Consider the following 72,089-nt stretch of genomic DNA (forward strand, 5'->3'; position numbering starts at 1 on the left):
GAACAGCTGTGCTGACTGAACAATCTCCAATTTGGATCCACGCCACCTGAGTGAAGCTTGTGAGAGAAAGAGAGGAGGCAGGAACAGAGGCAGACAGCCTTGGCTTTGAAGAAGGACAAGAGGTACTAACGGGGGCAGACAGTCCTGACCTCCAACGAGGCCCAGAGGTACTAACGGAGGCAGACAGCCTTGACCTCGAGATGACGCAGTCGGGAAATTCCTCGAGATGGCTGAGATGCAGTGCCTTGATAATTGCAATTTTGTGTCTCCTACTCACTGTCCCACGGCTGTGGAACAGACAGACATACCTGAAAACGGAATGCAGGGGGGAAGACAATCTGTGGAAGGCGAAGGAGAACTTATGGCTGTACCTGGCCAAAACTCTGAACTTAACTGATTTCTGTCTCCGAACCACTTTATCCGCATCTAACATTTTGGAGACATGTCTGGTAGCAGTCCCACCCCAGTAGATGTATGGACCGTGCTCCTACGTTCCCAATGGAATGACACTGACTTGCAGGATCATGATGTTAAATATGGATATGTAAATCCTTATCATGCTTGTTATAACTGTTCTACATATGAGACTTTACAAAGTAACATGATAAGAATAATTACAGGTCTTGTTACAGCAGCGGAAATATGTTATAAATTCAGCTGTGATGAGAAACTATTGCCTCCCTGCATACAAGCAAAAATGCAGAACAAGACCAAACCAAATATTTGTAACAGAAACGTAAACAGCTGTAAAAAGATAGTATCAGGAAAGAATATGCAATGTAACATTAAAAAAATAGTACCATCCCTAGACAAACATGTACCTCTACCAACAGGATGGGTATTGGCCTGTGGAAATACTAGTTACACGTACATACCGGCCAATATTACAGAGGGACCCTGTACAATAGCTAGGTTAACATTAACAATGATACCACTAGTCCCAGCAATGCAGACACGACACACGAGAGACACTTCCCTACAGCTACCAGAAAACTGTGACTATAATGTGAATCTCCTCTCTAGATCAGAATACATGAGTTAAGGGTTACCTATGATAGGGGTACCAGGGTTGGCCATATATAACCACAGGACAATATCAAAACTTGCCTGTTTTATGGTAAAACAGATAAACGTCGCTAGTGCAACTCTGCAAGATATGCTGCTGGATATACAATCGTATAAAAAGGCTATCTTGCAGAATAGGGCAACTATTGACTATTTATTGCTCCAACATGGTGTAGGATGCTCAGCGTTTGCAGTGATGTGTTGTTTCAATTTATCAGATCACTCCCGTGGAATAAAAGATAAAATAGGCCAACTAGAAGAGATGATTAAACATATAAAACAAGATGTTGACCAAGGATGGTGGGACTGGCTTTTTGGCTGGATACCTGACTTTGGTCAAATAAGGTATGTTTTAGGAGTGGCACTCGCCGTGGTCGCTACAATAGTGTGTCTCTGCTGTTGTCTACAGTGTGTGCCCTCCCTTCTTACCATATGTCAAAAAGTGGCTGAAAGAGGGGTACACTCAACATTCCTCTATACTCCGGTAGAGATGGAAGAGGCAAACACAACCTCCTGAGGAAGAAAAAGCCTGAGGATTATACTCCTGAAGGGTATATGGAATATCTAAAGCCTTACAAGCAAACTAAGGGAGAAAAGAACCATATAGTATAAGATATATAAGGTTCTAAGAGGGGATTGAAGGGGTAAAAGTAACTCCATTTTGTCTGCTTTAACAATGTGTATTGTGATAATATCTTGGTCAATGCACTGTTTCAAGTTCCCCCTCTGTGGAATTTGAGAAACTTCCTGTCCTTGGACAGTTTCTAGAGACCCTTAAATTCCTTAGTTAAAACAGCCACACCTTATAAGGTCATCCCGGCTTAATGCATACTAAGCATATATGTGTCTATACCTGATTGGTTAAATGCTGTTACTATGAGTCATCTATTATGTTAATGCAAAGTTTATTCATGCTATAGGTTAGGTCACGGTTACTTAGGCAAACGAGGGTTGCTATGGGTTACTCACAGTTTGTAGGAAGACCCTGGGCAGGCGTACAGCAGTGATGGAGAGGCTGGCACAGAAGTCCTTTGGGGCACTCTCTGTATATAGGGACCAGGCCTGATGGTAGCTGAAGTTCCCTGGGTGTTGCAGGTGTATAATGTGCCGGGGGCAAGGTCCCTTTAAGGTTCGTGACGCCAGTGCCTGTAACGGTGGCACACCGATTGATAGAGGTAATAAGTGAGGAACACGCTGTTATGGTGAACCAAAACTTCCTTTACTGGAAAATGGTTAACTTTATAGTCTTTTGTAAGTTACAGGTAAGGCACAATGTTCTTTGCAAGATACTCAGAGGGTAAAAACAACACTTACAGACCAGGCTGCACTCTTCCTCAGAAATCCTGTGCACTATTCCTCAGAACTCCTGGCTGTTTGTATCCCAAGGCCCGTACGCCCTAATGCTGACTTTATCCTTGGTAGCTTCCTCAGGTATATATCCTTGCTTTGTGTGAATCCTTCTGCCTTCAGCTCACTTGTCTAGCTGGAATACTGGCTCTGCTCTGCTTATGGGAACTTGGTTTCTCAGGAGGCAACTCTTCCCCTGGTGACAAATCTTCTGAGCTAACTCTGGCTCAATCTCCACAGGCTGGCTGATCTGCACTTGCTAGCCACCTGGTGTCAACTAGAAGCCTGGGCTGTCTAGCTGCATGTCAGGATGTGGCCCTCAGCTTCTCTCTGGCTAAGGTGCACACTCCCTTCTGTCTTTACACAGACTCCTGACTACACAGACTGACTCCTCCCTGTCTGGGTCTAAATATATATGCTAGGTGCTCCCTAGCTCCCTCTAGTGCCTAGGATGATGAACTGCACCCTAATAGGCCTGCTACTCATATCATAGGAAAATACACATACACGTCCTTCATCCTGCTGTGATGGGCCAACCACAGAAGGAGGACTGGCTGCAAATTGCGGATAATTTTTTAGAATCCTGCAATTTCCCAAACTGTGTCGGCGCAATAGACGGCAAGCACATCCGCGTTCAGAAGCCCATCAGGAGCGGGAGTCAATTTTTTAATTATAAAAAATATTTCTCGTTTGTTCTTTTTGCGGTGTGTGACGCAAACTATTGCTTCAGGTACATTGACGTGGGGTCCTACGGCAGCAGCTCAGACTCAGCTGTTTTCTGGCATTCTGCCTTTGGCCAAATGCTCAATAATAATGAGCTGGACCTCCCGGGGAACACCACACTGCCTGGGACCACTTATCTGGCTATGCCCTTTGTTTTTGTGGGGGACGAGGCGTTTGCGCTGGGGGAGCATGTGATGAGGCCATACTCCAGCCGGGGACTCTCCATTGCCAGGCGGGTATTTAATTACCGGCTGACAAGGGCACACAGGGTGGTGGAGTGCACCTTCGGCATTTTAGCAAACAAATGGCGCTTTCTCCATTCTCCGATTCATTTAAAATTGGAGACCGCCATCTCGGCCGTGAAGGCAGCGTGTGCTCTGCATAATTTTGTACGTATACGGGATGGGTTTAATTTTGAAGATTCCCTCAGCCATTCCTTGGAGAGTCCTTATCCGAGCGGTGTGTGTTGGAGCAGACACAGTGCGGCTGTCCGGGACAACTTCACCGCATATTTTTTATCACCACATGGGGCGTTACCCTGGCAATTGGAAGCCATCTAAGTTTATGTTAATTTATATTTTTCTTCTGAAAAGAGTGTTTCAATTGTATTTTATTTTCCATTTTGGTTGTTTATTACTATGCCTAAATGACAAAATTTGAAAAGCACTTTTGTGCATTTGTGTTTTTTCACCTATATAGTGCCCCTTGTGGATGCCCCTATAGTGGCCATCAATAGTCGCCCGTTAACACTGGTAAAAAATGTGGGCGAAATCATGTGTCCCATTTAAGTGCCCCATACTCGGCCAGTAGAATATAAGCCAATGTGGGCGAAAGAACGGATTCCATCAAGGTGCCCAATACTGCCACGTTAGAATCAGAAGCACCTAAAATATGCCAGCCCACCCATAGCCCACAATCAGTCGATTTTGAAAATGTACACAATATCAATAAAAACTTAGGATTCAAATCCCTCAACCCAAAATTAGGCCTACATTTCAAAATGCCACTACATTTGCGGATTGAAAGAGCGCAGTCTGGCACAAGACAGTAGAACCACTGCAAATTGAACATACTGGGCCATTGCATTGTACTAGAATGTGGGGGAGGGTGAACCAGGACAGTACTAAAAACTAAAGGGCTGAGGGGACACTATACAACATGTAATGTGCACATCATTCTTTGTAAACTAAGGCCACTGAGTGCCCATATACAAGAACAGGGATGGTGATGCTGCGTCCCTCTTAACTGTTGCTGAAATCAAACTCCATGCACAGGCTCCAGCAAGTAAAATACAGCCCAGCATTTGTGGAGGTGGCGTTTGACAACAGCTGGAGGGCTGCAGGTAGAGCTAGCCAGGGCTATTACATATAGTTTGTACACCACTGCACACAAGGAGTTTACTTTTCACATTACAACACACATGGAAATACCTTTTCCCTTTTTCACAGTCTTTGTGAAAGTTGCCCAATCTGGCCAGATTCTTTGACCAATATCCTCCCAGGCCTGCTGCCTGCTCTTCCTATTTTTATAGTTGGCATCCTGTGTGTCATACAGGCAGCGTTTGGCTTGCACCAGCCTGATCAGGGTCTCAGTGTCACATACAGACTCCTCCATGCTGGCTTCTCTCCAAAACTGTGCTTTGCACCTGGTGTTGTGCCTTTTCCAGCATGTTGAAAAATCCTAAACGCGCGTTCGAACGTGCATATCTGTGTCAAAAACGCGCAAAATACAAGCGTTGCGCGTTCCCATTGAAATCTATGGGCCAAAACGCGCGACAAGCGCCCAAAAAAACGCTCAAGAACTTGTTTATGCGTCTGGCGTCTTTCAGCGCGTCGAACGCGCTGTAAAACGCGAAAATGTGAACCAGTCCCATAGGGAAGCATTGCTTTGCATCGGTTATGCGTTTTACAGCGCGTTCGAACGCGCTGTAAAACGCTCAGGTGTAAACTGAGCCTAATTTGTCTGTTACATTTTCGGGTGAAATTCAACAATTTTTGGGTGTTATATATATTACTGCTTTACCTAATAGACAGGTTGAAAAAATTCACTCATTTGTCTGTTACATTTTCGGGTGAAATTCAACAATTTTTGGGTGTGATATACCACTGCTATACATACACTGCGTGCAGAATTATTAGGCAAATAATTATTTTGACCACATCATCCTCTTTATGCATGTTGTCTTACTCCAAGCTGTATAGGCTCGAAAGCCTACTACCAATTAAGCATATTAGGTGATGTGCATCTCTGTAATGAGAAGGGGTGTGGTCTAATGACATCAACACCCTATATTAGGTGAGCATAATTATTAGGCAACTTCCTTTCCTTTGGCAAAATGGGTCAAAAGAAGGACTTGACAGGCTCAGAAAAGTCAAAAATAGTGAGATATCTTGCAGAGGGATGCAGCACTCTTAAAATGGCAAAGCTTCTGAAGCGTGATCATCGAACAATCAAGCGTTTCATTCAAAATAGTCAACAGGGTCGCAAGAAGCGTGTGGAAAAACCAAGGCGCAAAATAACTGCCCATGAACTGAGAAAAGTCAAGCGTGCAGCTGCCAAGATGCCACTTGCCACCAGTTTGGCCATATTTCAGAGCTGCAACATCACTGGAGTGCCCAAAAGCACAAGGTGTGCAATACTCAGAGACATGGCCAAGGTAAGAAAGGCTGAAAGACGACCACCACTGAACAAGACACACACAAGCTGAAACGTCAAGACTGGGCCAAGAAATATCTCAAGACTGATTTTTCTAAGGTTTTATGGACTGATGAAATGAGAGCGAGTCTTGATGGGCCAGATGGATGGGCCCGTGGCTGGATTGGTAAAGGGCAGAGAGCTCCAGTCCGACTCCAGCAAGGTGGAGGTGGAGTACTGGTTTGGGCTGGTATCATCAAAGATGAGCTTGTGGGGCCTTTTCGGGTTGAGGATGGAGTCAAGCTCAACTCCCAGTCCTACTGCCAGTTTCTGGAAGACACCTTCTTCAAGCAGTGGTACAGGAAGAAGTCTGCATCCTTCAAGAAAAACATGATTTTCATGCAGGACAATGCTCCATCACACGCGTCCAAGTACTCCACAGCGTGGCTGGCAAGAAAGGGTATAAAAGAAGAAAATCTAATGACATGGCCTCCTTGTTCACCTGATCTGAACCCCATTGAGAACCTGTGGTCCATCATCAAATGTGAGATTTACAAGGAGGGAAAACAGTACACCTCTCTGAACAGTGTCTGGGAGGCTGTGGTTGCTGCTGCACGCAATGTTGATGGTGAACAGATCAAAACACTGACAGAATCCATGGATGGCAGGCTTTTGAGTGTCCTTGCAAAGAAAGGTGGCTATATTGGTCACTGATTTGTTTTTGTTTTGTTTTTGAATGTCAGAAATGTATATTTGTGAATGTTGAGATGTTATATTGGTTTCACTGGTAAAAATAAATAATTGAAATGGGTATATATTTGTTTTTTGTTAAGTTGCCTAATAATTATGCACAGTAATAGTCACCTGCACACACAGATATCCCCCTAAAATAGCTAAAACTAAAAACAAACTAAAAACTACTTCCATAAATATTCAGCTTTGATATTAATGAGTTTTTTGGGTTCATTGAGAACATGGTTGTTGTTCAATAATAAAATTAATCCTCAAAAACACAACTTGCCTAATAATTCTGCACTCCCTGTAGTAGACAGGTTAAAGAAATTCACTAATTTGTCTGTTACATTTTCGGGTGAAATTTACCAATTTTTTTTGTGTGATATACCACTGCTATACATAGTAGACAGGTAAAAAAAAATCACTAATTTGTCTGTTACATTTTCGGGTGAAATTCAAAACTTTTTGGTTTTGATATACCCCTGCTCTACCTAGTTGACAGCTTAATAAATTTCCCAAATTTTTCTGTTACATTTTCAGGTGGCATTCAACAATTTTTGGCTGTGATAGACCCCTGCTCTACCTAGTAGACAGGTTAATAAATTTCACAAAATTTTCTGTTACATTCTTGGGTTGACATTTTAAATTTTTTGTCGTGAATAAACCCCTGCTCTGCATAGGTGACAGGGACCAAAATTTTTAAAAATAATCTGTTCCATTGGTTGGTGACATTAACCAATTTCTGGCAAAAAAAACACTGATATTGTTGATTTATTCACAGATATTGTTGTTTCCTGCCCCATATTAAGCCATTTAATAATCTCTCCAATAATTTGAAGAGAGACTCTTCGATCCAGATTGGACAGTTGGTCAGTACGTATAATGCTATCAGGAGCAAAACCATTTTCACAAGGGCTATCCTATCAGCCTGACATAACAGTAATTTTTGCCTTATCTTGTCTTTAATTCTATTAACCATAGGGATAGTGTTGAGTATATTAAACCTTTGTAACTCAGTGCTTATTTTAATTCCGAGATATTCTATGTGATCAGTGGTCGAGAGCGCTCGTACTTTAGCAATATCTTTGGGCGCTGATCTATCAAGAGGGAGAAGTACAGATTTCTCCCAATTGATCTAATATCCGGACAGAGATCCATAATCATCAATAATCTCGATCACTGAGGATAGTCCCCTCCATCCCGATTTAAAAAAAAATTATAATATTATCTGCATATGAGCAAATCTTATCGTCCATCCCTTTACCTCCAAATCCTTCAATAGTCTTTGTTTTCCTAATTTTACAAGCTAGGGGCTCCAGAAAGAGTGTGAATAATAATGGCAACAACGGGAATCCCTGCCTGGTACCACGATGTAAATAAATTGTCTCAAAGCCAACTCCATCAATATTGATGCTGGCTGAGTGGCACCGATAAAGCATACGTGCCCATTTGATAAAGTTCGCCCCTACCTTCATCCTCTCCATAACCCACCACAGAAAGGGCCATTCCACCCTGTCAAAGGCTTTCGCCGCATCCAAGGACAGGATGGAGCGGTCCTCTCCCTCACCATATTGAATGTTGATGAATACTTTACGAATATTGGATCTGGACTGTTTCCCAAGGATAAAATCTGCCTGGTCAGGGTGGAACAATTTAGTTATCACCTTTTTTAAGCCTGTTGGCCAGGAGTTTAGCTACAATTTTATAGTCTGTGTTTAATAATGAAATTGGGCGGTAGGAGCCAACTTCTATACCGTCCTTATCTTTTTTTTAAATAAGGGAGATCGAAGATTTTGGTAATATATTTAATTTTCCAATTTACTATCTATATTTAAAAAAAAGATCATACAATTCTGCAGTTTTCACACTACTCACTAGGCCTAATAATAGGCGTCACTGTACAGATCATTATCATCATTAACAGGATTACAATGACATATATCACTTCTATATATAGAGAACTCGTGATCCCACATTCACAATAGGTGATTGTCAAAGATTATCAGCTCCCTTCTGAACTCTGCACAGGTCACAGAGCATGCTGAGAAAACTCCCCCATAGAAATCAATGGGGTCACCTGCAGACTATTGTGTCTATGGCATATGGCTGCTGTAAAGCGGATATCTAAACTGGAGAATTCATAGAAATTATTGGGACCAATGGTAAGAATCTAAATTCGGATGCATGCCCTACACATGGCCTCTCCCACTACCCACCCCTTCCCACTATCTGCTCTAGCCCCTCCCTATCAAGCCCCTTTTCAGCAACAAACAAAAGAAAAAAATATACTATTCAATCTTATCAACCACCACCCAGTCATTCATTCACTGCAATTCTTACAGGCAAACTTCCCCAACCCCATAATGGACTAGAATGCAGTTTTGTCATCAGTGGCGTGCCTGGGGGGGGGGGGGGGGGCGGTCATTGCTGGAGTGCTGACACCCACATACTGTGGAGGGGAACTGGAGCGCATAGTTCCCTGCCCCGCCGCCGATCAGGGAGGCCTAAGCAGTAGTGAAATCCCGGCGCAGGCATGTGTGAAGACGTCATCGTGTGCGCCTGTGCCGGGACGCAGCAGCACAGTGTGCACACCTTCCTCTACTCTGCAAGCACAGGTGAGTATTTAGCTTCTTTTTTTTTTTTTACATGCCAACTTTGGGGGATGACATGGGGGGCACACAGGAGGACATGTGGGGAAAAAATATTATGGTGGGATACTGTGTGGGGGCAAATAATTATGGGAGGGATTAATATGTGGGGGGAAATAATTATGGGAGGGATTACTATATGGGGGCAAATTACTATATGGGGCAATGTTGGGGAAACTACTGTGTGGGGAAAATTACTATATGGGGCAGTGTGGGAGAAACTACTGTGTGGGGGAAACTGCAGTGTGGGGGGCAGTGTGGGGGAAGCTACTGTGTGGGGCAAATTACTCTATTGAGGCAGTGTGGGGGAAATTAGTGTGTGGGTGCGGCAGTGTGGGGGAAATTACTGTGTCGGTGGCGTTGTTATTGGGGGAAATTACTGTGTGAGGGAAATTACTGTGGGGGATACTACTGTGTGGGGGCAGTGTGGGGGAAATTACTGTGTGGGGCAAATTACTATATGGGGCAGTGTGGGGGAAATTACTGTGTGAGAGGCGTTGTTTTTGGGGGAAATTACTGTTTGGGGGAAATTACTGTTGGGGCAAAGTGTGGGGGAAACTACTGTGTGTGGACAGTAGGGAGGAAATTACTGTGTGGGGGCGGTGTTGGGGAAATTACTGTGTGGGGGGGGAATTACTATGGGGATTACTATGGGGGCAGTGTGGGGGAAATTACTATATGGGGCAGCATGGGGGGCATTGTTATTGGGGAGGCACTGTAGGGGCAATTATTATCTATTATTTCTGGGGACACTATACAGAGATTATTACCTGAAGCACAATATAGGGTGTTATTATTACTGGGGGCACTCTAGGGGACATTATAACTGCTGTAGAAACTATAGGGACATTTGGGGCAATTTATCAAACTAGTGTTAAGTAGATCTGGCTTAGTTGCCCATAGCAGCCAATCAGATTCCACCTTTCATTTTTGACAGCTCTTTTGCAAATCCAGTTCTACGTTATACAAGTTTTATAAATGACCCTGTCTACTGAGGTTACTATTTTTTCAGCACTATAGTACCTGGGGCATTGGGGGGCACAACGGGCACAGTATTGGGGGTGGCAGCAGGATGACACTGTGGGGACACCAGGATGGGGAGGTTGATGGAAAAACTGAGAAATCTAAAGTGTCAGTGTTACAAACTCTGAAGAGACGAGATGCAGCTCAAAGAGTTTGTCATGGCGGTCTAACGGAGGAGAAGAGGAAAGAGAAGATCTACATGCCAGGAGGTATGTGGTCAAGTATCGGGGGGCGGAAGGGTGCCAGAGAAAGGATCCTCCCCGGGTGCCAAATAGGCACGCCACTGCTTGTCATGTTTCTTGATGAACTGCAATCCTGTTAGCTCGCCCATGATCTGCGCTGCAGCGGCAGTCTTACGAGCCATCTATAGCACCCCTTGATGCTTAGGTTACTTAGGCCACGTGGACATCTGCTGAAGAGATTCGAGTAGGAGCCTTCATCACAGTTTCCAGCAAAAATAAAGGATAAAGCTGAACACTGCATGTAAATATCTATTTACTGTTAAACAAAAGATACTACAGAATTATTCTTTAAGGATCAGACTTTAATGTGCCAGGCAGGTTTAAATAAAGAAATATTGAAAAAGTCAGAACACAAGTATATTTTTGGCACCCCAAAATGGCTGCTCATTTTCTACTGCATCCGGGGTAGCGCCATCCTGGTTGGTACAGCACACTGTCATTATTAGGTGAGTCTCTGCCTTTTAGTCCTACTGGCACCGGGTTAAGGTGACTTTTTACACCTGGTGATCACTGTGAATTTGCTCTAGCCTATGCACTTTAGCATGATACATATGTGTTTTTTTGCACCTTAGTAATGTGATCAATGTTATTGAGACTCATCCTTTATATGCATAACTTATCGTATATTTAAATACGCTGTAATTACATTACATTGACATACGCTTATTACCTCTTTGACACGTCTGCAGCGCCAGGATGGTGTTTTTTCTGTCATTCTCCTTCATTTTTAATGGCTTATTATACATATTTTAATCATATTACAAAAAAAATTATATATGTTTTACAACTATACTATGTGAGCTCAGTTTTCTATTTTCTCGCTTGATATACTCAGGAGCTTGTACTGAGTTATTTATTTAGGTGGCCCATTGTCTTGTATTATATTTTTTGGGGTGGGCACTCATCCCCACTCTCATAATTGGGTCATCTTTGGTCTTTTTTCTAATATGCATCCTAAAGGTGCTCAAGGATCCAAATAATCTTCCAGAGAGGCTGATTGTCTCTGGAATAGGAAGAAAAAAATACAATGCAACAGTACTCTGCAAACCAAATAAAGTACAATAATGCCATAGTAATAGAAAATATTCTGGTGCTAATGCTACACTTATTTAATAAATTTGAGATTCTTGGCAAATACATTTTGTACAACATTATTTGGGCAAGTCTGCCAAACGTCAAGGTGATCTCTGTAAGATCGGAACTGATAAAGACGCCCTAAATTAGGGCATTTTAGATACACTCTGGTGTTCCATATCAATGTACCCCCCCAGGGGTTAATATCCACGCGTGGCTGAGAGACTGAACACTGACACAGAAGTTGGTCAAAGCAATCTCTAACTTTTATTACATAGGGTAAGCCGTATTATACATCTTCAAAAGAGGGCAGTCCTCTCTGAGGCTTAAACATTGTTTCATTGGTCAAAAAGGAAAAAGTGATAAAAGAAACAGAGATAACACTTCAACATCTGCGCAGTGAGTACCACTTTGGAATGTGAACTAATGTAAACATCTCGTTACCATCGCCATTTTGTAATGGCTTCTATTCTAACAATAATACTGCATACGTCATATGTGACACTTCAAAGAGGTGCCTCTCTATAGGCAGTGAATAATATATATATATCATCAAGCCATATGATTGGCTTACGCATCTCCACCACACTCTATGGGACACCTGCAGAAAGATGAGAAATCAGACACTGCCCGCAGCACTTTGCCCCCCCCTCTCTCTTCTCCAGCCTTGAAACAAAGAGAGGGGTGGGGGGGGGGAGGCACTTGGAAAAGAAAAAGTTAACTCATTACAGTCCTAGATATACAAAATATAGAATAAAATTCACACATCTTTAACAGTCCCCCCTTGAATTTCATTCTCTCCCTAAACCTAACCATCTGTCCCAATGCTCCGCCTCCTCTTCACCAGCTTCCACGACAAGCCATACCTAGCGAACAGCCTCCCGTGACACTGGATTTGAGCACAGGGAAGTCAGATGATCTTTCCCTAACTGGCGTTGACATTATATGGGGGGACTGGAGGTCATCAGTGCTTCTGATTTTCTGGATCGATGTTTTCATACAATTTTCCATATTCTTTTGAGTCATGATCAACAGTCACACAAGGGAAAACCAGTCTCAACACTTCCTTGAAATCAATCCAATTTTCCTTTTCTTTGAGCTTCACTGTGCTTGTGGTCAACAACACTCGGAATGGACCATCAAACCAGGGTTTTAGGACTTTTCTAACGTGTCTTTTTCTACCACCCAATCTCCAGACACAAGTGGGTGGGTTCCTGGTACTTTATCAAAACCTGGAAGTGAAGCAAAAACTCGAAAATGTAATTTAGTCAAATGCTTGTGCAAAACTGATCACATAATCTGCCAGACAACCATGTTGCATCTGAAGCTGCTGTGGGAAATAAATCCCATCCTAGGGGCTGACCCAAAAAGGACCTTATAGGGAAAAAGGCCTGTCTCACGGTTAGGCGTATACCTTACTAAAAGAGGGCTACCAGCAGGCACTCTAAGGCTTTTGAATCTTTAACTTAGTGTCCCGTTCAGTTCCTTTTTCCTACTATACTGCTGCTTTGTGGATGGTACGAAGAATGTAAGGCCTGTCCTACACCCAAAACCTTTATCATCTCCTGCATCACTTCACCTGTGAAGTGAACACCTGTGTCACTTTCAATGATCTAAGGTACCCCATACCTGCACACAACTTCGGCCATAATCTTTTTTACTTCTTTGGGTACGGTTTTGGCCATCCTGAAAACAAGTCACATATCAATACATACTCATACATGCCCACCTTGTGTAGTTGAAGGTAGTCTGTAAACGTTGAAACAGATACAAAAAGCAAGACGTGTTTCTTGGGTACCTTAACCACCTTGTCCACGTTGTTCTGGACACAAACCATTTATCCTTGAGTATGTCTGACTGTTACAGTGCTGAACCCTGGGGCGTACTATATGCTACGTACTAAATCACACATAGCAGTTTTTGTCTGGTGCGTCACTCCATGGGTTGCCTGTGCCATCGTGGATTAGAGGGACCTGGGAAGGTAAAGTTTCCCTTCTTATTTGTAGTCCCCCCTTTTCCATCCACCAGTCCCTTTCCTCCTTCCCCATCTGGTTCTGTAAGGTCTTAAGAACTTTCGGGAGACAGGAGGAGTTATTTCAGGGACCTTAACTGTGGCCACTTAAGACAGATGTCTGCTTAGGTAATTTGGCAGCCATTTTTTCCGCCTGATCTGCCGTGGCTTTCCCCTTTGCCTCCTCTGCATCTGTTTACAGTGGCCTTTCGTTGCTATCAACACCTCTCATGTTAGTGACAAGAGGGCTTCCGTCAGAGACCTCACTGCTTCCCCATTTTCGATGGGTTTACCTGAAGCGATCAAGGAGTCTCTGGCTTTCCATATGGGCCCATAGTCATGGGCTATCCCAAAAGCACACCTGGAATCAGTGTAAATGTTGGCTGTTTTTCCATCTGCATATCTGCAAGCCATCTTCAGTCTTTTAGCTCCACTTCTTGAGCAGACATGTGTGGTAGTTCACGTTTAATCACCACTGCCCAACCTGTGTAGTACCTGCCATCCTGGCCATACCTTGATCCATCCACAAAGAGCACATGATCTAGATTACCTAATGGCTGATTTACCAAATCCCACTACCTCTTGTGACCTCATCTGCAAACAGTCAGGAGCCTCTTCCTTTGAATCTGGAAGAAAAGTTTAAAGTGCGGTGCCCTAACTCTTCCCTTCCCCCTTGGTCCAGAGGCAACAGGGTGGCTGGGTCCAAAGTATTACACCTTTGGAGAGCAACATTGTCAGGCAACAAAATGGAACACTGCATTCTCAAATAACGGGCAACAAAACAATCATTTGGATTGTACGTTCATGAGGATAGATGTAATATCACCATCACTTTGTGGTTCAGAGCTATCTCCGAGCTTTCATCAAGCACAGCTAGTACAACTACTACAGCTCTGATGCAGAAGGGGCACCTCTGGCCACGGTATCAAGTCTGGCTGAATAATATGCTACGGGGCGTTATTGCTGGCCATGCAGTTGGGTGAGGACAGTCATGGCCACTCACTTCATAACAATACAATCTAAAAGTAATAATCTGATAGTACATTGTGGGGGAACACAAAATTGCCAGTTCTAGGCATAAAAAGAATCTACCACCTCATCTGTGAAGCGGTAGGGACAAAAGGACAAATCAATCACAGTGGAGTGAGCAGGGGTAATGGGAACCTGAGCCAACAAGGTGTGTGTATTGGGCACAATGTGGGTGTTAGAAACTGTGACTTCATTAACGGCATGTAGGTCATGTACCATCCAATGGTGAGTGGTTTTGCTTTTTTCAGCTTCTGGGAGTACTGATACAAACATGGACCAGGGAATTTTATCACCAATGGCCAACGAACAAAGTTCCTGGTCGTTGAGGGCACCTGTAAGCTTCACAGTGCCGTCCTCCTGATATGAGATACCAGCATGTACTTTTGCAAGCAAATCTGCACCTAGGAGGCAACAAAGGGCGTTACCACTGACCAGCAAACGGGCAAGCGCATCTTGGTTAGGGGAAAATCTAATATGGATGGTTTCGTTTGAAAAGGGAGCGTACTACTTTACCATCCACTTCTACCCAAAGACTGGTGTCCTTGGAGAGTAAATCAGGGGAGGCCATGTTTGCTGTGCACAACTGTCTTGGCTGCTCCAGTATCAATCAAAAACGGGACTACTTCTTTATCACCCAGTGTGAGGGATATCATTGGGCCAGAATGAATCTGCTAAAAATGTTTAAAAGTAGACCCGATACTGGATTTCCTGTTTCCTAATCTTGATCTAACTCCCCCCCCTCCCTGTCTTTGTGTTCTCCTTATGACAACAAAACATGGGTGTCTGTGGGGACGGACAGTGATCCGGGCATGGTCAACATAGAATACAATCCTCTCGTGTGGTGTGGACGAGGAGTACCACACACAGCACAACACTCTCTCTTCTGGGATCTGGGTCCCACAGACTCTGCAGGCCCATCATAGGGTGGCAGACTTACTTTTTCCTCACTTAAATGAGGCAGCAGGGGGCAGACCCCTTCCCCCCCTCCTGTATTTAACTTATTGGTGGCCAGTGCGGGCCCCCCTCTCTCCCCAGTATTAATTGTAACCAGTGTGGCCCCCCTCCCTCTATATTCATCGGTGGCCAGTGTGGATTCCGAGTATTAAATATGACCAGTGCGGCCTCCCCCTCCCTCCCCAGTATTAAATATGACCAGTGCGGCCTCCCCCTCCCTCCCTCCCCAGTATTAAATATGACCAGTGCGGCCTCCCCCTCCCTCTATATTCATTGGTGGCCCGGCCAGTGCGGATTCCAAGTATTGTGACCAGTGGGGCCTCCCCTCTTCCCCCCCCTAATTAAAATCCCCCCCCCCATCATTGGTGGCAGCGGAGAGTACCGATCGGAGTCCCAGTTTAAATCGCTGGGGCTCCGATCGGTTACCATGGCAGCCAAGATGCTATTGCAGTCTTGGCTGCCATGGTTGCTTAGCAACAAATAGAAGCATTATACTTACCTGAAGAGCTGCGATGTCTGTGTCCGGCCGGGAGCTCCTCCTACTGGTAAGTGAAAGGTCTGTGCGGCGCATTGCGACCTTTCACTTACCAGTAGGAGGAGCTCCCGGCCGGACACAGACATCGCAGCTCTTCAGGTAAGTATAATGCTTCTATTTGTTGCTAAGTAACCATGGCAGCCAAGACTGCAATAGCGTCTTGGCTGCCATGGTAACCGATCGGAGCCCCAGCGATTTAAACTGGGACTCCGATCGGTACTCTCCGCTGCCACCAATGATGGGGGGGGGTGATTTTAATTAGGGGGGGGAGAGGGGAGGCCGCACTGGTCACAATACTTGGAATCCGCACTGGCCGGGCCACCAATGAATATAGAGGGAGGGGGAGGCCGCACTGGTCATATTTAATACTGGGGAGGGAGGGGGAGGCCGCACTGGTCATATTTAATACTGGGGAGGGAGGGAGGGGGAGGCTGCACTGGTCATATTTAATACTGGCGAGGGAGGGAGGGGGAGGCCGCACTGGTCATATTTAATACTGGGAATCCGCACTGGCCACCGATGAATATAGAGGGAGGGGGGCCGCGCTGGTTACAATTAATACTGGGGAGGGAGGGGGGGCCCGCACTGGCCACCAATAAGTTAAATACAGGAGGGGGCAGTCATGTACACAGTTCTCAGTATATTCTAACTTGAAGCGTCCCCATCACCATGGGAACGCTTCTGTGTTTAGAATATACTGTCGGATCTGAGTTTCACGATGTAACTCAAATCCGATGGTATATTCTAACATAGAGACGTTCCCATGGTGATGGGGATGCTTCAAGTTAAAATATACCATCGGATTGGAGAAAACTCCGATCTGATGGTATATTAATAGGGACTCCTGACTTTACATTGAAAGTCAATGGGGGACGGATCCGTTTGAAATTGTGTCAACGTCAAACGGATCCGTCCCCATTGACTTGCATTGTAAGTCTGGACGGATCCGTTTGGCTCCGCACGGCCAGGCGGACACGAAAACGCTGCAAGCTGCGTTCAGGTGTCCGCCTGCTGAGTGGAGCGGAGGCCAAACGGTGCCAAACTGATGCATTCTGAGCGGATCCGCATCCACTCAGAATGCATTGGAGCAGTACGGATCCGTTCGGGGCCGCTTGTGAGAGCCTTCAAACGGAACTCACAAGCGGAGCCCCGAACGCTAGTGTGAAAGTAGCCTAAGTCCACCCCTTTCAGTCGAACGCTGTGGTCCTCCTTTTGTCCATCAGTAATATGGCAGCTATCCATCAGAACAGAGCTCTGATGTTTAGCACAACACTTAACATGTAACACGTAACTTCAAACATTGAAACAAACAGATCTGACAATACAGACATGAACACACAAAGGGCCCATAAGAACTTTTCATTGACTTCGATATAAAAATTTTTACAGCTTGATCAATGCTGTTGGCACCAATAAAAACCCCAAAATTTCCAAGAAAAAATAAAATAAAATCCTCAATGCGCATATTATTTAAAAAACAAATACCGTACTCCATACGCATTCATATACATTTTCATGTACTCATTTTCATTAACAGCTCATAATCAGTCTTTACACATATTCTCCTCAATCACAACTCAAAGCCACACCCATTCACATTCCACTGAATCATTTATGTCTTCCAACCCACATTGTTTCATCCCAAAACTTGCAGCACAGACAAACACAGCTTTCCTGGAAACAGATAGCCATACCACACCCAGAATTGCTGATGGTCTGTCGCTGTAAGACAATATACATGTTATAATCATACAGTCATTTTGTTAAAAGCCGGATTCCCACAGTGCACTGCTTGGGAAAGAAGAAAGAAGAAAGAAGATTATTGAACAATTCTTTGTCTTCTATAATAATATTACACATATAACATCACTTACTCTGCATGATTCCCTGCCCCCATTTTTCCCTCCCCCCATTTTCCTGCTCTTATCTCAGGAATGTTTCTGTGTGAAGGTGGGGGGGGGGGAATGAATCTCTCTATTTCACAGTTCCTGACCATCTTTTTGTCCCTCCAGTTGCCATAAATCGACTTGCCGCTCGGTGCCATGCCTGTGCTGCACCTAATAATCCTTCATCATTCCGCTTTCCCTGACACTGCTCTGTTTTCTCACTCGTTAAAACTCCCCCTTCAACATCACCGGAGTTCTGATGCCCTCAATCTGTAAGCTCTAACTTCACAGTTTCTTACAGATTTTCATCCCTGTTGCCAACCGGGCGACCTTCTGTCCGGGGCCACCCTTTCTCTAACATTCTTTGTCACATTTTAACTTTCAATTCTCCATATCACATCCTATAATCTCCCTTAACTTCTTATCATTCTTCACATGTTGACTTCCTTCTTCTCTCGCTGCAATCTGAGGAGCAGTATATTCTCTGGACTGCCCTCTTAACAACAGTATTTCAGACTGACACACACACAAAACAGAGGAGTGATCAGCACCTTTAACCCTTTCCTCAGCAGACAAAGGATTCACCCTCCCCACTGGTTTGCTCAAATCTGACTATCACGTCTGACTAGTCAGCCGGGACTCCCCGCACGTCTTCCCCAAAACCAGGGGTCAGGCGGGCTCCATCGCGTCTTCCTGGGTGTCAGGTCAGGTAGTCTCCGCAGTCTTCCCCTTGATCAATGAGTCATGCAGAACCACCATCTTCCTAGGGTCAGGTCAGGTAGTCTCCGCAGTCTTCCCCTTGATCAATGAGTCATGTAGAACTACAGTCTCCCTGGTCAGGTCAGCCGGAGTTTCTTTGTCCCACACTTCAGCGCTACAGCGCCCCCTTCCAAACCAGGAGGTTACTGTCCCCTCCCTTTGTCTGTGGTTTTACCGTCTGTGCTCAACTCACTCCTCACATAAATCAGACACACACAAAACATATACACACCAGAGTGATCTATGATTTCAGACTATTGGTTCAATAGACTCTAAGCTTTCAGCATTACGGCCGACTATTATACTTACATCAGTACCACCCCACAGCGGACTGAGCTATATGAGCATGACGAAGTAAATAGCAGAAAGGCAGATGAGATAAAAAGTTTTCTCACCTTTCTTTGAGGTTGCAATCCTCTCCCCTCTGCCGTTCGTCAAGCTCAGGGGCCCGTCTTGTCAGCTGTTTGATGCTACATTTGCTCAGAATCCCTTCATGGTCGCCATTTTGATAAAGACGCCCTAAATTAGGGCATTTTAGATACACTCTGGTGTTCCACATCAATGTACCCCCCCAGGGGTTAATATTCACGCATGGCTGAGATACTGAACACTGACACAGAAGTTGGTCAAAGCAATCTCTAACTTTTATTACATGGGGTAAGCCGTATTATACATCTTCAAAAGAGGGCAGTCCTCTCTGAGGCTTAAACATTGTTTCATTTGTCAAAAAGGAAAAAGTGATAAAAGAAACAGAGATAACACTTCAACATCTGCGCAGTGAGTACCACTTTGGAATGTGAACTAATGTAAACATCTTGTTACCATCGCCATTTTTTAATGGCTTCTATTCTAACAATAATACTGCATACGTCATATGTGACACTTCAAAGAGGTGCCTCTCTATAGGCAGTGAATAATATATATATCATCAAGCCATATGATTGGCTTACACATCTCCACCACACTCTATGGGACACCTGCAGAAAGATGAGAAATCAGACACTGCCCGCAGCACTTTGCCCCGCTCTCTCTCCTCTCCAGCCTTGAAACAAAGAGAGGGGTGGGGGGGGGGGGGGGAAGGCACTTGGAAAAGAAAAAGTTAACTCATTACAGTCCTAGATATACAAAATATAGAATAAAATTCACACATCTTTAACAGAACCTAACACTAAATACTACCTGTTATGTGCCTTAATGGCCACCATAAAATTCAGGGAGTGCAGGTTCCGCATGCATGCTGGGTCCACTCTGCTTTTAACCATTTTTGGTGCCATAACGGCCTCCATTAAATCCAGGGAATGCAGGTACCAACATGCATGCTGAGCACACTCTATACCTCTCATGGTGCCAGACAGCTTCCAATAAATGCAATGAGAGTCCACTCTACCTCTCCTGGTGCCAAAAGGCTTCCAGTGAGTGCAGGGAGAGCAGGGAGAGCAGGCTACAGCTTTATACTTACACTAATTAAAATCAGCCTCTGGAGCAGACAGTACAAACTGCAAAGAAAAAAGGGTGTCAGTCAGCACATCCCAATGCGCAGATGCATGCTGCCATGGCTAGAAACACAAAGAAAAAAAACAATGCAACAGCACTCTGCAAACCAAATAAAGTACAATAATCCCATAGTAATAGAAAATATTTTGGTGCTAATTCTACGCTTATTTTGTAAATTTGAGATTCTTGACAAATACATTTTGAACAAAATTATTTGGGCCTGTCTGCCAAACGTCAAGGCAATCTCTGTAAGACGGGAACCACTCCCTGAATTTTATGGTGGCCATTAAGGCACATAACAGTTGCGACTGGACCCCTAAGCCAGTGGGGCCCAAGCACTCACTAGTATGCAGGAGGTGGGGAGAGAAGTGCTGTGAGCGCTGTACAGTACTTATCCCCTCCTCCTGCTTGGTCTTCTCAGGTCCCACACTGCTGTGTCCAGGATGTACAGAGCGCTCTATGACCTGACGCTGCAGGCAGTCAGGTGACTGTGCAGCGCGAGCCCTGAGAAGAGAAAAGAGTCAGGACAGGGAGAGTGGCGGCAGGAGAGGTAAGTTTATTTATTTTACAGTCTGATATAAGGGATCTGAGAGGTGTAATGGGGTCTGGAGGTCTGATTGGGGGTCAGGAGGTCTGACTGGGGTTCTGGAGAGCTCTAATAGGGGTCTGATTAGGGGTTTTAAGGTCTAATGGGGTCTGATTGGGGGTCTGGAGATCTAATGGGGGTCTGATTGGGGGTCTGGAAGTATTATAGGGATGTGATTGGGGGTCTGGAAGTATAATGGGGATCTGATGGGGGGTCTAATTGGGGTTCTGGAGGTCTAATGGGGGTCTGGAGGTGTGACTGGGGGTCTGAAGAGTTCTAATGAGGGTCTAATTGGGGGTCTGGAGGTCTAATAGGTGTCTGGATGTCTAATGGGGCTTTTATTGGGAGTCTTGACATCTAATGGGGGTCTGATTAGGGGTCTGGAGGTCTAGTGGGGGTCTGGAGGTCTGGTCTGAGGTCTAATGGGGGTCTGGAGGTCTGGTCTCATGTCTGAAATGGGGGTCTGGAGGTCTAATGGGGGTCCTATCTGAGGGTTGATATTGGGGCAGGGTCTGACATAGAGGTCTAATAGGGTTCTGATCTGAGGTCTAAATCTGGGGTCTGACATGGGGTCTGACATAGAGGTCTAAAGGGTGTCTGGTCTGAGATGGGGGGATCTCATCTAGGGTTATAGATGGGGGTCTGATTTGAAAGGTAAGAGGGTTTTTTTTGTACTTGCGCACAATATAAAGGGGTATTTTTGTACTGGCGCACTATCTGTGTGGTACCAGTATTTTCATGGGAACTGTTTCTGCAGGATAGTATTGGAGGGGAGGATAGAAAGTTAGGAAACTAAGATGTCTGTGTGCTAAACTTTGCATAGACGAGACACGGCTGAAAGAAATCATCATGGTGGTCTGGTCTGACAGGAGAAGGTGAGGAAAGAGAATATCTACTTCAGAAGAGACCTCACTGGGTGTAAGAGGTACATATGTGCGCCTGTATTACCTTGTATGTTCTGTAGCTCTATATGTAATGTTTTCCAAGTACAGTGCCTTTCAAAAGTATTCACCCTCCTTGACTTTTTTCGCATTTTGTTACATTACAGCCTTAAGTTCAATGTTTTGTTAATCTGAATCTTATGTGATAGATCAGAACACAATAGTCGTGTTGGTGAAGTCAAATGAGAAAAATATATAAATAAAACTATTGTTTAGAAATAGAAAACAGAAAATTGGCATGTGCGTATGTATTCACCACCTTTGTTAGGAAGACCATAAAAAGCTCTGGTGCAACCAATTACCTTCAGAAGTCACAGTGAAAGTGATGTCCACCTGTGTGCAATCTAAGTGTCACATGATCTGTCATTACATATACACACCTTTTTTGAAAGGCCCCAGAGGCTGCAACACCTAAGCAAAAGGCATCAGTTACCAAACACTGCCATGAAGACCAAGGAACTCTCCAACCAAGTAAGGGACAATGTTGTTGAGAAGTAAAAGTCAGGGTTAGATTATAAATAAATATCCAAATATTTGGTGATTCCCAGGAGCACCATCAAATCTATCATAACCAAATAGAAAGAACATGGCACAACAGCAAACCTGCCAAGAAACGGCCACCCACCAAAACTCACGGACCGGGCAAGGAGGGCATTAAATAGAGAGGCAGCACAGAGACCTAAGGTTAACTCTAGAGGACCTGCAGAGTTTTACAGCAGAGACTGGAGTATCTGTATATAGGACATCAATAAGCCATACGCTACATCCATAGAGTTGGGCTTTATGGCAGAGTGGACAGAAGAAAGCCATTACTTTCAGCAAAAAACAAAAAGGCACATTGTGAGTTTGCAAAAAGGCATGTGCGAGACTCCCAAAACGTATGGAGGAAGGTGCTCTGGTCTGATGAAACTAAAATTGAACTTTTCAGCCATCAAAGAAAACGCTATGTCTGGCGCAAACCCAACACATCACACAAAGAACACCATCTCCACAGTGAAACATGGTGGTGGCAGCATCATGCTGTGGGATGTTTTTCAGCAGCTGGGACTGGGAAACTGGTCAGAGTTGAGGGAAATATGAATGGTGCTAAATACAGGGATATTCTTGAGCAAAACCTGTACCACTCTGTGCGTGATTTGAGGCTAGGACGGAGGTTCACCTTCCAGCAGGGCAATGATCCCAAACACACTGCTAAAGCAACACTTGAGGGGTTTAAGGGGAAACATGTAAATGTTTTGGGATGGCCTAGTCAAAGCCCAGATCTCAATCCAATAGAAAATCTGTGGTCAGACTTAAAGATTGCTGTTCACAAGCACAAACCATATAACTTGAAGGAGCTGGAGCAGTTTTGCAAGGAGGAATGGGCAAAAATCCCTGTGGTAAGATGTGGCAAGCTCATAGAGACTTATCCAAAGCGACTTGGAGCTGTGATTGCCGCAAAAGTTGGCTCTACAAAGTATTGACTTTAGGGGGGTGAATAGTTATGCACATTGACTTTTTCAGTTATTTTGTCCTATTTGTTGTTTGCTTCACAATAAAAAAAAAAAAAAAATCTTTAAATGTATGGGCATGTTCTGTAAATTAAATGATGCAAATCTTCAAACAATACATGTTAATTCCAGGTTGTGAGGCACCAAAACACGAAAAAAGTCAAGGGGGGGGGGGTGAATACTGTTGCAAGGCACTGTATGTCTTTATAAGGGTTGTCCGCTTTTTTTTTTCCTTACAAGCCTGCCTTCTTTGCTCTGTTTACCTGCTCACCACTGCAATTGCTGCGACGAGCAGGTGAACAGGGCAGAAAAAGCAGCTCTCATATGAGCGCTGCCTTCTCTTCAGACAGCTGATCGGCGGGGGTTCCCGGTGTCGATCTGATATTGATGACCTATCACAGTCACTCCAATGCCAGTCTACATGCCAGCACATTGTTGTGCTCTGGACCCTTCCTCCCATTTACTAGTTCTGCTATAATCCAATGATATTTTGTGTATGTTAATTCAATTTTCCAGAGATATACAGTTTGCCAATTCACCCATTTGGCTGACTATTCCCAAATGTAAGAGCTGCGGTATTTGTTTTTATTGTACTGTAGGTTTCAATTTTTGTTCATAATGAAAATAGGGTATTTCTCCCAACATATGATAATAAATGCATTATAGATTTATATTAATGTGCAGATGTTTTTCCCAGCGTACATGTTAAAAGTGGAGCTGCCCCATAGATGTCTAATCTTTAAGTCTGCAAACGTGCACTTTAGAAATCTTTAAGAGATGATTGTGGGTATTTTAGGCATTTTAGAATACAGTTTTTGACTGAGAAAATGTAGAAAATATATAAACAGAATATAATTATGATCTTTACACCGTTGGTTCACCGATAATAGTATATAAGAACGTACGGTAAATTGCAGTCTCTTAATAAATACACTGCTCAAAAAAATAAAGGGAACACAAAAATAACACATCCTAGATCTGAATTAATTAAATATTCTTCTGAAATACTTTGTTTATTACATAGTTGAATGTGCTGACAACAAAATCACACAAAAATTAAAAATGGAAATCAAATTTTTCAACCCATGTAGGTCTGGATTTGGAGTCACACTCAAAATTAAAGTGGAAAAACACACTACAGGCTGATCCAACTTTGATGTAATGTCCTTAAAACAAGTCAAAATGAGGCTCAGTAGTGTGTGTGGCCTCCACTTGCCTGTATGACCACCCTACAACGCCTGTGCATGCTCCTGATGAGGTGGCGGACGGCCTCTTGAGGGATCTCCTCCCAAACCTGGACTAAAGCATCTGCCAACTCCTGGACAGTCTGTGGTGCAATGTGACGTTGGTGGATAGAGCGAGACATGATGTCCCAGTTGTGCTCAATTGGATTCAGGTCTGGGGAACGGGCGGGCCAGTCCATAGCATCAATGCCTTCGTCTTGCAGGAACTGCTGACACACTTCAGCCACATGAGGTCTAGCATTGTCTTGCATTAGGAGGAACCCAGGGCCAACCGCACCAGCATATGGTCTCACAAGGGGTCTGAGGATCTCATCTCGGTACCTAATGGCAGTCAGGCTACCTCTGGTGAGCACATGGAGGGCTGTGCGGCCCTCCAAAGAAATGTCACCCCACACCATTACTGACCCAATGCCAAACCGGTCATGCTGGAGGATGTTGCAGGCAGCAGAACGTTCTCCACGGCGTCTCCAGACTCTGTCACGTCTGTCACATGTGCTCAGTGTGAACCTGCTTTCATCTGTGAAGAGCACAGGGTGCCAGTAGCGAATTTGCCAATCTTGGTGTTCTCTGTCAAATGCCAAATGTCCTGCACGGTGTTGGGCTGTAAGCACAACCCCCACCTGTGGACGTCGGGCCCTCATATCACCCTCATGGAGTCTGTTTCTGACCGTTTGAGCAGACACATGCACATTTATGGCCTGCTGGAGGTCATTTTGCAGGGCTCTGGCAGTGCTCCTCCTAGTCCTCCTTGCACAAAAGCGGAGGTAGCGGTCCTGCTGCTGGGTTGTTGCCCTCCTACGGCCTCCTCCACGTCTTCTGATGTACTAGCCTGTCTTCTGGTAGCGCCTTCATGCTCTGGACACTACGCTGACAGACACAGCAAACCTTCTTGCCACAGCTCGCATTGATGTGCCATCCTGGATAAGCCTACTCTTGACGTGCACTTTTTTTATATATATTGTTTTGTGATTTTTATTTAGTAAAAATTAACTTTTATTAGGTTTTAGTTTAATAATTGGTGAAGAACTTATAACTAACCTACTTAAATGGTTTAAAACGTTCAACAGTGGACCTTGACGGTGCTGTACTGGATATAATCGTCTACTAACAGCCGTTTGACAATGGCCACTGTGGCTTTATTTGGCTGGCTATTATTTTACTATATCTGCTGAATCTGATGCTTTGTGTCTGCTAATTTGTAGCAGTTGCTAGCTACGTAGTCAGCAGGCTGTTCCGTATTGGTGCATGTTAGCACTGTATTGTGACGTTAGTGGTAGTGCAAATGCTGCGCTGGCTGCCTGCTACCTGTCTTGGTAACTTCAATTCATTCGGTTATGTTCTGATAGCAGCACAGTCCCTTGCTGTGCTGCCTTCTGGTGGCAGTGCAGACAGATGCTAAACTACCAACTTGCTACTCGGTAGCCAGCACTCTCTAACTCGGTCCTCTGTGATCTAAAATCCTAAACGCTGCCCCCCGACATGTTTCGCCATGGATATGGCGTCCTCAGGGGATCGGGGATCAGGGGATCGGGACTGACCTAGACTGCCCGATCCCCTGAGGACGCCATATCCAGGCAGCGTTTAGGATTTTAGATCACAGAGGACCGAGTTAGAGAGTGCTGGCTACCGAGTAGCAAGTTGGTAGTTTAGCATCTGTCTGCACTGCCACCAGAAGGCAGCACAGCAAGGGACTGTGCTGCTATCAGAACATAACCGAATGAATTGAAGTTACCAAGACAGGTAGCAGGCAGCCAGCGCAGCATTTGCACTACCACTAACGTCACAATACAGTGCTAACATGCACCAATACTGCTGACTATGTAGCTAGCAACTGCTACAAATTAGCAGACACAAAGCATCCAATTCAGCAGATATAGTAAAATAATAGCCAGCCAAATAAAGCCACAGTGGCCATTGTCAAACGGCTGTTAGTAGACAATTATATCCAGTACAGCACCGTCAAGGTCCACTGTTGAAAATTTTAAACCATTTAAGTAGGTTAGTTATAAGTTCTTCACCAATTATTAAACTAAAACCTAATAAAAGTTAATTTTTACTAAATAAAAATCACAAAACAATATATATAAAAAAAGTGCACGTCAATAGTAGGCAACCTGTAGTCTCACGACTAAATGTAAAACACAATATTAAGTGCCTCTACGTGTGCTGGGTATACACCAGTGTAATATTGATCCTAGATAAGCTGCACTACCTGAGCCACTTGTGTGGGTTGTAGACTCCGTCTCATGCTACCACTAGAGTGAAAGCACCGGCAGCATTCAAAAGTGACCAAAACATCAGCCAGGAAGCATAGGAACTGAGAAGTGGTCTGTGATCACCACCTGCAGAACCACTTCTTTATTGGGGGTGTCTTGCTAATTGCCTATTATTTCCACCTGTTGTCTATCCCATTTTCACAACAGCATGTGAAATTGATTGTCACTCAGTGTTGCTTCCTAAGTGGACAGTTTGATTTCACAGAAGTGTGATTGACTTGGAGTTACATTGTGTTGTTTAAGTGTTCCCTTTATTTTTTTGATCAGTGTACTTATTTGGAATTATCTGGTAATAAGCTCACTGTGCTAGACTGACTTGATAGTCTCTCAGCAGAAAACAATCTTATAATGATAACTAGAGATGAGCGAATGTTTAAAAAATTCGATTAGCGGTTCGCAGAATTTTTTGGTTTGATCCAAATTTATTTGCAACAAATTACGTTAAAAAATGCCTATTTACTGGCTGCAGGGTACCTTTCTATTGGTGTAGAACACTGTGCATTGCAGTAACACGCATAGGGAGTCTGCTTTGGTAGTGAAAAAAAATTCAGTATGACATGCAGATGACAGGCGTCGCTCATAGAATCACTGCACACTTCACTTATTTGGGCAGTTACATGGTCAAAACTGACCAAATAACTCAAGTATGAACTCAGCCTTACAGGTCGATGTAAGGGCAAAGAAGAGGCGCACTCCTTTTACACTGTCGTCAGCTGATTACACATATATGCCTACCGAACCTGTTCTATTAAACGCTTATACAAGTAGGGCCCTCCGACAGAGTGGAGAGAGTGTCAGCAGTAAGTTTATGTCGACGTCACTGATTATTTTTCCCTTCCTCTGATCCGTCAGAACAATAACCCACAAAAAACAGATCCCACTTCTATACAACCCTCAACTACTTGTTGCATATTGTAACATTTCTGCAATATTTTATTTTATATTACTTTAACTTGATCTATACCTGATTTTAAATAATAAAATTTTTTATTGGTTTTATTGTACTCCATATTTGTATTCTACCTGGGATTGATTGATTTTAGTGCAATTAGAATGTTCATACCCATTGTTATGTCAAGCATCGACCATATCATTTATTAGATCAATGGCAGATGAGGAGCCCTGCTCTTTTATACCCAAAAAAGAAAAAACACACATATGCCGCATTAATAACGTAATCTGCACAAGTGCGTTTTTTCTATAGAAGACCCAAGGGCCCATCATGCATAAACGTATGAAATTATAGACATGTTGCTAATTGCTAAAGGAGGAATATTGCCAGTTTTTGTTTTCTTTTACAATTTTTTTCTATATATGACATTGGGTAATAATCATAGACACCTGAATGAATCGACAAACCGGATCTGACGTTCGACAATTAGCCAATGAGACCATGAAACATACAAGAGTTCCATTATAAAAGAGGGGATTTGAAAGGGGGATGCATACCACTGAGGAAGGGGTGAACACTAGGGCCCCGAAACGTGTCTGGTGCTACATCCCCCACTTTTGTTGCGCTGAAAGACCTATTACCAACTATAGACTGCCATTGACCAGTGGTGTGCTGCTTTAAATCGACAAAAGTTAACAACATAGCACTTTTGTGGACTAACAAACAGAAGGTCGGCAACCATTGGCCTAGGTGGTGACGATAAATCCACCAGCGTGGTCCTTACCAGCAAGAACCTCCCGACAATACAGTGCTACAACAACGGAGGCACGATTGGGGAGTGATAACATCCCGTGGTCTGGCTGAAGGTCTAAGTCGATCTAAAGGTAAAAATCACTTGCGAGTCGTTTAGTAGCGGGACGCCGCTACCTACCCTGCTTTAGCGGGACGCCGCTGTTTTCAGGTGTGGGTAAAGCATCATATGAATATTGTTCTTGGTCTCGAAATTTATTGAAGCTAATTGAACGCAACGCTGCAGAACTTTCGATAGGATCTATTTTTCCATCGACTTTTTCGAGGTTATATATACCCCTCATATGGACATTGGGTCGAATATTTTATCGAAGATTTTATCGATTATTATCTGTTATATTTTGATCAATTGCACTCTCTCCAATCTACCAATACTTACGGTATCTTTGCTATTTTGGCTGCTACCTAATGTATTGTTAATATCTTTATTGTGTTGCTATTACACATAGAGTCAAATATTTGTCTACACTCTATGCTGCTACCCTTTTATTGATTTTATTGATTGCTGACCAATAGCATAAACAAATAAAATTGTATTTTCTGTATAATCACATGGTCCCGGATTTCTTTGAGTGCTCTGCCCATAACTATCAAAAAACAGATCTTGTCTGTGGAGCATCCGCCTTCACTCGGACCGAATTTGGTCAGTAATCCATTAGTATTGCTAATGCCAAAAAAAACAGGAGTGGATCCAAAACAGAGATGACACGTAAATGGAATGCTTGCATGTCTTCTGTGTTTTGTACCCACTCTTGCTACCAAATCACAAGCCAATTCTGATGGGACCATACAGCCCTTACAGCTGCTACCCAGACACGATCCGCTGTGCGTCTAATTTTTCCTTCCTTCTGACAGATTAGAAGAAGGGACAAATAAATGATGATGTCAGCCAGGCCCAAAGGCAAAAGAGTGGCCCTGTTATGAAGTAGGGAGGGTGGGAACTGCATGAGAAGTCCACAGACTGGCCCTATGACATAGTGGTGAGGTGGAAGCAGCATGAGGAGACCACAGAGTGTCCCAATGACAGAGTCTGGAGATGGCGGCAGCATCAGGAGGAGGCTACAACGTGGCACAATGACAGTGTGGAGGTGGCGGCAGCATCAGGAGGCCACAGAGCGGCACAATGACAGAGTTTGGAGGTGGAAGAAGCATCAGGAGGCCACAGAGTGGCACAATGACAGAGTGTGGAGGTGGCAGCAGCATCAGAAGGCCACAGTGTGGCAAGGTGACATAGTGTGGAGGTGGCGGCAGCATCAGAAGGCCACAGAGCAGCACAATGACAGAGTGTAGAGGTGGAAGGAGCATCAGGAGGCCACAGAGTGGCAAGGTGACATAGTGTGGAGGTGGCAGCAGCATCAGGAGGCCACAGAGTGGCAAGGTGACATAGTGTGGAGGTGGCAGCAGCATCAGGAGACCACAGAGTGGCAAGGTGACATAGTGTGGAGGTGGCAGCAGCATCAGGAGGCCACAGATTGGCAAGGTGACATAGTGTGGAGGTGGCAGCACCTTCAGGAGGCCACAGAGTGGCAAAGTGATATAGTGTGGAGTTGGCAGCAGAAATCAGGAGACCACAGATTGGCAAGGTGACATAATGTGGAGGTGGGTGGCAATACCAGTAGCAGCTGAAGATGGTGGGTGAAAGAAGGAGCACTTGCCATCAGATGTGTGGCATCAGGCGGGGACAGCATCAGAATAGTAGCTGAGGCCGGTAGCAAGAAGAAACCGGTCTCTCTTGTCATAGTGTTGGTGTGGCACCATGGATGATCTAGTCATCTTGACAAAGGTCAGTCTCTCCACATTTTCAATGGACTAAAACCCCGCTCTGATACCACACTACTGGCCGGGCAGGACAGATTTTCCAGGGCAATCTCTGCCAGTTGCACAAATCTAGTTTGGCTGCCCAGTAGTCCAGTGGATCTTCAATGTGGGGTGGCAGGGTGCACTTTAAGTATGCCACCACCTGCTGGTCCAGGTTCTGCTCCAGGTCTAGATGCTGCTGCTGTTGATTAGTTTCTTCACTATGCGGGTGAAGAAAGCTGCTCATCAGTGACTTTAGATTCAGGCTGCTGCTGATAGAGCTAGTACTGCTCCTGCCAACCCACCCCTCCCTAACAGCCATGGCAGTGGAATGTGAGCGTAGAGGGCCACCCCGGTCATACCTGCGAGAGGATGGACAATGGCGCAGGTAGGCAGCGGCCAACTGACAACATAGGATGTGCCTATAATAGTTCAGTTTGCCCTCCCTCTCAGCGGGTATAAAGAAGGCCCCCATTTTGTATCGGTAGCGAGGGTCTAACAAGGTGCAGAGCCAGAAGTCATCCCTCTGCTGAATGGTGACAATTCGGCTGTCACTACCCAAGCAAGTGAGCATGCAGCAGGCAATTTGTGCAAGTGGCTCGGAGGGACTCCCTGCCTCATTCTCCACTGCATACTGCCACGGTGTGTCTCGGTTCTCTGCAACATCGCCCTGTAGCTACTCTGGCTGGTTCTGATCCTCCTCTCCTGTCACCTGTGTAAAAAAAACACCCATTTTGCTACACATTGCTTGTGCTCCAATGTCCTCCTCCTTCTTCTCCTCCTCCAGTTCAGCCCCACAGGGCTCATATGGCCGTGAGATCTAGGCGCCACGTCTCCAGTCCCCTGACCAGCCACATTTACCAGCATCTGTTCCAGGACATAAAGCAGTGGAATGACATCGTTCATCCCGTAGTCCTGGTGACTGACAAATAACGTGGCCTCTTCAAAGGGCCTGAGAAAACAGCAGTTACCACTAGCTGACATCGAAGTTACACAGGGGAGTACTCCTGTCTGCTTGGATCATCAGGAAATCGTTTATGGCCTTTCTCTGTTCGTACAGTCGGTCCAACATATGGAGGGTGGAATTCCAATGGGTGGAAACGTTGCATATTAGCCTATGTTGGGGGATGCCGTTTGCCGCTGCAGCTCAAGGAGGGCGTGCTTTGCGGTATACGAGTGGCTGAAGTGCATGCAAAGTTTCCTGGCCATTTTCAGGATGTCTTGCATACTTAAAGGGGTATTCTCATTTTGCTATTTCAGCCTCATCTGCAGCAGCTCTGCATTTCACTTACTGCTTTCCAAGCTTCTCAGGCTGGGTGGGCTCAGGCAGTTCAAGTGAAGGCCAGCCACATCTCCTTATTACATCACACTGAGAGCTCAGTCCTTGCGTGCTCGTTCATGAGGAATGTATGACTCATCACTCTGGCAGCCTGCCGTCTATGTGAAGCAGCTTCTGCTGTTCAATCATCACTCTCAGAGCAATGCTAAGTTTTTCTTACACAGTAAAAGGTCACTGTCCTCCCCCACAAGCAAAGGTTTCAGCTCTGCTACATCTGTCTATTCCCCTCTTCCAGACAGCAATATGGCTTTGTACATATAGTTCTACTGCCCTGCTGTATGTCAGATTGAAACCTACCCACTTATACTAGTATACAGGGAGTGCAGAATTATTAGGCAAATGAGTATTTTGACCACATCATCCTTTATGCATGTTGTCTTACTCCAAGCTGTATAGGCTCGAAAGCCTACTACCAATTAAGCATATTAGGTGATGTGCATCTCTGTAATGAGAAGGGGTGTGGTCTAATGACATCAACACCCTATATTAGGTGTGCATAATTATTAGGCAAATTCCTTTCCTTTGGCAAAATGGGTCAAAAGAAGGACTTGACAGGCTCAGAAAAGTCAAAAATAGTGAGATATCTTGCAGAGGGATGCAGCACTCTTAAAATTGCAAAGCTTCTTAAGCGTGATCATCGAACAATCAAGCGTTTCATTCAAAATAGTCAACAGGGTCGCAAGAAGCGTGTGGAAAAACCAAGGCGCAAAATAACTGCCCATGAACTGAGAAAAGTCAAGCGTGCAGCTGCCAAGATGCCACTTGCCACCAGTTTGGCCATATTTCAGAGCTGCAACATCACTGGAGTGCCCAAAAGCACAAGGTGTGCAATACTCAGAGACATGGCCAAGGTAAGAAAGGCTGAAAGACGACCACCACTGAACAAGACACACAAGCTGAAACGTCAAGACTGGGTCAAGAAATATCTCAAGACTGATTTTTCTAAGGTTTTATGGACTGATGAAATGAGAGTGAGTCTTGATGGGCCAGATGGATGGGCCCGTGGCTGGATTGGTAAAGGGCAGAGAGCTCCAGTCCGACTCAGACGCCAGCAAGGTGGAGGTGGAGTACTGGTTTGGGCTGGTATCATCAAAGATGAGCTTGTGGGGCCTTTTCGGGTTGAGGATGGAGTCCAGCTCAACTCCCAGTCCTACTGCCAGTTTCTGGAAGACACCTTCTTCAAGCAGTGGTACAGGAAGAAGTCTGCATCCTTCAAGAAAAACATGATTTTCATGCAGGACAATGCTCCATCACACGCGTCCAAGTACTCCACAGCGTGGCTGGCAAGAAAGGGTATAAAAGAAGAAAATCTAATGACATGGCCTCCTTGTTCACCTGATCTGAACCCCATTGAGAACCTGTGGTCCATCATCAAATGTGACATTTACAAGGAGGGAAAACAGTACACCTCTCTGAACAGTGTCTGGGAGGCTGTGGTTGCTGCTGCACGCAATGTTGATGGTGAACAGATCAAAACACTGACAGAATCCATGGATGGCAGGCTTTTGAGTGTCCTTGCAAAGAAAGGTGGCTATATTGGTCACTGATTTGTTTTTGTTTTGTTTTTAAATGTCAGAAATGTATATTTGTGAATGTTGAGATGTTATATTGGTTTCACTGGTAAAAATAAATAATTGAAATGGGTATATATTTGTTTTTTGTTAAGTTGCCTAATAATTATGCACAGTAATAGTCACCTGCACTCACAGATATCCCCCTAAAATAGCTAAAACTAAAAACAAACTAAAAACTACTTCCAAAAATATTCAGCTTTGATATTAATGAGTTTTTTGGGTTCATTGAGAACATGGTTGTTGTTCAATAATAAAATTAATCCGCAAAAATACAACTTGCCTAATAATTCTGCACTCCCTGTAGTAAGCTGCTACATCAGCATACACATTAGGGTACTTTCACACTTGCAGCACGCCGGATCCCACAGGAATGTTTAGCCTGTCGGATCCATCGTGCGCTATTTCGCCATGCCCGCTGGACGCCGCTCGGTCCCCATTGACTATAATGGGGACGGGGTCGGCACGGCAGTGTGTGGTGAAAGGCCGCCGGACTAAAAGTAATGCATGTCCGACTTTTTAGTCCGGCGGCTTTCGCCGTGCACTGCTGTGCAGCGCCGGAGCTCCGACCCCGTCCCCATTATAGTCATACATACATATCACCAGTGGTGGACTCCTGAGTTATCATCTGTACATATCATATATACATATCACCAGCGGTGGACTCCTGAGTTATCATCTGTACACATCATACATACATATCACCAGCGGTGGACTATTTACATATCATACATACATATTACCAGTGGTGGACTATTTACATATCATACATACATGTTATCAGTGGTGGAATACTGACAGATGAGCCATACATATCACATGCACAAATCAGCTCTGGTGGGACTACTGATATATCATTCAGACATGTCTTCAGTGTCGGACGAATGACACATCATCTGTATATGTACTACATATGTTAGTTGTCTCACCACTGGCAATATCAGCGGTACATATAACCAGTACTGGAGCCTGGTAAAGAGAGCTGTCCAAAGATCTTTACTTATAGCTATAAAGGGAGGGATTTCAACCTTTTGGAATGAGCAGAGCCTGACAGAAGTGTTCTTTTTCTGCCCTAGTTTGGAGAAAACCACAGCGTCTGGTTGGCATCGTACTGGGGGCAATTGGCATACAGGAGCATAATGAACAAATGGCTAACCAGCACCAAAAGTGGGCACAATTGACAGCTAGTTGCTGGCACCATGAAGGAAGTGCCCTAGACAAGTGCAGCCCCCAATATGCCTCCATCAGCCACCCCCAGTGCCTTCAATACACCTTCAATACCCCCGCCCGCTCTGCAACAAGCCCCGCCCCCACAAAAGCCCCGCCCCCACCCCGCCGCCGAGCCCCACCCCCCCGCCGAGCCCAGCGATCGGAGAGCATATGGCAGCAGGCAATTACTTGTTCTGCCATCACGTCTGTTGTCCCAGCAGCTCCGACCCTTTCCCTAGCTGAATGTTCTAATGCGCATGCTTGGCAGCCGGCATGCGCGCTCCCGAGCAACAGACCGGCCGCCTGAGTGAAACAAAGGACCTCTCTGCGCAGCCGCGGACCAAAGATGCGGCAGAGGAGTGGGCCGTATCCTTTGCATACAGGATACAACTGTGGCACTACATAAACAGAATAATTAGAACATGGGTGAGTTTTTTTTTAATGACATTGAATTAGAAAAATGACCGAGGGCATCAGTTGGATCATATGAGATATGATCTTAAAGATGAGAATACCCCTTTAAGGAACCACTTGACAACCAGTTTAAACAAGTGTGCCATGCAGGGCGCATGGCTCAGCCCTCCTCGATGCAGCGCCTACACCATGTTCTTCCCGTTGTTGGTCACCATGGTTCTAATTTTCAGGTTTTGCGGAGAAAGCCAGGATTCGATTTCTTGCTGAAAGACACGGAGCAGTTACTCCCCTGGATGACTCAGTTCGCCCAGGCAAACGAGGTGCAGAACAGCAAGACACCGCCGTGCCCTGCACATGTGGAATGCTGGAGGGACACTGTGAATTGTTCCTGCAGTGGAGGCTGAGGACACGGTGGAGGATGAGGAGGCAGAGGCAGACTGGTCTCTGGAGGGGCACTTCCAGATTATTTTCTGTACGCCGACACAAAACAATGGTGCTTACAGAACAGACTACACAGTGTAGAGGTATACTGTATATTGTGTGGCACAGTGTATGCTATATGTGTATAACATAAACATATTTCACATGAAAACTTACAATTACTTGGCTTGGCCCTTGGGGATCTCAGACACCACTTCAACACTTTGGCTGGGGGGCTCGGTGGAGCTGATGTTGTGTTTTATCCTAATGAGAAAGATTTCATAATAAGGATATGGAGAAGGGGCAGAGGAATAGCAGAGCAGGGAGAGGCTGGTGCTGCTACTAGGGGGCTCATAACATGGAGGAGTAATAAAGCCCACCATAATGCCCCCCGCAGTAGAAATAATTCTCGTTATAATGTGATAGTGCAAAAAATACCCCCTTGTTATGCCCCCAGTTGAGCTTATGTCCCCATAGTGCTCCCATAACTTACCAGTATAAAATGCCCCATTTATAGTGCTCCAGTAGAGGCCCTCAGTGTCCCCCATAATTTGAAAGTATAAAATACCCCTTCCTAGTGCCACCCGTAGATGACCCCATAGTACTCTTCTCCCCCCTTCCCCATAGTACCCACCATAATGTGTCCCAGTATAAAATGCTACTGTACAGAGCCCCCCATATAAAATACCCCTTCTTTGTGGCATCAGTAGATGCCCCTATAGTGCCCACCAATAATGTGCCAGTAATAACTGCCCCCAATAATGTGCCAATAAAATGTGCCCTCATAGATGCCTCCCAATCATGTGCCAGTAATAAGAGCCCCCCATCATGTGCCAGTAATAAGATTCCCCATCATGTACCAGTAATAAGATTCCCCATCATGTGCCAGTAATAAGAGCCCACATCATGTGCCAGTAATAAGAGCCCCCATCATGTGCCAGCAATAAGCACTCCCCATCATGTGCCAGTAATAAGCACCCCCATCATGTGCCAGTAATAAGCACCCCATCATGTGCCAGTAATAAGCACCCCCCATCATGTGCCAGTAATAAGCACCCCCCATCATGTGCCAGTAATAAGCACCCCCCTATCATGTGCCAGTAACAAGAGGCCTCCCCATCATGTGCCAGTAATAAGATCCCCGCATCATGTGCCAGTAACAAGAGCCCCCCCCAATGTGCCAGTAACAATAGCCCCCCAATGTGCCAGTAACAAGAGCCCCCCAATGTGCCAGTAACAAGCGGCCCCCCAATGTACCAGTAACAAGAGGCCCCCCCAATGTGTCAGTAACAAGAGCCCCCCCCAATGTGCCAGTAACAAGAGCCCCCTCAATGTGTCAGTAAAACTATTGTACAAATTAAAAAAAACACTTATACTTATCTGCATGTCAGCGATGCGATGCAGGCCTCTTCCGGCCTGTGTCCCGCACTGTACGGCTCGGGCACCGCAATGACATGATTGCACCGCCTGCGCCGGCCTCTGATAGGCTGCCGGCCTAATGCCTGCAGCCTATCAGAGGAAGGGGAAGGGACATGCCTCTCCCTCCCCTGCTGCAGCACAGGCATCTGTATCGCTGTCCTGGAGATGAGTGCTCATTTCCCTGTACCCTGCAGCCGCAGCCTCCCACTTCTGAGCAGCTCGGGAGGGGGGGAAATTGCCCCGTTGCTCCCCCTGGATCCGCCAGTGTTGTCACTGGACCAACGGCGTGGCAACGTGGAGGTGGAAGTGGCTTCACCTGGTCAAGTTGCTGGTGTTGCTATGCAGGAACCACATTGACCCAGTGGGCCATAAAGGACATGTATTGTCCCTGACCGTAGTTACAGCTCCAGACGTTGGCACTGCCGGGCACTGCAGAGTTCACCACTTGGAAAGGGAGGAACTGCAGCACCAGTAACTTTAACTATTCAGCTTCTGCGCTATTGGATGAGTGCATGCATACTGTTGTCTCTTGGCAATCGCTTCGGTGATCGATTGCTGACGAAATGAGTGATGAGGAGGAGCAGGATCATCAGGACCAGCAGATGATGGGAAGGACAGACAGCTCCCTTCGGCTGACGTGGTGGAGCCTTGACTGCCTGAAACCGGGTGCATGCCACTTGGTGATGCAGCGGTTGCCCCTTCATCATCCGGCTCCCAAGTGCGATCAGCTACATCATCATCATTGAGTACTGTCTGCACGTCACTGATGTCACTCACGTCACTCAAGCGTCTCTGGGTCAGGAGCCTGACCGCTCTCAACACCAGCTTCCACACCACTCTCCTCATCACTACTTGCCCACCTAGCTGAGGAAGCGGCAGATGTCTCCTCCAGATCTTGGCTGGGCAGTAGCTGCTGACTGTCCTCTAGTAGCTCGTCCTCACTGAAAAGTGGAGCTAAGCCAAGGAAATATAATACTTTTCACGTTGAGTGAACTGAAAATGACAGAGGAAGGTTCTGGACAGGTGGGGGCACAGGGCCTGCTCCCGGACCATGCCAACTAAGCGTTGTGTCAGAGGCTGGGGGTGTCTGATGTCACTTGGGACGAAGTGGATGACCGAGCCAACCATTCAAGAACCTCTGGGTTGCTGGTCAAGACACGACCTCTTGATGAAACCGGAAGCTCAGGCCTCTAGCTGCGACCCCTTCTGCCACACCCCCTTACTCGGCTGTGACCTCTGCCTGCACCAGAAACATTTAGGTCTCTGCCACTCCCCTGTGCAGGGCCTGGCACTTCTCTGTCTGACATACTGATAGATCAAATAATCAAATACTAGATCAAATATTTTTTATTTCGCCACTAATACATGGCAAACAGGGCTTTAGAATATTTCACTGCACCACTGAATGGCAATTAGGCCCTAATTTTTGTAAACTTTTACACAACACAATAAGATTTTCAACAGATAAGTGCAACGCTGAACGGCAAATATATTTTTATTTCGCCACTAATAGATGGCAAACAGACCTTTAATAATATATCACTATACCACTGAACGGCAATTAGGCCCTATTTTTTTAAACTTTTACAGAACAGAAAAGGCTTTTCAACAGATAAGTGCAACGCTGAATGGCGAATACATTTAGATTTCTCCACTAATACACGGCAAAAAGGCCTTTAACAATATATCACTGCACCGCTGAACGGCAATTAGGCCCTAATTTTGTTCTACTTTTACAAGACACAAAAGGCTTTTCAACAGAAAAGTGCAACGCTGAACGAAAAATATATATTTATTTTGCCACTAATACACGTCAAACAGGGCTTTAGAATATATCACTGCACTGCTGAACAGCAATTAGGCCCTAATTTTTTTCTACTTTTACACAACACAAAATGCTTTTCAACAGATAAGTGCAAATATATTTTTATTTCGCCACTAATACACAGCAAACAGGGCTTTAGAATATATCACTGCACCGCTGAACGACAATTAGGCCCTAATTTTTTTCTACTTTTACACAACACAACAGGCATTTCAACAGATAAGTACAACGCTGAACGGCAAATATATTTTTTTTTCGCCACTAATACACGGCAAACAGGGCATTAGAATATATCACTGCACTGCTGAATGGCAATTAGGCCGTAATGTTTTCCTACTTTTACACAACACAACAGGCATTTCAACAGTTAAGTGCAACGCTGAACGTTGAATTTTTTTTAGTTTGCCACTAATACAAGTCAAAGAGGGCTTTAGAATATATCACTGCACCGCACAAGGGCAAATATATATATATATTTTTGCCACTAATACACAACAAAAAGGGCTTTACAACATATAACTGCACAGCACAAGGGCAAATAAGACATACTGTAGAAATATGTCCTTTAAATAAACCCTGTTAATGGCTGTATCAAATAGCACTTGCACTCCAATAACAAGAACGGTTTGCTGGAATGACAGAGCTGTATAATTGCAATTTGGATCCCCAGTCAGTGCAGCAAGGGGTAACAGGATTGCTCCTATTACCCAGTCTGTAACCTCCCCTACTGAACCCTGGTCTACATAAATGCTGTGGAATGATTCCTCCGTATCCTTTCCCTGCACTTATAAGTAGTTTTTTTCAATACAATCAAGTCTTTAATGGCTGTATCAAACAGCACTTGCACCCCAATAACAAGAACGGTTTGCTGGAATGACAGAGCTGTATAATGGCAATTTGGATCCCCAGTCAGTGCAGCAAGGGGGAACAGGATTGTTCCTATTACCCAATCTGTAACCTCCCCTACTGAACCCTGTTCTACACAAATGCTATGGAACGATTCCTCCCTATCCTTTCCCTGCACTTGTAAATAGTTTTTTCAGCACAATTACGTTTTTTCTAACACTGTCCCTAGCGCTGACGTCTCTCTGTGCACTAAGTACACTGATAAATGGCAGATTCTAACATGGCTGACACTATTTATATGGCGGTGACATCACAGGGCTGGCTGGATGCTGATTGGCTGCATGCATGGGATTATGGGTGATCCCACCTTCCCAGAGTTTTTTTCTCCATGTACTCACACGTGCAGCAGCCATTTTAGGAAAAAATGCGATTCGTTACCACTAAGCATGAGGCAATTCGGTTTTTGTGCGAATGGAATTTTTCCTGAAATTCGGATCGAATTCCACTTCATCAGCTTTGATTCGCTCATCACTAACGATACCCCATCATATGAAAATGCTATAAATTTTGAAGTCCCAGAAACAGCTTTAAGTCTATAATTTTAAAAAGAATAGTATATGGTACAGCTGTAAATTATTCCGAGGGAGAGTGTCCAAAAAACTGAATAACTAGTTAAAGGAACTAGCGTGGAATGACACTAAGAAACCTTTAACGATTATGAAGGAGTTTTGCAATGTATGCATCTGGTGCCAAGGTATTTTATTTTCCAGGAAGACTAGTAACCAAAAATATAAAGGTACAATACACAAGAAACATATTAGGTCAAACCAAAATCCAAGTCTCAATCTGATTGACAAATTACAAAGAACGATGAGAAAACATTTATATTTACAACCCCTGACAAAATTATAGAATTACCACACTAATAAATCAATGGGGGAATTAATTAAGAGCTTCTTGCCATTTTTTTTCCTATAAAAAAATGTGTAAATTTTGGCACATTATATATTTCCGGTAAAATGTTTAAACTTCCATTAAAGTTTTTTTTTATCACAAATTAAAAATTGATATGTTAACAATGTTATTTTTTGTTATAAATACAGGCAGATGTTTTTTGTCACTCCATTTATACTACTTCCTGTCTTTGTTTTGACTTTTAGCATGGCAAATAGCCTTGCTTACCCTTTTCAGCCAGACAATCACTGTGGCCAGATAGTCCTCCTGTAGTGACTCAATTACAGCATTACACATTAAACTGATAAGTGAAATGCTCTCCTGTGGCATGAATAGAGCAGTCATGCTGTTATTTCAGTTTATACCTACTATTATCATGTGGATTACCCTTTAGATAACATTTTCCCCTCACAGCAGCAATAAACTAACAACTAAATGCTATTCTATAATAATTTGTGTCCATTGCTACAGAAGAACAGTATTTTGCATTTAATTTTCAATGTCATAGTTCCACCAAAACGAAATAGAAAGAAAATGAAGGACAAAAAAATGGAGCAAATTATTGTAAACTCTTTTTCTGCTCATGCCATAGAAGGTGATAGATAATTATATATCCAATTATGTTCTGTTTGCTTTGACATTGGAGGGTTCAGTTGATCTGTGCCGAAAAGCCTATTAAAATCCACTGTAATTCAATATAACACAAGTGGGTGTAAACTTCTTTAGCCACTGTTCATTACATTATATTAGATTACTTCAAACACAAAGCCAATTTACAGATTCAATTCATTGGTCGATTGCTAACAGTCACATTGATAAGAATTGATACCAATTACAGCAATGCAGTGTTTCTCGTTGAGCTTCCCGTAGCTGGGCAGATCTTGAACAAAATTCTTCTGATTGTACATTGCTGTCTCTTGTACTCAGTATGGGATACACAGTATTTTGTTTATTTCAAATAATTACTGAATGAAAGCAGCATGTACAGTGGATATAAAAAGTCTACACACCCCTGTTAAAATGTCAGGTTTCTGTGATGTAAAAAAATGAGACAAAGATAAATCATTTCAGAACTTTGTCCACCTTTAATGTGACCTATAAACTGTACAACTCAATTGAAAAACAAACTGAAATCTTTTAGGTAGAGGGAAGAAAAAATATAAAAATAAAATAATATGGTTGCATAAGTGTGCACACTCTTAAACTAATACTTTGTTGAAGCACCTTTTGATTGTATTACAGCACTCAGTCTTTTTGGGTATGAGTCTATCAGCATGGCACATTTTGACTTGGCAAGATTTGCCCACTCTTCTTTGCAAAAACACTCCAAATCTGTCAGATTGCGAGGGCATCTCCTGTGCACAGCCCTCTTCAGATCACTGCAAAGATTTTTAATCGGATTCAGGTCTGGGCTCTGGCTGGGCCATTCCAAAACTTTAATCTTCTTCTGGTGAAGCCATTCCTTTGTTGATTTGGATGTATGCTTTCGGTCGTTGTCATGCTGAAAGATGAAGTTCCTCTTTATGTTCAGCTTTCTAGCAGAAGCCTGAAGGTTTTTTGTGCCAATATTGACTGATATTTGGAACTGTTCATAATTCCCTCTAGCTTAACTAAGGCCCCAGTTCCAGCTGAAGACAAACAGCCCCAAAGCATGATGCTGCCACCACCATGCTTCACTGTGGATATGGTGTTCTTTTGTTGATGTGCAATGTTGTTTTTGGGCCAAACATATCTTTTGGAATTATGGCCAAAAAGTTCAACCTTGGTTTCATCAGACCATAACACCTTTTCCCACAAGGTTTTGGGAGACTTCAGATGTGTTTTTGCAAAATGTCGCCTGGCTTGGATGTTTTTCTTTGTAAGAAAAGGCTTTCGCCTTGCCACTCACTCTACCCCATAGCCCAGACATATGAAGAACACTGGAGATTGTTGTCACATGTACCACACAGCCAGTACTTGCCAGATATTCCTGCAGCTCCTTTAATGTTACTGTAGGACTCTTGGTAGCCTCCCAGACCAGATTTCTTCTCGTCTTTTCAGCAATTTTGGAGGGACATCCAGTTCTTGGTAATGCCACTGTTGTGCCATATTTTCTCCACATGATGATGACTGTCTTCACTGTGTTCCATGGTATATCTAATGCCTTGGAAATTCTTTTGTACCCTTCTCCTGACTGATACCTTTTAACAATGAGATCCCATTGATGCTTTGGAAGCTCTCTGTGGACCATGGCTTTTGCTGTGGGCTGCGACTAAGAAAATTTCAGGAAAGACCAACTAGAGCAGCTGAACTTTATTTGGGGTAAATCAGAGGCACTTTAAATGATGGCAGGTGTATACTAACTCCTATTTAACATGATTTTGAATGTGATTGCTTAATTCTGAACACAGCTACATCCCCAGTTATAAGAGGGTGTGCACACTTATGCAACCACATTATTTTAGTTTTTTTTTTTTTCCTCCACCTCAAATATTTCAGTTTGTTTTTCAATTGCATGGTACAGTTTATATGTCACATTAAAGGTGGAAAAAGTTCTGAAATGATTTATCTTTGTCTCATTTTTTACAGCACAGAAACCTGACATTTTAACAGGGGTGTGTAGACTTTTTATATCCACTGTATTTGACCAGAGGAGGATATTAGCTCTCAGGAAAGAACAAATTATCCAACACAATTTCATAGAAAGCAGTAAAAATGTACCCATGAAATATGTGGAGCTTTTTTTCCATGGGCTTCTGTACAGAGGCAAACTTTGAATTGATGTATAGAAATCTCTAAGATTTGTTAGGCCTGGAAACTTGGGAAATAGAGAACATACAGTACTGTATACCAATATCAGGAGAATTACTGTACATTACTGATGTACAGGGTGGCCATTTATATGGATACACCTTAATAAAATGGGAATGGTTGGTGATATTAACTTCCTGTTTGTGGCACATTAGTATATGTGAGGGGGGAAACTTTATAAGATGGGTGGTGACCATGGTGGCCATTTTGAAGTCAGACATTTTGAATCCAACTTTTGTTTTTTCAATAGGAAGAGGGTCATGTGACACATCAACTTATTTGGAATTTCACACGAAAAACAATGGTGTGCTTGGTTTTAACGTAACTTTATTCTTTCATGAGTTATTTACAAGTTTCTCTTTGTTTACAGCCATTGACATGTCGCCGAGGTTAACACGTGAGGAGCGGATAGAAATTGTGTTGATGTCTGGTGAACGCAGTAACCGGGTCATTGCAGCAGATTTCAATGCAAGACACCCTACGAGACCACCCATCTGCCATGCTACAGTTAGCAAACTGGTTCAGTGTTGGATTTGCCAAAATGTGGACGCATGAAATCTGTCTCTAATGAAGAAACATCAGTGGCTGTCCTAGCTTCATTCAGCAAGAGCCCACAGCGTAGCACTCGCCGCATGTCACTGGAGAGTGGCATTAGTCGAACATCCCTTTGGTGGATATTAGCTACTCACAAATGGCACCCTTACAAACTCCAGCTACTGCAGCATCTCAACGAGGATGACCCAGATTGGAGCACTGAATTTGCAGAATGGGAGAAACAAACATTGGAACAGGACCCTCAGTTTACGCAGAAGATTTTGTTCAGTGATGAGGCAAACTTTTATGTGAATGGTGAAGTTAACAAACAAAACCACCGCTATTGGTCTGACACTAACCCATATTGGATAGATCCCTCCAAGACTGTTGGAACAAAAAAATTGATGGTATGGTGTGGTATATGGGGTACAAAGATAGTGGGGCCATTCTTCATCAATGGAAACCTCAAGGCCACTGGATATGCGAAATAGCTACATGATAATGTGTTTCCCTCTTTATGCACTGAAGCTGGCACGTTCCCTGAGTTTTTCCAGCAAGATGGTGCACCACCACATTATGGGTGTCGGGTCCAAGCATTCCTAGATGAACAGTTTCCTGGAAAGTGGATTGGTCGTTGTGGGCCAGTTGAATGGCCCCCAAGGTCTCCCGATCTGACCCCCTTAGACTTTTATCTTTGGGGTCATCTGAAGGCAATTGTCTATGCTGTGAAGATACGAGATGTGCAGCACCTGAAACTACGGCTACTGGAAGCCTGTGCTAGCATTTCTCCTGCGGTGTTGCTATCAGTGTGTGAAGAGTGGGAGAAGAGGGTTGCATTGACAATCCAACACAATGGGCAGCACATTGAACACATTTTATAAGTGGTCAGAAACTTGTAAATAACTCATGAAAGAATAAAGTTACGTTAAAACCAAGCACACCATTGTTTTTCTTGTGAAATTCCCAATAAGTTTGATGTGTCACATGACCCTCTTCCTATTGAAAAAACAAAAGTTGGATTCAAAATGGCCGCCATGGTCACCACCCATCTTGAAAAGTTTCCCCCCTCACATATACTAATGTGCCACAAACAGGAAGTTAATATCACCAACTATTCCCATTTTATTAAGGTGTATCCATATAAATGGCCCACCCTGTATATTGTTATTGACTAGGTTTGCATTGCCTTTGCCTTTGCATTGCCTTTCTTGAAAGATAGCATAAAATCAAATTTAATACAAGGTAGCAAGACCAATTTAGAGTCAGTTTGGGTTACGTTGCAGCTTGATAATCATAAGGTAACTCGTGTAGGTGTGATATATAGACCACCTAGCCAAGTCAAAGAATTAGATGATCTACAAGAGGAAATAGCTAAAATGACATTGAAAGGGGAAGTTATCATTATGGGAGACTTTAATCTTCCTGATGAAAACTGGAAAACCAAAATAGCTTGTTCTGCCAAAAGTACAGATATTCTAAACTCCCTACTGGGATTATATCTACAGCAAGTAGTTGAGGAGCCAATCTGGAAGGAGGCCATTTTAGATTTAGTATTCACAAATGGGAATTTGGTATCTGATATTACTGTAGGGGAAAGCTTGGGATCTAGTGATCACCAGTCAGTGTGGTTTACTATAAGTACAGTGACTGAGTCACACCACACAAAAACAAAAGTTTTAGATTTTCGAAAAACTGACTTTTCTAACATTAGATTAGTGGTATACGAGTCCCTATCAGATTTGAACAGTTTCAATAGAGTCCAAGAGATATGGGACTACAAAAAATTGGCACTATTGAAGGCAAGACAGGGACAAGGGGAAAAAAGAGAGGGGATTAGTCACAGGCCCTTTTATGAAAAAAAGGATCTGGGTAGAGTTGAGCGAACACCTGGATGTTCGGGTTCGAGAAGTTCAGCCGAACTTCCCGGAAATGTTCGGGTTCGGGATCCGAACCCGACCCGAACTTCGTCCCGAACCCGAACCCCATTGAAGTCAATGGGGACCCGAACTTTTGGGCACTAAAAAGGCTGTAAAACAGCCCAGGAAAGAGCTAGAGGGCTGCAAAAGGCAGCAACATGTAGGTAAACCCCCTGCAAACAAATGTGGATAGGGAAATGAATTAAAATAAAAATAAAAAAATAAAAATGACCCAATATCAATTGGACAGAGGTCCCATAGCAGAGAATCTGGTTTCACGTCAGCAGAGAATCAGTCTCTTCATGCCATAGCAAAGAATCTGGCTTCATGTCAGCACAGAATCAGTCTTCATGTCATAGCAGAGAATCAGGCTTCACGTCACCCACCACTGGAACAGGCCACTGTCACACATTTAGGCCCAGGCACCCAGGCAGAGGAGAGAGGTCCCGTAACAGAGAATCTGGCCTTATGTCAGCACAGAATCTGTCTTCATGTCATAGCAGAGAATCAGGCATCACGTCACCCACCACTGGAACAGGCCACTGTCACACATTTAGGCCCAGGCACCCAGGCAGAGGAGAGAGGTCCCGTAACAGAGAATCTGGCCTTATATCAGCGCAGAATCAGTCTTCATGTCATAGCAGAGAATCAGGCTTCACGTCACCCACCACTGGAACAGGCCACTGTCACACATTTAGGCCCAGGCACCCAGGCAGAGGAGAGAGGTCCCGTAACAGAGAATCTGGCCTTATGTCAGTGCAGAATCAGTCTTCATGTCATAGCAGAGAATCAGGCTTCACGTCACCCACCACTGGAACAGGCCACTGTCACACATTTAGGCCCAGGCACCCAGGCAGAGGAGAGAGGTCCTGTTACAGAGAATCTGGCCTTATGTCAGCACAGAATCAGTCTTCATGTCATAGCAGAGAATCAGGCTTCACGTCACCCGCCACTGGAACAGGCCACTGTCACACATTTAGGCCCAGGCACCCAGGCAGAGGAGAGATGTCCCGTAACAGAGAATCTGGCCTTATGTCAGCGCAAAATCTGTCTTCATGTTATAGCAGAGAATCAGGCTTCACGTCACCCACCACTGGAACAGGCCACTGTCACACATTTAGGCCCCGGAACCCAGACAGAGGAGAGAGGTCCTGTAACAGAGAATCTGGCCTTATGTCAGCACAGAATCTGTCTTCATGTCATAGCAGAGAATCAGGCATCACGTCACCCACCACTGGAACAGGCCACTGTCACACATTTAGGCCCAGGCACCCAGGCAGAGGAGAGAGGTCCCGTAACAGAGAATCTGGCCTTATGTCAGCGCAGAATCAGTCTTCATGTCATAGCAGAGAATCAGGCTTCACGTCACCCACCACTGGAACAGGCCACTGTCACACATTTAGGCCCCGGCACCCAGACAGAGGAGAGGGGTCCTGTAACAGAGAATCTGGCCTTATCTCAGCACAGAATCTGTCTTCATGTCATAGCAGAGAATCAGGCATCACGTCACCCACCACTGGAACAGGCCACTGTCACACATTTAGGCCCAGGCACCCAGGAAGAGGAGAGAGGTCCCGTAACAGAGAATCTGGCCTTATGTCAGCACAGAATCTGTCTTCATGTCATAGCAGAGAATCAGGCATCACGTCACCCACCACTGGAACAGGCCACTGTCACACATTTAGGCCGAGGCACCCAGGCAGAGGAGAGAGGTCCCGTAACAGAGAATCTGGCCTTATGTCAGCGCAGAATCATTCTTCATGTCATAGCAGAGAATCATGCTTCACGTCACCCACCACTGGAACAGGCCACTGTCACACATTTAGGCCCCGGCTCCCAGACAGAGGAGAGGTTCATTCAACTTTGGGTTGCCCCGCAATATAATGGTAAAATGAAATTAAAAATAGTATTGAATGAGGAAGTGCCCTGGAGTAGAATAATATATTGTTAAGGGGAGGTAGTTAATATCTAATCTGCACAAGGGATGGACAGGTCCTGTGGAATCCATGCCTGGTTCATTTTAATGAATGTCAGCTTGTCCACATTGGCTGTAGACAGGCGGCTGCGTTTGTCTGTAATGACGCCCCCTGCCGTGCTGAATACACTTTCAGACAAAACGCTGGCCGCCGGGCAGGCCAGCACCTGCAAGGCATAAAAGGCTAGCTCTAGCCACGTGGACAATTTGGAGACCCAGAAGTTGAATGGGGCCGAACCATCAGTCAGTACGTGGAGGGGTGTGCACAGATACTGTTCCACCATGTTAGTGAAATGTTGCCTCCTGCTAACACGTTCCGTATCAGGTGGTGGTGCACTTAGCTGTGGCGTGTTGACAAAACTTTTCCACATCTCTGCCATGCTAACCCTGCCCTCAGAGGAGCTGGGCGTGACACAGCTGCGTTGGCGACCTCTTGCTCCTCCTCTGCCTTCGCCTTGGGCTTCCACTGGTTCCCCTGTGACATTTGGGAATGCTCTCAGTAGCGCGTCTACCAACGTGCGCTTGTACTCGCGCATCTTTCTATCACGCTCCAGTGTAGGAAGTAAGGTGGGCACATTGTCTTTGTACCGGGGATCCAGCAGGGTGGCAACGTTAAAATGTGGGCAACTCTGCTGTCGTTGCGCAGGCACTACAGCATGTAGTCGCTCATGTGTGCCAGGCTGCCCAGAGTTAAGGACAAGCTGTCCTCTGTGGGAGGCGTATCGTCATCGTCCTGTGTTTCCCCCCAGCCACGCACCAGTGATGGGCCCCAGCTGCTTTGGGTGCCCCCCGCTGTGAACATGCTTCATCCTCCTCCTCCTCCACCTCCTCCTCTTCCTCGTCCTCCTCGTCCTCCAGTAGTGGGCCCTGTCTGGCCACATTTGTACCTGGCCTCTGGTGTTGCAAAAAACCTCCCTCTGAGTCACTTCGAAGAGACTGGCCTGAAAGTGCTAAAAATGACCCCTCTTCCTCCTCTTCCTCCTGGGCCACCTCCTCTTCCATCATCGCCCTACGTGTTTTCTCAAGGAGACATAGAAGTGGTATTGTAACGCTGATAACGGCGTCATCGCCACTGGCCATGTTGGTGGAGTACACGAAACAGCGCAACAGGGCACACAGGTCTCGCATGGAGGCCCAGTCATTTGTGGTGAAGTGTGTCTGATCCGCAGTGCGACTGACCCGTGCGTGCTGCAGCTGAAACTCCACTATGGCCTGCTGCTGCTCGCACAGTCTGTCCAGCATATGCAAGGTGGAGTTCCACCTGGTGGGTACGTCGCATATGAGGCGGTGAGCGGGAAGGCGGAAGTTATGCTGTAGCGCAGACAGGCGAGCAGCGGCAGGGTGTAAACGCCGGAAGCGCGAACAGACGGCCCGCACTTTATGCAGCAGCTCTGACATGTCGGGGTAGTTGCGAATGAACTTCTGCACCACCAAATTCAACACATGCGCCAGGCAAGGGATGTGCGTCAAACCGGCTAGTCCAAGAGCTGCAACGAGATTTCGCCCATTATCGCACACCACCAGGCCGGGCTTGAGGCTCACCGGCAGCAACCACTCGTCGGTCTGCTGTTCTATACCCCGCCACAACTCCTGTGCGGTGTGGGGCCTGTCCCCCAAACATATGAGTTTCAGAATGGCCTGCTGATGTTTACCCCGTGCTGTGCTGAAGTTGGTGGTGAAGGTGTGTGGCTGACTGGATGAGCAGGTGGAAGAAGAGGAGGAGGAAGCTGAGTAGGAGGAGGAGGAGACAGGAGGCAAAGAATGTTGCCCTGCGATCCTTGGCGGCGGAAGGACGTGCGCCAAACAGCTCTCCGCCTGGGGCCCAGCCGCCACTACATTTACCCAGTGTGCAGTTAGGGAGATATAGCATCCCTGGCCGTGCTTACTAGTCCACGTATCTGTGGTTAGGTGGACCTTGCCACAGATGGCGTTGCGCAGTGCACACTTGATTTTATCGGACACTTGTTTGTGCAGGGAAGGCACGGCTCTCTTGGAGAAGTAGTGGCGGCTGGGAACAACATACTGTGGGACAGCAAGTGACATGAGCTGTTTGAAGCTGTGTGTGTCCACCAGCCTAAATGACAGCATTTCATAGGCCAGTAGTTTAGAAATGCTGGCATTGAGGGCCAGGGATCGAGGGTGGCTAGGTGGGAATTTACGCTTTCTCTCAAATGTTTGTGAGATGGAGAGCTGAACGCTGCCGTGTGACATGGTTGAGATGCTTGGTGACGCAGTGGTGGTGTTGGTGGTACATCCCATGTTTGCTGGGCGGCAGGTGCCAATGTTCCTCCAGAGGCAGAGGAAGAGGCCGAGGCGGCGGCAGCAGCAGCAGAAGAGGCCGAGGCGGTAGCAGCAGAAGAGGCAGCAGGGGGAGCCTGAGTGACTTACTTGTTTTTAAGGTGTTTACTCCACTGCAGTTCATGCTTTGCATGCAGGTGCCTGGTCATGCAGGTTGTGCTAAGGTTCAGAACGTTAATGCCTCGCTTCAGGCTCTGATGGCACAGCGTGCAAACCACTCGGGTCTTGTCGTCAGCACATTGTTTGAAGAAGTGCCATGCCAGGGAACTCCTTGAAGCAGCCTTTGGGGTGCTCGGTCCCAGATGGCGGCGGTCAGTAGCAGGCGGAGTCTCTTGGCGGCGGGTGTTCTGATTTTGCCCACTGCTCCCTCTTTTGCTACGCTGTTGGCTCGGTCTCACCACTGCCTCTTCCTCTGAACTGTGAAAGTCAGTGGCACGACCTTCATTCTATGTGGGGTCTAGGACCTCATCGTCCCCTGCATCGTCTTCCACCCAGTCTTGACCCCTGACCTCCTGTTCAGTCTGCACACTGCAGAAAGACGCAGCAGTTGGCACCTGTGTTTCCTCATCATCAGAGACGTGCTGAGGTGGTATTCCCATGTCCTCATCATCAGGAAACATAAGTGGTTGTGCGTTAGTGCATTCTATCTCATCCACCCCTGGTAAAAAGCTAGGTGGATGCCCTTGGGAAACCCTGGCAGCAGAGTCTTTAAACAGCATAAGAGACTGCTGCATAACTTGAGGCTCAGACAGTTTCCCTGATATGCATGGGGGTGATGTGACAGACTGATGGGCTTGGTTTTCATGCGCCATCTGTGTGCTTTCTGCAGAAGACTGGGTAAGAGATAATGTGAACGTGCTGGATGCACTGTCGGCCACACAATTGACTAATGCCTGTACCTGCTCAGGCCTTACCATCCTTAGAACGGCATTGGGCCCCACCAAATATCCCTGTAAATTCTGGCGGCTACTGGGATCTGAGGTAGTTGGTACACTAGGACGTGTGGCTGTGGCAGATTGGCCACGTCCTCTCCCAGCACCAGAGGGTCCACTAACACCACCACGACCATGTCCACGTCCGCGTCCCTTATTACATGTTTTCCTCATTGTTCCCGTTCACCACAATTTTGAGAATGGCAAATTTGGGAATAGTTTTTCAACCCAGAAAAAAAAGTGTGCTTTTACGGTCACTACAAATAACTTGAGCAGCTAAAACAGTACAGATTTGCTTGAATAGAAATGTGAGACCTGTTTTTTTTTGCACTGTGTGACAGGTTAAGGTTTAATCTCAGAATCAGACTTCTATCTGCACGGTAGCGTGTGTCTTAGGTTTTTCTGAATGACACTATCAATACCTTCAATGTAAGATATCCTTTTTGGGATAGATTTCAAGTAGGCCTCAAATACCAGAAACTAGTTATTTGGAGAATGGCAAATTTGGGATTAGTTTTTCAACCCAGAAAAAAAAAAGGGCTTTTACGGTCGCTACAAATAACTTGACCAGCTAAAACAGTACAGATTTGCTTGAATAGAAATGTAAGACCTGTTTTTTTTTTGCACTGTGTGACAGGTTAAGGTTTAATCTCAGAATCAGACTTCTATCTGCCCGGTAGCGTGTGTCTTAGGTTTTTCTGAATGACACTATGAATACCTTCAATGTAAGATATCCTTTTTGGGATAGATTTCAAGTAGGCCTCAAATACCAGAAACTAGTTATTTGGAGAATGGCAAATTTGGGATTAGTTTTTCAACCCAGAAAAAAAAAAGGGCTTTTACGGTCGCTACAAATAACTTGAGCAGCTAAAACAGTACAGATTTGCTTGAATAGAAATGTGAGACCTGTTTTTTTTTGCACTGTGTGACAGGTTAAGGTTTAATCTCAGAATCAGACTTCTATCTGCACGGTAGCGTGTGTCTTAGGTTTTTCTAAATGACACTATCAATACCTTCAATGTAAGATATCCTTTTTGGGATAGATTTCAAGTAGGCCTCAAATACCAGAAACTAGTTATTTGGAGAATGGCAAATTTGGGAATAGTTTTTCAACCCAGAAAAAAAAGTGTGCTTTTACGGTCACTACAAATAACTTGAGCAGCTAAAACAGTACAGATTTGCTTGAATAGAAATGTGAGACCTGTTTTTTTTTGCACTGTGTGACAGGTTAAGGTTTAATCTCAGAATCAGACTTCTATCTGCACGGTAGCGTGTGTCTTAGGTTTTTCTGAATGACACTATCAATACCTTCAATGTAAGATATCCTTTTTGGGATAGATTTCAAGTAGGCCTCAAATACCAGAAACTAGTTATTTGGAGAATGGCAAATTTGGGAATAGTTTTTCAACCCAGAAAAAAAAGTGTGCTTTTACAGTCGCTACAAATAACTTGAGCAGCTAAAACAGTACAAATTTGCTTGAATAGAAATGTGAGATCAGTTTTTTTTGCACTGTGTGACAGGTTAAGGTTTAATCTCAGAATCAGACTTCTATCTGCACGGTAGCGTGTGTCTTAGGTTTTTCTGAATGACACTATCAATACCTTCAATGTAAGATATCCTTTTTGGGATAGATTTCAAGTAGGCCTCAAATACCAGAAACTAGTTATTTGGAGAATGGCAAATTTGGGAATAGTTTTTCAACCCAGAAAAAAAAAGTGTGCTTTTACGGTCACTACAAATAACTTGAGCAGCTAAAACAGTACAGATTTGCTTGAATAGAAATGTGAGACCTGTTTTTTTTTGCACTGTGTGACAGGTTAAGGTTTAATCTCAGAATCAGACTTCTATCTGCACGGTAGCGTGTGTCTTAGGTTTTTCTGAATGACACTATCAATACCTTCAATGTAAGATATCCTTTTTGGGATAGATTTCAAGTAGGCCTCAAATACCAGAAACTAGTTATTTGGAGAATGGCAAATTTGGGAATAGTTTTTCAACCCAGAAAAAAAAAAGTGTGCTTTTACGGTCACTACAAATAACTTGAGCAGCTAAAACAGTACAGATTTGCTTGAATAGAAATGTGAGACCTGTTTTTTTTTGCACTGTGTGACAGGTTAAGGTTTAATCTCGGAATCAGACTTCTATCTGCACGGTAGCGTGTGTCTTAGGTTTTTCTGAATGACGCTATCAGTACCTTCAATGTAAGATATCCTTTTTGGGATAGATTTCAAGTAGGCCTCAAATACCAGAAACTAGTTATTTTGAGAATGGCAAATTTGGGAATAGTTTTTCAACCCAGAAAAAAAAGTGTGCTTTTACGGTCACTACAAATAACTTGACCAGCTAAAACAGTACAGATTTGCTTGAATAGAAATGTGAGACCTGTTTTTTTTTGCACTGTGTGACAGGTTAAGGTTTAATCTCAGAATCAGACTTCTATCTGCACGGTAGCATGTGTCTTATGTTTTTCTGAATGACACTATCAGTACCTTCAATGTAAGATATCCTTTTTGGGATAGATTTCAAGTAGGCCTCAAATACCAGAAACTAGTTATTTGGAGAATGGCAAATTTGGGAATAGTTTTTCAACCCAGAAAAAAAAGTGTGCTTTTACGGTCACTACAAATAACTTGACCAGCTAAAACAGTACAGATTTGGTTGAATAGAAATGTCAGGTCTATTTTTTAGGCGCTGGTTGACAGGCTCAACTTGCCCCTGATGTAGTATATGGCCAAAAAATAACCACACTGTTGATGGTTAAATGCACTTTGGTGACACAGGCTCAGCCTGCACCAGATGTAGTATATGGGCAAAAAATAATCAGACTGTTGATGGTTAAATGCACTTCGATGACACAGGCTCAGCCTGCAGCTGATGTAGTATATGGCCAAAAAATAACCAGACTGTTGATGGTTAAATGCACTTCGGTGACACAGGCTCAGCCTGCAGCTGATGTAGGATATAGCACAAAATAACCACACTATTGATGGTTAAATACACTTGGTGATAGCTTGTGCTGGCGCACCACATGTCACGAAATGGCCGCCGATCACCCCAGAAAAAAAGTGATCTAAAAACGCTCTGGGCAACCTCAAAAAAGTGAGCAAGTCAATACTAGCACTTCAATGATCCACAGCTGCAGATCGATCACAGAATGAAGTCTTTTGGAGGAGTTAATCACTGCCTAATCTCGCCCTAACGTCGCAGCTGCAACCTCTCCCTATGCTTGAATCAGCAGAGTGACGTGCAGCGCAACGTGACTTAAGCTTATATAGAGGCTGGGTCACATGCTGCACTGGCCAATCACAGCCATGCCAATAGTAGGCAAGGCTGTGATGGCCTCTTGGGGCAAGTAGTATGACGCTTGTTGATTGGCTGCTTTGCAGCCTTTTAAAAAGCGCCAAGAAAGCGCCGAACACCGAACCCGAACACGGACTTTTACGAAAATGTTCGGGTTCGGGTCCGTGTCACGGACACCCCAAAATTCGGTAAGAACCCGAACTATACAGTTCGGGTTCGCTCATCCCTAGATCTGGGATATCTTGGCAGGGTGCCAAAGGAAGGACTGTATATGGTAGTTATAAGTATAGTTGCTAACTAGGGAGGTATAGGCTGCCACAGGTATATAGTCCAATCAGGAATATTCCTATGTGGACATGGTGCAACAAGTGAATAAAAGGAAAAGAAAACCTGTCGATGGTGCCAAGTACCTAGAAAAAGTAATATTATCTCACTAAATAGTAATCAGGGGTTGATTATGGAAAATGTTCAGTTAATAACAGTGTGGTAAAAGCACATATACCTTTAAATAGAATAGTCCAGTCATCAATTGATGATAATATTATAGAATATGATAAAATAGTATGCTACAAACGTTAGATGAAACGTTAGAGTAAAAACTTTAAAAGTCACTCACTTCACCCAGGAGGGGCAGGGTGGGATAAAGCTCAAGACACCCACTCTGCTTCCTCTTGCGCCTGGGTCGCCCGTAGAGTGTCCGGAATTGACGGCAGTCGCACGTGGTACATCTTGGTCAATATCCTTTAATAAGCACAGGGTATGGGTGCAGTGCAGGCTCAATGCATTTCGGGGTCTGCAAGATTTCCTTCATCAGGACCATAAATACATTACAACATGGTCTGGTATTTAAACATGAAAAAAGCACCAAAAATGAAGGAAGTTGCATCACTTCCAGTCTGCGTTCCAGCGTGGAACGCAAGAAGGACGATAGAGAAGTAGGAGAGGTGACGTCATTTCCGGTCCGCGCTCCAGCTTGCATCGCGGCGTGACGGAAATGACGTCACTTCCAGTATGCACCTCAGCTTGGAACGCACTGTGACCAGCATGACGCTACGTCAGTTCCGGTGTGCGTTCCAGTGTGGAACGCATCGGACCGCACCAGAGCTACCGTCCCACACAGACACGATTGGACATCTTTGTATGGGCCATTGGTGAGTGGATCGACCTGGAAAATAGGTGGATCCAGTGAAGTCTATAGCCTATAGCTTCTGGTCTATGGTCTCAAAGATAGTAATACATAACAATATATGTATAGCTACTAGAGAGGGGTCGTTGATCCAGGGAGTTATTCTGATGCCTGATTGGAGTCGGGAAGGAATTTTTTATTCCCCTAAAGTGAGGAAAACTGGCTTCTACCTCACAGGGTTTTTTTTTGCCTTCCTCTGGATCAACTTGTAGGATGACAGGCCGAACTGGATGGACAAATGTCTTTTTTCGGCCTTATATATGTACTATGTAATATACTGCTATATAAGTAGGTACATGGAAATAACCTATGAACAGTGGGTAAATCAAATAAAACCTAATAGCCTAAAACCTGTGGTATATAGATATATGTATAAAAATTTATCACAAATTACAAATATCACAAATCTCAATATTCTAAAAAAGGTCATTTCTAAAGGGGTCACTATAAAATAGTAGTATATAATGGTATAAAAGATAGATCAATAAATGAATGATAATATATTACATATTCTATCTGAATATTGTGTCCACAGAAGAAGTGGTAAAACTATACAATACAATAAAACAAGAGAATCATGACTATTTATACCATTATATCCCCCAAAAATCGTCATGATTCTCTTGTATTATTGTATTGTATAGTTTTACCACTTCTTCTGTGGACACAATATTCAGATAGAATATGTAATATATACACTCCTCAAAAAAATAAAGGGAACACAAAAATAACACATCCTAGATCTGAATTAATTAAATATTCTTCTGAAATACTTTGTTCTTTACATAGTTGAATGTGCTGACAACAAAATCACACAAAAATAAAAAAATGGAAATCAAATTTTTCAACCCATGGAGGTCTGGATTTGGAGTCACACTCAAAATTAAAGTGGAAAAACACACTACAGGCTGATCCAACTTTGATGTAATGTCCTTAAAACAAGTCAAAATGAGGCTCAGTAGTGTGTGTGGCCTCCACATGCCTGTATGACCTCCCTACAACGCCTGTGCATTCTCCTGATGAGGTGGCAGACGGTCTCCTGAGGGATCTCCTCCCAGACCTGGACTAAAGCATCTGCCAACTCCTGGACAGTCTGTGGTGCAACGTGACGTTGGTGGATAGAGCGAGACATGATGTCCCAGATGTGCTCAATTGGATTCAGGTCTGGGGAAGGGCGGGCCAGTCCACAGCATCAATGCCTTCGTCTTGCAGGAACTGCTGACACACTCCAGCCACATGAGGTCTAGCATTGTCTTGCATTAGGAGGAACCCAGGGCCAACCGCACCAGCATATGGTCTCACAAGGGGTCTGAGGATCTCATCTCGGTACCTAATGGCAGTCAGGCTACCTCTGGCGAGCACATGGAGGGCTGTGCGGCCCTCCAAAGAAATGCCACCCCACACCATCACTGACCCAATGCCAAACCGGTCATGCTGGAGGATGTTGCAGGCAGCAGAACATTCTCCACGGCGTCTCCAGACTCTGTCACGTCTGTCACATGTGCTCAGTGTGAACCTGCTTTCATCTGTGAAGAGCACAGGGCGCCAGTGGCGAATTTGCCAATCTTGGTGTTCTCTGGCAAATGCCAAACGTCCTGCACGGTGTTGGGCTGTAAGCACAACCCCCACCTGTGGATGTCGGCCCTCATATCACCCTCATGAAGTCTGTTTCTGACCGTTTGAGCAGACACTTGCACATTTGTGGCTTGCTGGAGGTCATTTTGCAGGGCTCTGGCAGTGCTCCTTCTGTTCCTCCTTGCACAAAGGCGGAGGTAGCGGTCCTGTTGCTGGGTTGTTGCCCTCCTACGGCCTCCTCCACGTCTCCTGATGTACTGGCCTGTCTCCTGGTAGCGCCTCCATGCTCTGGACACTACGCTGACAGACACAGCAAACCTTCTTGCCACAGCTAGCATTGATGTGCCATCCTGGATAAGCTGCACTACCTGAGCCACTTGTGTGGGTTGTAGACTCCGTCTCATGCTACCACTAGAGTGAAAGCACCTACAGCATTCAAAAGTGACCAAAACATCAGCCAGGAAGCATAGGAACTGAGAAGTGGTCTGTGGTCACTACCTGCAGAACCACTCTTTTATTGGGGGTGTCTTGCTAATTGCCTATAATTTCCACCTGTTGTCTATCCCATTTGCACATCAGCATGTGAAATTGATTGTCACTCAGTGTTGCTTCCTAAGTGGACAGTTTGATTTCACAGAAGTGTGATTGACTTGGAGTTACATTGTGTTGTTTAAGTGTTCCCTTTATTTTTTTGAGCAGTGTATTATCCATTCATTTATTGATCTTTCTTTTATACCATTATATACTACTATTTTATAGTGACCCCTTTAGAAATGACCTTTATTAGAATATTGAGATTTGTGATATTTGTAATTTGTGATACATTTTTATATATATATCTATATACCACAGGTTTTAGGCTATTAGGTTTTATTTGATTTACCCACTGTTTATAGGTTATTTCCATGTACCTACTTATATAGCAGTATATTGTTATGTATTACTATCTTTGAGACCATAGACCAGAAGCTATAGGCTATAGACTTCACTGGATCCACCTATTTTCCAGGTCGATCCACTCACCAATGGCCCATACAAATGGTAAAACTATACAATACAATAAAACAAGAGAATCACGACGATTTATGGGGGATATAATGGTATAAATAGACATGATTCTCTTGTTTTATTGTATTGTATTGTTTTACCACTTCTTCTGTGAACACAATATTCAGATAGAATATGTAATATATATTATCCATTCATTTATTGATACACACTCCAAAAGTGCCCCTCATTTGTCCCCTGTGACCCTCATCACCACTCACTTTTCCCCTGTGACCCTCATCATCCCTCATTTGTCCCCTGTGCCCCTCATCACCCCTCATTTGTCCCCTGTACCTGTCACTGTGTGCTGTCTGCCAATAGTGACAGTACATCAGCACACCAGTCCCTGTTATCCATACTGTCAGTAACCTGTCAGTAACCTGTTTTTGGCAATTTATTAGGGTTAGTTAGGGAGTTATCAGGGTTAGAGCTCTAGTTTTAGGGTAAGTTAGATGTTTATTGTAAAAAAAAAAAAAAAAACATACCTCCGAACCTCTATCTTCTATTTGTGACCAGCCCTTGTCACTGAATTTGCCAGCAGTGACAAATTTCTGTCACTAGTGATATAAAGTTCCACTGCTCTTGGAGCACTTTTTTTTCTATTTTTTTCTGAATAAAAAAAAAATAATAAAAAATAATAATATATATATATATATATATATATATATATATATATATATATCTTGAGAAAGGCTCCTGCATAGAGCCGAAACGTCGCATGTCCTGCTTGGGTAAATAAAGTATTTTTGCATTTTTTTTTTACTTCTTGGAGTGCTGCCCATCTTTTTTGTCATCTATCTACTGGATTGGCCTATATCCATATTGGGCCAGTTGCACCCTCTTGTTTGCATCAGGGACGGTGCTGCCACTTTTTTTCTTTATATATATATATATATATATATATAAATGCAATGAATGGCAGCACCAACCTTTTGATTTGAAAATTGGGTGCAAGCTCCAATAGGAAAAGTGCCCCAGGATAATAAAAATAAAAAGTAGAGCAGCACTCCGGTATGGTGAAAAAAGAAAACTATTGATTAACCCAGTAGTGACACGACGTTTCGGCTCCAACATGAAGCCTTTCTCAAGACTTGAGAAAGACTTCATGTTGGAGACGAAACGTTTTGTCACTACTGGGTGAATAAATTGTTTTCTTTTTTCACCATACCGGAGTGCTGCTCTACTTTTTATTTTTATTATCCTGGGGCACTTTTCCTATTGGAGCTTGCACCCAATTTTCAAATCAAAAGGTTGGTGCTGCCATTCATTGCATTTATATATATATATATAATGCATTGCTTGAAAATGGTCCCAGCAAGCGGACCGAAACGTCGCTGCTTGGGTGAATAAAGGATCCCACATTTTTCACCTTACGGACGTGCTGCGGTGTATTTATTTCTCTGGCTGTTTGACACTGTGGTCTAGTGTCGATACCGCTGGCACCCAACATTTTCTACTAGGAGTGCTGCCCTGAACTTTCATCTATTCAGTACACCACAGGAGCTGGCACCCATTGATTTTACAGTGTTTCTGACTGATCTACGCTGTCTAGCAAGATGGATCCGCTGTCACACCAGTTTTCACCCTCTACTTTCTCATATACTGAGGCCGACAGGGACAGAATTGTGGAATCATGTGGGGGCAATGTGGACTTCCTCTCGGTCCCTTCAATATTGGACATAAAAAAGAGGTATGAACGTGATGCCAAAAAATGTTTAACCCTCGAGTTACATTCTACAACTTTGGCAGAATACGTCAAAACTAACCGCATACCCAGAGGGATGCGTACACAGCCTAGGTCATCTATGCATTCACACGATTTGGAATTTCGTGCTAAATATGAGCACATCTCCAACAAATATGCGCTGGATTTGATGTTACTCAATATTGAATTTATGCACAAAGATTTGCTTTCCACAATAAGTAACAAAACGGAAGAGGAGACCACATTGAGAGCCATTTTGTCCACACAGGACTTTGATGATTATATCAAGAACCTACAGCCCCATCTGAATAAATTAAAAAACGAGATCCAAGAAACTAAAAGAGCTAAATGGCAACGCGATACATTGGATTATTCCACGGGACATGTATACAATTGGACTGATGGTAACCGGTTCAATCCTAATCAAGGCGCCAAAAAACCAAAGAAAAAGGATGAGTTTAATACCGGGAATGCTGCTACTTTTTTAGGACCTCCAACAACTACCACAAGAAAGCCACAAGAAGGGGCGGTCGGAACAGACACCGACACCGTAAAAACCAGGAGCCAGAAATCCCTGCGAAAAACCAATGCTTGACTGAACAGACTGTGGTAAATATATCTTCACATATTCTGACACCAGTACAATTACAACTGTTGGAAAAGGGCTTAAGTTTTTGTCCTGCTAGTGCCATCAACTGGTTCGAGTTAGAGGCCGATTTACTGTATTTTTTCAGGTTGATTAAACTTAAAATTCATTTTAAGGATGCACAAAGTTCTGTTGTTACACCCATGCATGAATTACGGTTGGCTGATTGGGGGTTAAGATTAAAAAAGGACTTCTCTCCCCAAATATCCTCTAAAGCCTTTGATGTCTTTTCGGATGCAGTGCTGCGAGATATACAGGAGCTTAAACAATCAGGGCTCTGTGATCGCATCCAACATCCGAATATGACTAGACAAGAAATGCAGGCATTGAGTCAGTTAATCCATGACCACTCCCTCACCATCAAATCAGCTGATAAGGGTGGTGCGGTAGTGGTCATGGATACCTCTATGTATATGGCAGAAGCGGCCCGTCAATTGTCTGACTCTGCAGTATATACTAAACTCCAAAGAGACCCCAGATTTGATATCCAGCGAGAATTAAAGCTATTGATCAATACATATACACAAATGGGCTTGATTGACGAACAACTTAACGAGTTTTTGCTGATAGATTTTCCGGTTACCCCCTTATTTTATTTATTGCCCAAGATCCATAAAAATTTGCAGTGCCCACCCGGTAGACCGATTGTTTCCGGTCGTGGTTCTCTTCTAAGTAATGCATCCATCTTTTTAGACAAAATTCTACAGGATTATGTGGTTCTATCCAAGTCTTACATAAAAGACACCACGGATTTTCTCAGAAGGTTAGCAGACGTGACGATGCCGGAGGACGCCATTTTGGCCTCCTTCGACATCGTCAGTCTGTATACCTCAATACAGCATAACATCGGTTTAACAGTTGTAGAATCGGCCCTGGCGGGTTCTAATTACTCTATTGAAGCCCAAACCTTCTTTCTAGCTTTACTAAAATTAATTTTATATAATAATTATTTCCTTTTCGGCGATGATTATTATATGCAAATTAGGGGGACGGCCATGGGGACGAATGTGGCCCCCACGTACGCCAACATGGTCGTCTCTCATTTGGAGGAACAATATGTCTATGTGTCCCACCACTTCAGCCATGTGCTGAGGTGGTGGCGATACATAGACGATATTTTTGTCATTTGGACAGGCACGGCTGCCGAGCTACATATGTTTCATGTGTACTTGAACAGCCTGATTCCAGATATACAGTTCACTTTGGAATTTTCGTCCAGTGAATTGCATTTTCTGGATGTTAACGTTAAGCACATTGGCACACAGCTGCAAACTGAGGTTTATACGAAGCCCACTGACCGCAACACCGTCCTGAGGTATGACAGTGCTCATCCCCGGACGATGGTGCGGTCATTGCCGTATAGCCAGTTTACTAGAGTTAAGAGGATAGTCAGCGATACATCTACACTTGACAGTACTCTGGAAAAAATGACACAATCTTTCAAACAGAGGCATTATCCAGCATCTGTCTTACGACAACAATTGAGCCGGATCAACCAGAGAGAGAGAAGGGATTTATTCCAGGGCACCAAGAGGGACCAGTCTCAAAAAATACCCTTCGTATCTACCTTTTGTGAAGTCAGTACCCAAGTAGGTAGAATCATTAATAAACACTGGCCTATTTTAGGCACTGAATACAAGAATATTCCTGAATTTCGCAACAGACCTATACTGTCATACAAGAGAGCTAGTAACCTTAAGGATAAACTAGTCAAAAATGACATAGGTACACAAAAGGGTACACATCAGTCACTTCTCGCTCCTAAAAAGTGTGGCAGCTATCCGTGCCTTCACTGTGTAAACTGTAAGTACATGGTGAAGGGACGAGATTTCACTCATCCGAAAACTGGGGTCTCATATTCTCTCAAGTTTTATTTAACTTGCGACTCCAGTTACGTTATATATGTTTTATGGTGTCCTTGTAAGCTTTTGTACGTAGGGGAGACTACATGCGATTTCAAATCCCGCTTTAACCAACACCGTTTTTCAATACGGAAAAAACGGAAGGATTTGCCAGTCTCATACCACTTCGTGGACATGGGCCATGGGGAAAGTGATCTAAAGTTCATGATCATAGACCATGTCCCATTGCCACGTACAGGAGGTAACCGTATAAAGATCCTCAAGAAACGTGAATCAGAGTGGATCTTCAAATTACAAACTATTAAACCGAGTGGCTTAAATGTGGAGTATAAACCATGGCTGTTCATATGATTGCATATATTTTCTTGTCCTTGCCGGCCCCAGTGATGAGAAATTTGGTATGTTTTTATTCCAATATATTTGGATAATATATTTTTTAATTCACATTTTTTTCACACACAGGACCTGTGGATGGAAGGGCTTAGCTCAGCAGGAGGTCAGATGCTCTGGATACGTGCGGCTTAACCCCGAATTATACTATATCTATTACTGTATACATATTGATGCGCCTCTGTATGCTTTTTTTCCTTATTAACTCCAACTAATTTTGGATGCATTCTGGCAACTAAGGGTTAATATAGGGGTTGTTAGGGCAACAGCGGTTGCTGTCCCCCTCCCCCCGTTTGCACATTCCAGATGATGGTGCATCGTACGATAGCACATCACCTGGCTGTGCACCCTTTGCATTATATCCTATATTACGTTAGGTTTCACATACTACTTTGTATTTTCGCTGAAGCGCTTCATTCATCTATGTTGTCTATGACGCGAGAGTCATGTGACACACTATTGTGAACACGTGACCGCCTCTTCAGTGACGTCACGGACATGCGCACATCTACTTCCGGGACGCCGTATCCACGAGACACATCACGGAACTTTGTATCTACCTGCAATTTGAGCTCGCCTGATTCCATGCCCGGCCCTCCTATGATGTTGCACACACAGGTGACAATTATTCACTGTAAATCATCACTTGATTGTAATAAGCATATATTTGTTGTACCGATGGTTCCATATATTAGAGTTACATGTAAACATGCATTGGGCTGTGCTGTCTCTCTGATGTAATGTCCAGGATGTACCTATATGAATTGATTTGTATTTATTTCTCACTTTTTGTTTAAGTATCACTTATGTATGTTAATGTGACATGACTATATAAACACCCACAATTGTATTTGATGCATTGCTTGAAAATGGTCCCAGCAAGCGGACCGAAACGTCGCTGCTTGGGTGAATAAAGGATCCCACATTTTTCACCTTACGGACGTGCTGCGGTGTATTTATTTCTCTGGCTGTTTGACACTGTGGTCTAGTGTCGATACCGCTGGCACCCAACATTTTCTACTAGGAGTGCTGCCCTGAACTTTCATCTATTATATACAGTATATATATATAAATTTTACAAATCTACAAAATGTCTCAACGGGTGTACAGCGCCGAGGAGGCTTATGCCATACTAGCCTCAGAGTCTGACTCTGACAGTGGAGAAGAAGAATCTTTTCTTATGTATAGCTCTTCTTATGTATAGCTCTTCTTCTGATTCATTCTGATTCATCAGTTGGCGAAACCTCTCACAGACGCAGTAGAGTTAACAGCACATCAGCTTCTACAAATGACCCCAGCTGGACTTCTACTACTAACTTTGTACCTCAGTTGCTGGACTTTACGGCCACTACAGGCATTCATGTGAACACTGCAGAGTTCACGGAAGCTGATTTTTTCCACCTTTTTTTTCTGATGAATTGATAGACATGATGGTGGAGCAAACTAATCTTTATGCCAATCAATTTTTAGCCGCCCACCCCAACTCATACTATGCAAGACCCCTTCATTGGACTCCCACGACCCCAGGGACTTGATTCACCCCCTTTTAGGTCAAGGGTACAACTTGTACCTTGACAACTTCCACACAAGTGTTCCACTACTGAAATGCCTGTTTTCCAGAGACACTGTTCCATGAGGAACTATCAGACGAAACCAAAAACATCTGCCTAAAAATGTTATAGACCAAAGAATAAGAGTGAGGGAAAGCAGGGCAGTTCGCAGTGATAACATGATGCTTGTTAAGTGCAAAGACAAGCGTGACGTCTTTGTACTTACTACCATACATGCTGACAGATCCACCCCTGTTCCAGTTCGTGGATCCACAGAATCTGTCCCCAAACCTGTGTGCATCCAGGACTATAATAAGTTTATGGGAGGGGTGGATCTGTCAGACCAGGTACTGCAACCATACACTGCCCTCCGCAAAATTCAGGCATGGTATAAAAAATTGGCATTGCACGTGACGCAAATTGCCCTCTATAATGCTTTTGTAATATACAGAAGTGCAGGAAACAGCGGAAAATTCCTGCACTTTCAAGAAAAAGTAATAAAAACCTTTTTATTTAGGGAACAGGAAGGGGAAGGGAGCTGGGCCACAGGAAGTGAGGACAGAATAATACGAGGACAGCATTTCCCTGGGGTAGTTCCCCCCACAGAGACACGGAGAAGGCCACAAAAAACGTGTTGGGTATGCTCCAGAAATGGAATCAGAAAAGACACAATTCATCATTGTGAGACGTGCCCCTCAAAGCCGGGTCTTTTCATAAAAGATTGTTTTAGAATCTACCATACCTAAGTTGACTTTTAACTAAACCCCCTTTGATCATTTTATAAAACACCCCCTTGAAACCGTATGCTGGTAAAAATTCTAATTTCCTGTTTCTCCACATTTCAATTGGCATTCTAATAAAACCCATAACAAAGCTAAAAATTCTCATTACACCCCTAGATGAATACCTTGACGGGTGTTGTTTTTATAAAAGGGGACTAGAACTTTGTATGTTCTGGTAGCTCAGTGCCTCTGCAATGTGATGACATATATTATACAACATATTTCTTTGATATAATTTGAGACCCTTGTTTCTTTTAGCTGCTATATTTAGCGACTATGTCCTACCATATAAAGCTTATATATATATATAAAATTTGTAGGATACCGAATACATCAGCTGTTGCTTATCAGCTGACAACTTTACAGTGTACAGTTTATAGCCACATATGAAGTGTTGCCATATTCAGGAGAGAATGGGTAACAAATTGTGGGTGTAATTTACTCTTTTACCCCTTGTGAAAATAAATAATGTGGGCCTAAAGAGACATTTTCTTGTAAAAAATAAAAATTTTCGTTTCCACAGCCAAATATTTCTAAATTCTATGAATCGCTTGTTGGGTCAAAGTGCTCGCTACATGCCTTGAAAAATTCCTTGGAGGGGTGTAGTTTCCAAAATGGGGTCACTTCTTGGTGTTTTCCACTGTAGGGGAACCTCAGGGTGTCTTCAAATGTGACATGGCACCTGAAAATTATTCCAGCAAAAATCTGCCCTCCAAAAGCCATATGGCGGTCCTTGCCTTTTGAACCCTGCAGTGTGCCCATACAGCAGTTTACGGACACATATGAAGTGTTTCCATATTCAGGAGAGAATAGGTAACAAATTGTGGGTGTAATTTACTCTTTTACCCCTTGTGAAAATAAATAATGTGGGCCTAAAGAGACATTTTCGTGTAAAAAATTAAAATTTTTGTTTTCACAGCCAAATATTTCTAAATTCTATGAATCGCTTGTTGGGTCAAAATGCTCGCTACATGCCTTGAAAAATTCCTTGGGGGGTGTAGTTTCCAAAATAGGGTCACTTTTTGGGGTTTTCCACTGTAGGGGTAACTCAGGGTGTCTTCAAATGTGACATGGCACCTGAAAATTATTCCAGCAAAATCTGCCCTCCAAAAGCCATATAGCGGTCCTTTCCTTCTGCACCCTGCCGTGTGCCCATACAGCAGTTTACGGCCACATATGAGGTGTTTCTGTAAACTACAGAATCAGGGCAATAAATATTGAGTTTGGTTTGGTTGTTAACTCTTGATTTGTTACTGGATAAAATGGAGTAAAATGGAAAATCTGCCAAAAAAGTGAAATTCTGAAATTTCATCTCCATTTTCCATTAATTCTTGTGGGACACCTAAAAGGTTAACAACGTTTGTAAAATCATTTTTGAATACCTTGAGGGGTGTAGTTTCTAAAATGGGGTTATTTTTGGGTGGTTTCTATTATGTAAGCCTCACAAAGTGTCTTCAGACCTGAACTGGTCCTTAAAAAGTGGGTTTTGGAAATTTTCTGAAACATCTCAAGATTTGCTTCTAAACTTCTAAGCCTTGTAACATCCTCAAAAAATTATCCAAACATGAAGTAGACATATGGGAAATGTAAATTAATTACTATTTTCGGAGGTATTACTATGTACAGTATTATAGAAGTAGAGAAATTGAAACTTGGAAATCAAGTTATAAGCGCTTCTAAAGCACAGGCAGAAGAGAAATGAGCTCAGTCAGTGAAAAAGGCGATAAGACATTCTACAGATACATAAATGAAAAAAGGAACCTAAAACAAGGAATTACCAAATTAAAAATAAAAGCAGGAGGGTATATGGAAGAAGATAAAGAACTAGCTGACTGCCTCAATGAATACTTCTGTTCAGTTTTTACAAAGGAAAATTAAGGAAAAGGTTGGGAAGAAAGAGTAATGAATAGGGATGAGCGAACCCGAACTGTATAGTTCGGGTTCGTACCGAATTTTGGGGTGTCCGTGGCACGGACCCGAACCCGAACATTTTCGTAAAAGTCCGGTTTCGGGTTCGGTGTTCGGCGCTTTCTTGGCGCTTTTTGAAAGGCTGCAAAGCAGCCAATCAACAAGCGTCATACTACTTGCCCCAAGAGGCCATCACAGCCTTGCCTACTATTGGCATGGCTGTGATTGGCCAGTGCAGCATGTGACCCAGCCTCTATATAAGCTTGGGTCACGTAGCACTGCACGTCACTCTGCTGATTCAAGCATAGGGAGAGGTTGCAGCTGCGACGTTATGGCGAGATTAGGCAGATTAACTCCTCCAAAAGACTTGATTCTGTGATCGATCTGCAGCTGTGGATCATTGAAGTGCTAATATCGACTTGCTCACTTTTTTGAGGCTGCCCAGAGCGTTTTAAGATCACTTTTTTCTGGGGTGATCGGCAGCCATTTTGTGACTTGTGGTGCGCCAGCACAAGCTATCACCAAGTGTATTTAACCATCAATAGTGTGGTTATTTTGTGCTATATCCTACATCAGCTGCAGGCTGAGCCTGTGTCACCGAAGTGCATTTAACCATCAACAGTCTGGTTATTTTTTGGCCATATACTACATCTGGTGCAGGCTGAGCCTGTGTCACCCAAGTGCATTTAGCCATCAATAGTGTGGTTATTTTTTGGCCATATACTACATCTGGTGCAGGCTGAGCCTGTGTCACCCAAGTGCATTTAGCCATCAATAGTGTGGTTATTTTTTGGCCATATACTACATCAGGGGCAAGTTGAGCCTGTCACCCAGCGCCTAAAAAATAAACCTGACATTTCTACTCAACCAAATCTGTACTGTTTTAGCTGGTCAAGTTATTTGTAGTGACCGTAAAAGCACACTTTTTGTTCTGGGTTGAAAAACTATTCCCAAATTTGCCATTCTCAAAATAACTAGTTTCTGGTATATGAGGCCTACTTGAAATCTATCCCAAAAAGGATATCTTACATTGAAGGTGCTGATAGTGTCATTCAGAAAAACCTAAGACACACGCTACCGTGCAGATAGAAGTCTGATTCTGTGATTAAACCTATACCTGTCACACAGCGCAAAAAAAAAACAGGCCTGACATTTCTATTTAACCAAATCTGTACTGTTTTAGCTGGTCAAGTTATTTGTAGTGACCGTAAAAGCACACTTTTTGTTCTGGGTTGAAAAACTATTCCCAAATTTGCCATTCTCAAAATAACTAGCTTCTGGTATATGAGGCCTACTTGAAATCTATCCCAAAAAGGATATCTTACATTGAAGGTGCTGATAGTGTCATTCAGAAAAACCTAAGACACACGCTACCGTGCAGATAGAAGTCTAATTCTGTGATTAAACCTATACCTGTCACACAGCACAAAAAAAAACAGGCCTGACATTTCTATTCAACCAAATCTGTACTGTTTTAGCTGGTCAAGTTATTTGTAGTGACCGTAAAAGCACACTTTTTGTTCTGGGTTGAAAAACTATTCCCAAATTTGCCATTCTCAAAATAACTAGTTTCTGGTATATGAGGCCTACTTGAAATCTATCCCAAAAAGGATATCTTACATTGAAGGTGCTGATAGTGTCATTCAGAAAAACCTAAGACACACGCTACCGTGCAGATAGAAGTCTGATTCTGTGATTAAACCTATACCTGTCACACAGCGCAAAAAAAAAACAGGCCTGACATTTCTATTCAACCAAATCTGTACTGTTTTAGCTGGTCAAGTTATTTGTAGTGACCGTAAAAGCACACTTTTTGTTCTGGGTTGAAAAACTATTCCCAAATTTGCCATTCTCAAAATAACTAGTTTCTGGTATATGAGGCCTACTTGAAATCTATCCCATAAAGGATATCTTACATTGAAGGTGCTGATAGTGTCATTCATAAAAACCTAAGACACACGCTACCGTGCAGATAGAAGTCTAATTCTGTGATTAAACCTATACCTGTCACACAGCGCAAAAAAAAAAACAGGCCTGACATTTCTATTCAACCAAATCTGTACTGTTTTAGCTGGTCAAGTTATTTGTAGTGACCGTAAAAGCACACTTTTTGTTCTGGGTTGAAAAACTATTCCCAAATTTGCCATTCTCAAAATAACTAGTTTCTGGTATATGAGGCCTACTTGAAATCTATCCCAAAAAGGATATCTTACATTGAAGGTGCTGATAGTGTCATTCAGAAAAACCTAAGACACACGCTACCGTGCAGATAGAAGTCTGATTCTGTGATTAAACCTATACCTGTCACACAGCACAAAAAAAAACAGGCCTGACATTTCTATTCAACCAAATCTGTACTGTTTTAGCTGGTCAAGTTATTTGTAGTGACCGTAAAAGCACACTTTTTGTTCTGGGTTGAAAAACTATTCCCAAATTTGCCATTCTCAAAATAACTAGTTTCTGGTATATGAGGCCTACTTGAAATCTATCCCAAAAAGGATATCTTACATTGAAGGTGCTGATAGTGTCATTCAGAAAAGCCTAAGACACACGCTACCGTGCAGATATAAGTCTGATTCTGTGATTAAACCTATACCTGTCACACAGCACAAAAAAAAACAGGCCTGACATTTCTATTCAACCAAATCTGTACTGTTTTAGCTGGTCAAGTTATTTGTAGTGACCGTAAAAGCACACTTTTTGTTCTGGGTTGAAAAACTATTCCCAAATTTGCCATTCTCAAAATAACTAGTTTCTGGTATATAAGGCCTAATTGAAATCTATCCCAAAAAGGATATCTTACATTGAAGGTGCTGATAGTGTCATTCAGAAAAACCTAAGACACACGCTACCGTGCAGATAGAAGTCTGATTCTGTGATTAAACCTATACCTGTCACACAGCGCAAAAAAAAACAGGCCTGACATTTCTATTCAACCAAATCTGTACTGTTTTAGCTGGTCAAGTTATTTGTAGTGACCGTAAAAGCACACTTTTTGTTCTGGGTTGAAAAACTATTCCCAAATTTGCCATTCTCAAAATAACTAGTTTCTGGTATATGAGGCCTACTTGAAATCTATCCCAAAAAGGATATCATACATTGAAGGTGCTGATAGTGTCATTCATAAAAACCTAAGACACACGCTACCGTGCAGATAGAAGTCTAATTCTGTGATTAAACCTATACCTGTCACACAGCGCAAAAAAAAACCAGGCCTGACATTTCTATTCAACCAAATCTGTACTGTTTTAGATGGTCAAGTTATTTGTAGTGACCGTAAAAGCACACTTTTTGTTCTGGGTTGAAAAACTATTCCCAAATTTGCCATTCTCAAAATAACTAGTTTCTGGTATATGAGGCCTACTTGAAATCTATCCCAAAAAGGATATCTTACATGAAGGTGCTGATAGTGTCATTCAGAAAAACCTAAGACACACGCTACCGTGCAGATAGAAGTCTGATTCTGTGATTAAACTTATACCTGTCACACAGCGCAAAAAAAAAAAACAGGCCTGACATTTCTATTCAACCAAATCTGTACTGTTTTAGCTGGTCAAATTATTTGTAGTCACCGTAAAAGCACACTTTTTGTTCTGGGTTGAAAAACTATTCCCAAATTTGCCATTCTCAAAATTGTGGTGAACGGGAACAATGAGGAAAACATCTAATAAGGGACGCGGACATGGTCGTGGTGGTGTTAGTGGACCCTCTGGTGCTGGGAGAGGACGTGGCCGTTCTGCCACAGCCACACGTCCTCGTGAACCAACTACCTCAGGTCCCAGCAGAATTTACAGCGATATTTTGTGGGGCCCAATGCCGTTCTAAGGATGGTAAGGCCTGAGCAGGTACAGGCATTAGTCAATTGGGTGGCCGACAGTGGATCCAGCACGTTCACATTATCTCCCACCCAGTCTTCTGCAGAAAGCGCACAGATGGCGCATGAAAACCAAGCCCATCGGTCTGTCACATCACCCCCATGCATATCAGGGAAACTGTCTGAGCCTCAAGTTATGCAGCAGTCTCTTATGCTGTTTGAAGACTCTGCTGCCAGGGTTTCCCAAGGGCATCCACCTAGCCCTTCCCCAGGAATGCACTAACGGACAACCACTTATTTTTCCTGATGATGAGGACATGCGAATTCCACCTCAGCACGTCTCTGATGATGACGAAACACAGGTGCCAACTGCTGCGTCTTTCTGCAGTGTGCAGACTGAACAGGAGGTCAGGGATCAAGACTGGGTGGAAGACGATGCAGGGGACGATGAGGTCCTAGACCCCACATGGAATGAAGGTTGTGCCACTGACTTTCACAGTTCGGAGGAAGAGGCAGTGGTGAGACCAAGCCAACAGCGTAGCAAAAGAGGGAGCAGTGGGCAAAATCAGAACACCCGCCGCAAAGAGACTCCGCCTGCTACTGACCGCCGCCATCTGGGACCGAGCACCCCAAAGGCAGCTTCAAGGAGTTCCCTGGCATGGCACTTCTTCAAACAATGTGCTGACGACAAGACCCGAGTGGTTTGCACGCTGTGCCATCAGAGCCTGAAGCGAGGCATTAACGTTCTGAACCTTAGCACAACCTGCATGACCAGGCACCTGCATGCAAAGCATGAACTGCAGTGGAGTAAACACCTTAAAAACAAGGAAGTCACTCAGGCTCCCCCTGCTACCTCTTCTGCTGCTGCCGCCTCGGCCTTTTCTGCTGCTGCCGCCACCTCGGCCTCTTCTGCTGCTGCTGCCGCCGCCTCGGCCTCTTCCTCTGCCTCTGGAGGAACGTTGGCACCTGCCGCCCAGCAAACATGGGATGTACCACCAACACCACCACCTGCGTCACCAAGCATCTCAACCATGTCACACGGCAGCAATCAGCTCTCCATCTCACAAACATTTGAGAGAAAGCGTAAATTCCCACCTAGCCACCCTCGATCCCTGGCCCTGAATGCCAGCATTTCTAAACTACTGGCCTATGAAATGCTGTCATTTAGGCTGGTGGACACACACAGCTTCAAACAGCTCATGTCACTTGCTGTCCCACAGTATGTTGTTCCCAGCTGCCACTACTTCTCCAAGAGAGCCGTGCCTTCCCTGCACAAACAAGTGTCCGATAAAATCAAGTGTGCACTGCGCAACGCCATCTGTGGCAAGGTCCACCTAACCACAGATACGTGGACCAGTAAGCACGGAGGAGAGCTGTTTGGCGCACGTCCTTCCGCCGCCAAGAATCGCAGGGCAACATTCTTTGCCTCCTGTCTCCTCCTCCTCCTACTCAGCTTCCTCCTCCTCTTCTTCCACCTGCTCATCCAGTCAGCCACACACCTTCACCACCAACTTCAGCACAGCCCGGGGTAAACGTCAGCAGGCCATTCTGAAACTCATATGTTTGGAGGACAGGCCCCACACCGCACAGGAGTTGTGGCGGGGTATAGAACAACAGACCGACGAGTGGTTGCTGCCGGTGAGCCTCAAGCCCGGCCTGGTGGTGTGCGATAATGGGCGAAATCTC

The sequence above is a fragment of the Bufo bufo genome, chromosome 4 (genome assembly GCF_905171765.1).
Source record: "Bufo bufo chromosome 4, aBufBuf1.1, whole genome shotgun sequence".
Classification (NCBI taxonomy): Eukaryota; Metazoa; Chordata; class Amphibia; order Anura; family Bufonidae; genus Bufo; species Bufo bufo.